We start from the raw sequence: 63502 nt of genomic DNA on the forward strand, positions 1-63502 counted from the left end.
ATCTCATAGTGTCCCTATGAGTGTCAAATAAGTTTATCAATAGTAATATGCCTGGCACATGGCAGGTGCTCAAGAAATGAGGTTTTTTTTTCCCCTCTATCTCCTCTTGATTTCAGTGTACGTCCTTAGAAACAAAAACTCCTATTGACTATTGGAAGGATCAATTCAGTTCAGTTCAGTCACATCGGATTCTTTGCAATCCCATGGTCTGTAGCATCAATATCCAAATACTCATGTGTGGGGAAAAGCCTGAGAAAACTCAAAGACGACTTTATAGGATGATGTTTTACTCCAGTTGGTTGGTTGGTCCTTCTTTATCCAACTCATCTGCATTGTAATAAGAATTAAATGATATAATATATAAAAACCACTTAGAACTGTATCTGTTCTAAAGTAAAAACTGTACTTCTCTGTCTTCAAACACTTCTTCCCAACTGATCAAAAAGCCAGATTTCTACTGAAGATCACTGACCAACTATGATTACAAGCTATCCCAACACATCTTCTTCCCTAGCTAAAGTGTCTAACCAGATTTAAACATGAGTATCATCCCTTCACAAAAATCACAGATATTAATGAGAAATAGAGAATGGGACAAATTCGATACTCAAGCTAACAGAGATTTTGCACTGGTCACTCTAAGTAGTAAATCTTACCAAGGATTTGGGATGATTGAATCCACAAAAGGGCAACATGGCAGAAGGTACTTGAGAAGCAGACACGGCCTCCCAAGAGTCTCTCACAGTCCCATAAAAGCAAGCCACTAGTCCTTCCTTTGCGGTGGTAGAGTCGCTACTTGTTACAAAATCATAGTGAAGACTATGAACAGGCAGAAGACTTTTCAGACATAAGAGACTAGAAAGCTATATTTCCAGATTTACCTCCAGATTACTTCACTAGTGGATGGAAAGAATACCTAAAATGATGAGAAAAGAGCTCCAGCTTCCCTCAGCTTACTTAATAATAAGTACCACACCTATAAGAACCACTGGAGCACTTACTATGTTCCAGACATTGTTAAATATTTTAATGCATTATTTAATTTATTCTTGAAAGAGTCATCAATGTGATGGCCATATTTTACATATGAGGGGGTTAATACAATTACTTCCCTGCTTTAGAAAAACAAATACCAGCGTCTTTCAATAATCTACCTACTTAAGTTCAAACTCCTCATCCCAGGAGTCAAGACTCTCTGTGTTTAGCTTTTCTCTCACATAATTATTTTCTAGAAGCACTGCACTACTCACTGCTTCTTCTTGTCAGTTTTTTCTCTTCCATTTCTGTGCATTTACTGCTGCTGTTCACTACAGATGGAATAACTGCTCTGCCTCGTGTTCAAGTCCTGAGTCCAATGAACCCCTATATGATCTAAGTTACCTGAGAGTACACTTATCTCCTGCTCAACCTTGAATGCCCCAAATCTCCTAGCACAGTGCAAGGCAAATAGCAGGTGCTTAACAATGACTGGTTGAAATAAATGAAATTATTCATTTCATCTTGAAAATATAACAATCAATAATAGAGAGACTGTATATTAGTGTATGGCAATTAAGAAACAGACTTTGGAGCCAGACAGCCTTGGTTCAGATCCCAACTCCACTATTTACCACTTACTAACCTCTTGATACTGAAGCTGAAACTCCAATACTTTGGCCACCTCATGCGAAGAGTTGACTCATTGGAAAAGACCCTGATGCTGGGAGGGATTGGGGGCAGGAGGAGAAGGGATGACAGAGGATGAGATGGCTGGATGGCATCACCGACCCGATGGGCATGAGTTTGAGTAAACTCCGGGAGTTTGTGATGGACAGGGACGCCTGGCGTGCTGCGATTCATGGGGTCGCAAAGAGTCAGACAGGACTGAGGGATTGAACTGAACTGAACTGAACCTTCTCTTGGGAGAAGGAAATGGCAACCCACTCCAGTATTCTTGCCTGGAGAATCCTTTGGACAGAGGAGCCTGGAGGGCTGCTGTCCATAGGGTCGCACAGAGTCAGACACGGCTGAAGCGACTTAGCATGCATGCATGCATGCATTGGAGAAGGAAATGGCAACCCACTCCAGTATTCTTGCCTGGAGAATCCCAGGGACAAAGGAGCCTGGTGGGCTGCCATCTATGGGGTTGCACAGAGTCGGACACGATTGAAGTGACTTAGCAGCAGCAACCTTCTCTTTGTCTGTTTTACTTATCTATAAAACAGAGGATAGCTTTAATACCAACCTCGTAGGGTTGTTGTAAGAATTAAGTGACATAATGTTTGTAAAGCACTTAGAACTGTATCTGTTATATAGTAAATGCTACCTGTTTGCTGATATTATAAAAACCAGTTGTATATTTGGCAAACTAAACTAAGGATTCAAAATATATTTTAAAGTCATAATGTCTACTAATATTTAAATACATAATTAATTCTCTTAATTAAAATTTTTTTCAAGTACTACAGGAGCTCTTTGGAAAACCAGAGGTTATTTCCTTCAATTCCATAATAAAATTTGTCTAACCAATGAACAAAAAAACATCTCTGATTCAAAATAAAATCAAAAGATACAACTGTTATTAGCAAATAATTCCAAAGGCAAAAAAAGTCTAAGGTTTACCATAGAATGATTATAAGTTTAAACATTTCAATAGTTGACTTAACATAGTAATTTTTGTTATAGTAGTTTTGTTATGTTTGTTATAGTAAGTTTTGTTCATAGTAACATGAAATTTTTATTTTCCCAGCATATATTAGGCATTCAAGTTTCATTGAACATTGTTTTTCTGAGTCAGGTTAATGTTCAATTCAGTTCAGTCGCTCAGTCATGTCTGACTTTTTGTGACCCCACTAACTGCGAAGTTAATGTTAGTTAGCAAATATATTTAGGCTTTACTTAACTACATATAATTCTCTGTTACAACCTGCATATTCTATATCTTACAGTAATACATGAGAATTAAACTGAAAAGCTAAGATCCCCAAGAAAAATAGGCAACACTTCCAACAGAAGCTGGCCCATGCTGGGTGAGTGCCGTGAGAGGCACTCTGGCATGTTGCAATGGGAACATATGTGTCCACGTGAGACAGGGCAGAAGAGCCACCTCCTTTAGGTCATATGCATATGAGGTAAGTCACTTTAGTCATGTCCTGCTCTGTGCAACCCTACAGACTGTAACCGGCCAGGCTGCTCTGTCCGTGGGATTCTCCAGACAAGAATACTGGAATGGGTTGCCATGCTCTCCTCTCATGTAAACCTACACAAATATAGCCAATATCATCTGTCCTCAAGTGGCAAAACCACATTGTTTCCATTTGAATGAAATCCAGTTTGAGAATAATTTTCAGTGCAGGTTAAAAATCTAGAAAGATTATACCAGTATTTTTTTTTCTTTAAAGCTCTCCATAGAAGATGCATTTTATAATATGTCCCAAATTCCCCAGAAAGTAAATATGAAAATCTTTGACAATCCTTTTCATAGTAAAGTTATTTGACAAAATTACTTGTCTTTAATTTTATACAAAATCAGTGTATCATTACATAATACAAAATAATTTATGGTATTGATGGTTGCATAATGTGTGACTTATTTATATCCTTTTTTCCTTTTCTATAACAAAATTACTTATCAGATTGCCTCTTCCACAGGTAGAGTTAGAGATTAGCATAATGCATGCCCTTTAAAAGAAAAGTGATGTGTTTCCTTTGTATTTCTGAATATATCTAATGCTGAGGAAACAAAAGTAGCAGAATACGAGAAGCTATCATTTCCAACCATCTGCTGGATATATGTCAGATGTAATGAGATAATTCTCGGTACAGTTATCAAGTCTTGACTATAGAGAATTAGGGAAGTCGCTCAGTCGTGTCTGACTCTTTGTGACCCCAGGAACTGTAGCCTACCAAGCTTCTCTGTCCATGGGATTTTCCAGGCAAGAGTACTGGAGTGGGTTGCCATTTCCTTCTTCAGGGGATCTTCCCGACCCAGGGATCGAACCCAGGTCTCCCGCATTGCAGGCAGATGCTTAACCATCTGAGCCACCCTGGATTAACTACAGTCACATACTAAAAAATATCTCCTTATTCAACTGAAAAAGGCCCCTTATAGCCCACCATTTAACCCAAACCCAGAATTCTTTGCCTACTTGCTCATCAAAGAGTAAAGTGGACTGTCTTGCTGATCCTGCTCACAGCACCAACTGTCTCACTGTTTATACTGTCCACACTGTTCACTGAACTCAGAGTAGGCAAGGCACCAGCTAACAGGCTGGAAGGAGACTTGAGGAGCCATAGAAACTGCAGACACATTTATTCTCTCCTGGCTGACATGGCAGCCATAACACAGCCTCTCTCCTGGCTGATGCAGCAGTGGTAGCAGCAGCCACAACATAACCATAACAGAGCCATAACATAATCTCATCATGTAACATAATCATGGTGTTGCCCCAATGTAGCAGCAGCCAGGGTTCATGGTGAAGCTCATACAGGCATTCTGCACAAAGTAACCCATGTCCAAGTGAGTATCTTGTGATGCACATGTGCAGTCTTATAAGTGATCTCAACTGTTACATAAACCTCGTGACGCACATGCCCAGCACTACAAGTGATCTCAGCTGCCACACAATCATTATTTACAAAGCATGGAGCAAGAGTGAGAGACCAGGGGGCCAGAGAGCCTGACCCTGCCATCTTGGTTAATTTGCTCTTTTCCCTACAGCCCACCTCTTCAGGGTCTCTAGAAGAGCCACCCAGTGCGTGTGGAGTGCCTTTGTCTTCCATGGCAAGTTCAGTCCACCATTTGTCCTTGTGGAACCACAGGAAAGCCTCCACAGGGGCAACTCTATTCCTGCGGATTTCCACCAAGGACCCCCAAAACAACCCCATAGGTGCTAAGCCCACCCCCTACCCCAAAGAAGGGATTCCTGTGACATTCACAGCCCACCCACAAGACTCCAAATGCTTTCACACTGCTCCAGATCTGCAAGAGAACCAGAAGTCAGCAGCACATCACAGGACACAGCCTTCACAGCACACTGCTCCAAACCTATGTTATAGGACACAGCCTTTATCTTAACCATTTGGCCATCACAGCCATCAATGCACACCCTAGGATCAAGAAACTGCTCCGGCCTGCCACAAACAAGGCTGCATTCAGCACCGGTGTTCAACCAGGCCACCACTCTCCGCACACTAGCCAGCAACCAGTGAACTGCAAGCTCCGCATGGGGCCTCCGGTCCCTGCTCGGGCCCCCGAGAAGGGCACCCTGGTCCAGGCCCTACTCAAAGCAGAAAAGGGCATCATACAAAGGAACACCCTTGAGCGCCATGCGATCCTCCAACCAAACCACCCGCATCTCCCACTGTGGGTGCCTCTCAAACTTGGCAAACTGCTGCTCTGGTCTCAGTTGCCCCCACAGCTCCAGGAGCAGAGCATTGGGCTATCTACCAATTTTATTTCTGCCAACTTCCGCTGCCAGCAAATCAGCCCACGTTTGCATTCTCATCACCCAGATGGGGCCCCCACCAGTCCAGGCCCCCTTTGGGGTCTTCACACATCTTACCCCCTTTTCCCGCTGCCATCCCTCTATTTTTCCCAAGCTAGTCACCATCGAGGTCTTATAGACAGGGTGCCCCACAAAGGGCACAAGAATAGCAATCGGGGATCTGAAAATGGTAGACAGGGCGTTGCTCAAAATGGTGCCTCAAATGCCGCCAGTAAAACATTTGTCACATGGGCCTCGGGTATTTGGGTTAAATATCTACTGCTTCATACCCAGTTCTCTCACCACTTGGGTCAACTTGGCATAGGTATGCCATGTACTCACAGTATATCTGGGAGCTCTCCTGTGTTTGACCACATGGTGTGGATAGCAGCGTTAATCCATTCCATCTGCTGTTATCGGTCTCTCAGTCATGTCTGACTCTTTGCGACCACATGGACTATACCCTGTCAGGATTCTCTGTCCATAGAGATTCTCCAGGCAAGAATACTGGAATGGGTTGCCTTGCCCTCCTCCAGGATATCTTCCCACCCCAGGGATCAAACCCAGGCCTCCCACATTTCAGGCAGATTCTTACCATTTGAGCCACTAGGGAACCCATTCCATGAGGATGTGCATTTGGTTTAGGTACACCCTGCGTGAGCCACCTAGCATTCTGAAACTTTCGTCTCAATGAGGAGTGAGTGGTTATTGATGCCAACCGTTCTATTTCATCCCCAACACATATGATACTGTCCACCTCTGTGTTTCAAAGTTGCAAGAGCCACGCTGCCAAAGTTCCCCTTGCTTTTGCCGAAATCGCATATCCAAGTCTACCAACTCTGCCAGAGTATATGGTTGATATGTCATATGAGTCACATTGGGGGTTTCTTGAGGATGTCTCCCCTGGGCTATACACCGCTCATGCTTCACTTTCTGCTGTACAACAGGCCTCACTGCCAAGCAGGGACCCACAGTTTCCTAATGTTCATCGTCACCTTCAGTTACTGCCTCACTGTCAGAGATGCTGGGTTCTTCAGGGCCACGGGGTTCTGCTCTGACGCCAATATATGTTGCTCTAGTTCTTCCAAGCATCTCTGCACATTGCACACCAGCATGGCATCATGGAGAGCACTATCCGTATTCACCTTCAGGGCAGTCAAGGAAATCCACCCCATGGTTCCAGCGGCAGTCCATGTCACCTTGTTCGGCAAATGGGAACTCACCGCCTCTAATGATTTTTCAATGCTATCTGGTGACTTGTCCACCACCTCCCAGTCTTACACTGGAGCCCACATGGAGAGGATCGCAGCCACACAGGACCACATGCTATCTCACAGCCACTGGCCTCCTCCATCCAGTGGAGCCTCAGGATCCCCTACCTGCTGGGTATCCTGCCAACTGTGCCAGTCGTCTTGCTGTTCACACTGTCCACTAAACTCAGGGTAGGCAAGGTGGCAGCTAAGAGGCTGGAAGGAGACTCAAGGAGCCGTAGGAACTGCAGGCAGGTTAATCTCTCCTGGCTGACATGGCAGCCATAACACAGCCTCTCTCCTGGCTGACGCAGCAGCCATAACAATAGCCACAATATAACCATAACATAGCCCTAACGGCTAAGCCCTTTCGCAAAAAAAAGCTAAGGGGCTTCCCTTGTAGCTCAATCGGTAAAGAATCTGCCTGCAATGCAGGAGACCCGGGTTCGATTCCTGAGTCAGGAAGATCTCCTGGAGAAGGAAATGGCAACCCACTCTAGTATTCTTGCCTAGAGAATCCCATGGACAGAGGAACTTGGTGGGCTACAGTCTATGGGGTCGCAAGAGTCGGACATGACTTAGCAACCGAGCACAGCCATAGCGGAGCTCTAACACAACCTCGTATAACATAATCATGACGTCACTCCAACGTCGCCCCAGTGTAACAGCAGCCAGGGCTCCAGGGGTCCCACACAAAGTAACCCAAGTCGAAACGAGTGCCTGGTGACACACATGCGCAGTCCTATAAGTGATCTCAGCTGTTACATAAACCTCATGACGTACATGCGCGGCGCTACCAGTGAGCTCAGCTCCTACACAATCATTATTTACCAAATGCGGGGCAAGAGCGAGAGGCCATGGGGCAAGAGAGCCTGACCGTGCCATCTTGACTAATCTGCTTTTTTCCTACAGTGGACTTTCTGCAATGTTTTAAAAGATTGACATCCATGGCAGTCCTGATACCAGTCATTCTTTCTTCGAAACCCATGCCATAAAGGAGTTTCCAGAAATTTTAAAGATCTTGCAATTCAGGAAGTAAAGACCAAGTGTTTTTACTTGCAAGTGTTTTTATTAGGATGACAAATTGGAAAGATATCTATATCCTGCTTTTGTGAAGGGATGAAGCACTCCATTGGGCTTAAAGAAAATCAGGTTGCCATGAAGTGTGAACCCTCCCACCACTGACATCCCTGCCTACAGGAGGTACTGTCTTGGGAGGGGTTTCCTGACAGCAACCCAGAAAAGCACCAAGTTGTTTGGGGGTAGATGCTAGTAAGGTACACACAGACTCACAACAAACTGTGACTAACACACACAATACTGATCTTTTATCACAGTCCAGGAAGTTGGAAGCAAGCATGTATTTCATCTATGTATTGGAGCTCCCAAGTCTTCAGCCCTGCTCCCTCTCTGCAGTTCCCGCTGTGGGGTCATCACAGACCCTCTCCCCTATCACTCCAGACAGCAGCTTTTTGGTTCAGGTGCCCTCTCACCTAGGAGAAAAACCTGAGACCTAAACATGATCCTTGATCAGTTTGACCTACCATCTCTGCTTTCAAAATTGCCTCCCAGACTCTACCACCTCTTACTAGTTCATCAAGCACTAGCATCACTGTTCATCCTGTCACCTGGACCACATACTTATTCCACCCGTTCCCACTTTGGCCCTGCTGCAATTCGTTTTCTACAGAACATAAATCTCATCTGATTTCTCCCCTGCTGAAAATTATCCAATAGATTCTCAGTGCCCTTAGAATAAGATCTAAACTCTTCAGAACAACTGACAAAATCCTTCCCGGCCTATACCTACCCACCTCATTATCGCGGATCTCAACCTTTCCCTTTCTCTATACTCCAGCCACCTGGCAAAGACCATCCCTGACCCCCTAATCACAGCAGGTACCACCTAATTACAGCAGGTGCACTCCCTGAACTAACTCCCAATCACTGTCTGTCACATGACTCTGTTTTACGTCCTTCAGGTACTTGTCACTGTCTGCAGTTCTTATTTATTCATCTGTTTACATTTGTGTTATCTGTATCCTCCACTAGAATGAACATCATGACAAAAACAACCTTAGCTGACCTGGTTATATCTATACGCTTAGCACCTAACATGGTGCTGGATGTTTCACTGAATGAATTATTAAATGAAAAAAAATGAATGACTACAATTTATAATCATATAAAAGTTAATTCCACAGAATACTGATTTTATTAATAAGTGTGAAGTACTACTGTTAGATGAGCCATCACTTGCTAGCTCTATGCTTTAAATTATTATTTAATATCCCCCACTCTCAGTTTTAACATCTGAAAAATGGGTGTAGTGATTGTCTTGACCTCATCAGGGTGTAAGAAATAAGGAAGAAGATGTGCATAAAATACTTAGCACTATTCTTGGCACATGGTATATATTCAATAAATGCCAACTATTAGTGGAGGGTAAGATTAGAATGTTCTAGTTAATTCTAAAAAGAAGAACATTTGCTTTATTGTGGAAAATGGTATGCTTCCCCCCCAAATAGTGGGCCTTAGAAAACTGATGTGAGGAGGAATCCCAGATATATCCCCTTTTCTCTGTTCTTACCAATTATGATACTCTCTAAGACAGAAATCATGCCCTCCTCATCACTCCTTCAGGGTATTCAAGTAGCTCCCAGCCATTGTTCCTGCCTTCAAATAGTCTCCTTTCTACAGCATAGTATCTTGGTTCTAAAATCTTACGGTTTCAAGAACTTAAATAACCTGGTCCCATCCTCCCACCTTTCTTACACGCAACTAACCTTGAGGGCATTCTTCACTCTCGTTAGAACAACACGCCCACAGTGAGAGGGAATATGGCATAGTAATTAAGAGCAGGGCAATTAGAGCCAGACTGCTTGGCTTCAGATGCCAGCTCCTTCACGTAAGTGAAGCTCACTTACTAGTTACTTAGCCTCTCCGTGCCCTGGATTCCTCATCTGCAAATGGCAAGGAGAGTAACACTGCATGTGTCATAAGCTTTGGTGAGAATCATAGAGTACGTGTAAAGCACAAAGCTTGACACGTAGCGACGATGATGATGATGATATTAAGCCTCCACCAGAAACTACTCATCTTCCTAAAACACAAATCCGATCATGCCACATACATGTTCAAAAACTTTTAATGTCCATTGTCAACAAGATGAAATTAAGAATCCTAAGTTTAGGACACTTAAGCACAGTGCAAATTCTTCCTACTGTGGTGATAAGCCACTTTTGCAACTTCATATTTCATTATTCTCCTCCAGTGCCTCCCTAGAGGAGATTCAAAATCTGTGATTTAACTAACTGACACTTTTTGCCATCCCCAGAAAACACCATGGCATTTTGTTTCTCTGCTTTACTTGCTGAAATTCCCTTCCTTTTCCCTTTTACTTATGAAGTTCCTGTTCATCCTTCAACACCCACATAAATGTTCCATTTTCACCAAATGCTCCCCAAATCTTCCAGGGAAAGGCAGGGGCTCCAACCTCTAAACTCCCACATCTTATCTAGAAAACCTGGATGCACAACTTGTGTTGTCTGTCATTTGTCAGCTTACTTCTCTGTGACCTCTTCTATGGCCTCCCCAATGGCAGGAAAATATTTGCATCTTTTTTGCATAATCCCTGACGTACAGCAGGTGCTCAAGCAATGAGTCTTTGACTGATACCTACTGAAGTGATGTGGAGAGCAAACAATTCTAGCAGAGTGATCCAAAATCATAAAATCATTCTAGTAAGAAGATGGCTAAAATAAAAGCAGTTTTCATGTTGAGCATCTTCTGGATCCTTCATTGTATTAATCTACATCTCTTTAAGCTTCTGACTCCTCTATATTGTACAATTTTCTGCTTCATTTTAGAGGCTGAGTCATTTTGTTTGAAGATAAGTCAAGAAAATATATTTTTAAAAAGATTTCAAAGGAAAATATTTCTAAAGATTTACCACTTTAATATTTTTCCTCCTTTAAAGGAAGGCTAAAATATCATACAAAGTTTCATGCCTTCACTTATTTAAACAATTTTATTTTTAAGATTCCAGTGATTTAAATGTAACTGAGGGATCTCCCCATGTGTACTCCATAGAACACTAATCTATGAAAACAGATAAAAATGATTCTATGGTCAAATAAGTTTGGAGAAAAATACATGGCTATATCTCTTTATTGAAAAGTCATGGGACTTGCCTGGTGGTCCAGTGGTAAAGACTCTGCCCTCCAATGCAGGGGGCCTTGGCTTGATCTCTAGTCAGGAAACTAGATCCCATGTGCCACAACTAAAACCTGGCATAGCCAAATAAATTTAAATAAAAGAAAGGAAGAAAAATCATAAAGCACTTTAGCATATTAAAGGCTCTGAAAGGTCAACCAGCAAAGAATTCAGTATTCCCCAAACTTATTTACCAGAGAACCCTTTAGTGTTCTTTGAAACAAGTGTTCATGAAACTCATTTTAGAAACTACTGCACCATTTAGCCTCTAAATGGCCCAATACAACTAGTTTGGGGGCCATAAATAATATTAATTCATAACATGTTTGGATGAAATTTTAAAGGGCCTCCATCACTGTCACTCACGCAGATCTGAACTCTCACCTACATGCCCCTGACACGTTTTTATTCAAAGCACAAATGAAGGGAATGAAGAGCAAATAATTTGTTACAGCTCTGGTTAAAAAAGGGGCTCCTTAATACAGAACCAGAATCTCTTTCCCTGTTGATTCCATCTGTTCACACAGTCTCTTGGAGCCATGTGAAATCTTAAAATAGTATCACTTTTTCAGCCAGAGGGCTTAATCATCATAAAGAATCTTTGGTTTCTGGTAGAACAGCAATTGAAAAACTTAGCTCTCTCTCTTCATCTGAAAAGTAAACAAGAAAATGTGAAAACAATCTGCAGATACCTAGCATGCCAGGTCATTATTAGTGATGTATAATGATTGGAAGATAATAACTCAGTACCTTTGAAGACTGAAATGAAATGTCCATGCAGTGACAAACAGCCAATGTAAAGAACCCTAATTTGACAACAAAACAATCTAAACCCCTTTTATGAGGTGAGGAGTATGTCTTAAGTAATAAACACTTAAGTAATTAGATGCTTTTATGGAGATAACTATAAACTGAAACATGGGGGAAAAATCTCGGTAATAGGCTGACGCCCTGGGAGGTGGGTATATAAGAGCCAGGGGAGAAGACAGAAGCATCGAGACACCAAGAGACTTCTCTCATCAACCCAACAAAAACCCAACTCTTGACACCATGGCCTGCTGTGCTCCCCTCTGCTGCAGCGTCCCCACCGGCCCTGCCACCACCATCTGCTCCTCTGACAAATTCTGCAGGTGTGGAGTCTGCCTGCCCAGCACCTGCCCACACGAGATCAGCCTCCTCCAGCCCACCTGCTGTGACAACTGCCCCCCACCCTGCTGTGTGCCTGACACCTACGTGCCAACCTGCTTCCTGCTCAACTCTTCCCACCCCACTCCCGGACTGAGCGGGATCAACCTGACGACCTTCGTCCAGCCTGGCTGTGAAAATCCCTGCAAGCCCTGCTGTTAAGCGGCCACATCTTTGCACAGGTTCAGTGATGTGTTGCTCAAGTCTTAATGCATCATCTGGCCTTCAGCACTCACTACTACCTACATCACTACACCTACGAAACCAATCCCAGTAGCCTGGGCAGTGTTTTCATGCATTTGCCCAACTTCTTGATTCTTTCTTCTTTTGGATAGAGTTGGAGACCTTCTTTCTTTCTTTTAGATTATATCACCGTCCTTTGGAAATGAACCATTTTGACTATCCAATAATAAACTTCATTCTTGCCTAGCAAATATGGTTTTGTGATTATTTGTTCATATGTTTCTTCTTAGGGAAAGGGAAATGCCTACCTAAACTTGAACAGCGGCTCATCATACTGCCCAAGATTTACCCCAGCAGAATGAGAGCTCTCATGGTGGAATCATTGAAAAATTAGACACTGCTTCTTTGTGATGAGCTGAGAAGTGAAAAATTCAACAGGTTATTTTTTAGGATTCCCACCCTCTTTAAAAACTGTGATATACTTGTTTTGCAATATTATGAGTTTTAAGTGTGCAACATAGTGACTCACAATTTTTATAAGTTAGACTTCACTTACAGTTATGATAAAATATTGGCTGTATTTCCTGTGCTGTACAATATAGTCTTGTACTTTATTTATTTTATACATAGTACTTGGTACACAGAACTATACAAAAAAATGTCTTAATGACCCAGATAACCACAAACATGTGGTCACTCAGCTAGAGCCAGACATCCTGGAGTGTGAAGTCAAGTGGGCCTTAGGAAGCATTACTACAAACAAAGCTAGTGGAGGTAATGAAATTGCCGCTGAGCTATTTCAAATCCTAAAAGATGATGCTGTTTAAATGCTGCACTCAATATGTCAACAAATTTGGAAAACTCAGCAGTGGCCACAGGACTGGAAAAGATCGGTTTTCATCCCAATCCCAAAAAACAGCAATGCCAATGAATGTTCAAACTATCATACTAGGCTCATTTTGCATGCTAGTAAGGTTATGCTCAAAATTCTTCAAGCTAAGCTTCAGTAGTATTTGAACCAAGAACTTCCAGATGTACAAGTTTGGTTTAAAATAGGCAGAAGAACCAGAGATCAAATTGCCAATATTTTTTGGATCATAGAGAAAGCAAGAGAATTCCAGAAAAACATCTACTTGTGCTTCATTGAGTACATAAAAGCCTTTGACTATGTGGATCACAACAAACTGTGGGATATTCTTAAAGAGATGGGAATACCAGACCACCTTACCTATTTCCTAAGAAACCTATATGTGGGTCAAGAAGCAACGTTAGAAACTTACATGGAACAACTGACTGGTTTAAAATTGGGAAAGGAGTACGACAAGGCTGTATATTGTCACCCTGTTTATTTAACTTCTATGCAGAGTACATCATGTGAAATGCCAGATTGGATGAATTACAAGCTGGAATCAATTGCCTGGAGAAACATCAACAACCTCAGATATGCAGATGATGCCACTCTAATGACAGAAAGTGAAGAGGAGCTAAAGAGCCTCTTGTTGAGGGTAAAAGAGAAGAGTGAAAAAAACTGGCTTAAAACTCAACACTCAAGAAACTAAGATCTTGGCATCCAGTTCCATCACTTCAGGTCAAATAGAAGGGGAAAAAGTGTCAGCAGTGACAGATTTCATTTTCTTGGGCTCCAAAACCACTTCTGACAGTAACTATAGCCATGAAATTAAAAGACACTTGCTTTTTGGAAAGAAAATTATGACAAAACCAGACAGCATATTAAAAAGCAAAGACATCACTTTGCTGACAAAGACTTGCATAGTCAAAGCTGTGGTTTTTCCAATAGTCATGTACAGATTTGAGAGTTGAACATAAAGAAGGCTGAGTGCTGAAGAACTGATGCTTTCAAATGATGGTGCTGGAGGAGACTCTTGAGAGTCCCTTGGACTGCAAGGAGATCAAACCAGTCAACCCTAAAGAAAATCAACACTGAATATCATTAGAAGGACGGGCAATGAATCTCCAAAACTTTGGCCACCTTATATGAAGAGCAGACTCATTGGAAAAGACCCTGATGCTGGAAAATATGGAGAGCTAAAGGAGAAAGAGGTGGCAGAGGATGAGATGGTTAGATATCATCACTGACCTAATGGACATGAATCTGAGCAAACTCTGGGAGATAGTGAAGGACAGGGAAGCCTGGTGTGCTGTGTCCATGGGGTCCCAAAGAGTCAAACTCAGCTTAGCAACTGAACAACAATAAGCTGATTTATTTTATATGGAGTAGTTTGTACCTCAGTCTCCTGCCCTATCTTTTTCCTTTCCACTTCCCTCTCATTGGTGACCACTAGCTTATTCTCCTTATCTGTGAATCTGTTTCTTTTTTTCTTATATCCACCAGTTTATTTTTTAGATTCCACATGTAAGTGATATCAAACAGTATTTGCCATTCTCTGACTTATTTCACTAAGTATATTACACTCCAAGTCCATCTGTGTTGTTGCAAATGGCAAGATTTCATTCTTTTTTATGGTTGAGTAGTATTTCATTGTTTCCATGTATACCATATCTTCTTTATCCATTCATCTGTTGATGGACACTAAGCTTCTTCCATATCTTGGCTATTGTAAATAATGCTCCTATGAACATTGTGGTGCATTTTTTTTCAAATTAATGTTTTCATTTTCTTTGGATATATATTCAGGAGTAGAATTGGTGGGTTATATGGTAGTTCTATTTTTAGTCTTGGGGGGGAACCTTAATATTGTTTTCCTGAGTGGCTGCATCAATTTACATTCCCACCAACATTGAACAAGTGTTCCCTTTTCTTCAGATCTTTGCCAGAAGTTTTCTGTTTTCTGGTCTTTCACTTAGGTCTCTAATCCATTTTGAGTTTATTTTTTTAAATATAGTGTTGGAGAATGTTCTATTAATAATATTACCTGTCTAGCTTTCTTTGCACCATTTACTGAAGAGACTGTCTTTTCTCCACTGTGTATTCTTGCCTCCTTTGTTGTAGATTAATTGACCATAAATGTGTGGATTTATTTCTGGGCTCTCTATTCTACTCTGTTGACCTATATGCCTGTTTATCTACCAGTACCATACTGTTTTGATTACTGTTGTTTTGTAATATGTTCTGAATTTTAGGCTTTAATACAAGATAACAATTGGCACTATGCCAACCCACCTCTTTTTCAGCCAAAAACAAAGGAGACTGGTGTTTTCATACATGTTTATAAGGGACAAATATTTAGGTTTTATTTTTAATATCAAAAATAACTCTCAGAGTCCTTTTTTTTTTAACCACTGTGGACCTTTAAGCATTAAAGGGCCCTTGGCTAGCTAAAAAGCCTCAAATGTAAAGCAGGTGATTTGTGTTCCAGTTCTGGCTCTGCCTCAAGCTGCTTCTGTAGCCCTGATCAAGTCACTTGAACTCTTTGGGTCTCAGGTCCTACATCAGTAATATGGGTTGGTTGACCAAGTCCTCTCTAAAATCACTTTCAGCTTGAACATTCCTTGATTCTAGATTATCTAGAAACATTTTAAGTAACAAATACTCCATGCTGCTAATCAACCCTATCTTACTGTATTGCTTTTACCTCTTTCAGTCGTAATAGCTAATGTTTGGTAAGTATATCCTGCACACTCTAATATGTGCTGTATGTGCCTTATCCCATTTATCCCTAACAAAAAAAAAACTAACAGATAGCTACCATTATTCTCCCCATTCTCAGTGAGAAAACTGAGATGGAGAAATTACTTGCAAAAGCTACATAAATAGTGACAGAGAAGCTATCTGAATTCAGAGTCCTTCCTCCTTCCACTATACCAAAGCATCTGCCTCCTCTGCAGATAGCAACATGCCCAAGAGAAATACGATCGCACACAGCTTTCTTTATCCAGGAGAAAGTATATGCTACTTGACAGCACATGCTTGTAGATTGTCTATTTGGTTGTATATGGCAACAGTTTTCTCTGTGGTTGTTATAGCTTAAGACAAAATGAGTGTACACAATGAGTCTAGGAAAAACTGTTTATGTTTCTAAGGTGAAAATAAATCATGTTTTTTTAAGTCAGACTTTAAATACTGATGAGCAACATCAGCACACGAAAAATACTGACTGGTTCATTAACCTTGAATTAAAATGTAGAATGTTTGGCAACTCAGACGGATTTTCAATTTTCTGGTGAGTTTCAGTGACTTAGTTTAAGATAAAACAAACTACCCTTAAAGATTGTTTACCCTTGAGAATAGAATAGAAAAGCAAATCATTTCATTTTCTTTCAAAGATCTGGCCTCCAGGTCTTTCTTTCTATCTTTATGGATGGACTCTAGCCTAATTTAGACTCTGATCACCACACTTATGATCACAGCCAGTCTCCTTGTTGACCTTGAGTCAAGTATCCCATGCTTCTTCCTCCACACAAACTATACTTTTGTCGGGATAGATTTCTATTTCTCTATAAATATTGGCTAAATTGAGTTACTCATAGCTCTTAGATGACTCAAGATTTTTGTTTTTTAATGAGTCAAGTCTAAATTCTTCAGTGTGACTCTAAGACCCTCAATAATCTGGTACAACCATTTTCATCAAATACTACTTGCTACTTGTCTTGGGCAACATGAATTCTGTACTCCAGTCAGAGCAATGCTCCCTATTCAGTGGTCGAGAGAGAGGTCTCTGAAACCAGACTGTCTTGCTCTAAATGGTACCTTTTGGGCTTCCCTGATGGCTCAGATGGTAAAGAATCCGCCTGCAATGCAGGAGACCTGGGTTCGATCTCTGGGTTGGGAAGATCCCCTGGAGGAGGGCATGGCAACCCACTCCAGTATTCTTGCCTGGAGAAGCCCGGTGGACAGAGGAGCCTGGTGGGCTGCAGACCATGGGGTCCCAAAGAGTCGGACATGACTGAGAACAGCGCAGACTCTGTCACTTACTAGTTCTGTGTTCTTGGCCATGCCATTTAATTTCCCTATGCCTCTGGTTTCTCAAATGTTAAGATTAAAACCAGTAGGTACCCTGAAAAATATCTGACCAGTACACCACAAAACTACCCAGATCATGAAAAACCAGAAAAGACTGAGAAATTATCACAGACCAGGGAAAACCAAGGAGACAAGATGACTAAATGTAATGTGGTGTCCCAGACTAGATTTAGGAACAAAGGACATTAGTGGGAAAACTAGTAACATGTGAATAATGTCCACAGTTTGATTAATAGTGATGTACCTTAATTTTGACAAATGCACAGTGGTATCATAAGATGTTATCATTAAAGGGAAGTTGAGTGAGAGATACATAGGAATGCAGTACTATCTTTGCAACCTTTCTGCAAATCTAAAATTATTCAAAAATAAAAAGCTAACTTTAAAAAAAGTATATACTTCCTAAAACTGTAGTGAAGATTAAGTTTATTAAAGCACATCCAGCCCTTAGAAAGCTGCGTGCTGACTGTCAACCTCTAAGTACACCTTTTATTAATAATACTCTCTGATGCTGGAATGAGGAAGGTTTCTCCTTTGGCTGGTTTCTACCGTGTGCTGTGTGTTTAGTCGTTCAGTCGTGTCCGACTCTTGCGACCCCAAACACTGTAGCCTGCCAGGCTCCTCTGTCCCTGGGAATACTTGCCTGGAGAATGGAGTGGGTTGCCATTTCCTTCTCCAGGGGATCCTCCTGACCCAGAAATCGAACCCCAGTCTCCTGCATTGCAAGGAGACTCTTTACCTACTCAGCTAGGAGGGAAACCCCTCAGTATTAGTTTTGTACTAGACTCCACCAATAGAGGGTGCTAGAAGGAGACTGCAAGATGAGAGGAGAAAAGAAAGGTCTTGTTGCCCCAGCAATAGTCCTACATTTGGTGGCAGCAGTGGGCTCTCCTTTCTAGCTTCTTTTCACTCTTAAAAAAAAAAAAAAAAAACAACCATCATTTAACTTCCTCAGAAACACCAGAATCAGCAAGGGAGTGACACCCGCCCCCCACCTCCTTTTCACAGAGGTCCAAGCCCTGGCCCCACAGGACCTCTCCTCTGAGCTTCTGAGTTAAGAGCACCAGCTGGGCAACCCCCGGGGCCTGAGCCCAGCCCTGCAGGACCACTCTTCCAAGCTCCTAGGTCCACTCATCCTCAACATCTTCTCTTCAATCCCAGCTCTCTAGCTGATAGCAGCTTCTTGTGTTCATTACCTATGGGTTTTTTTTTTTTTCTTTCTCAGTCCTCCCATACCTATGTAAACCAGTTCCCTATCTTCAAATTCTCTCTGTTGAAATACCTACTGCATGAGGATGTTCTTGTTTGCTTGTTTTCCTGACCACACTTAACACAGAAGCCTTCATAAATGCTGGTTATGATTATTTTCCAAACTTCCTTAAATATTTATTCCATGTGTTCCAGGCACCATATTCCATCTGGTGATTCAGGTTCTATGCTAGGGAATAGAGAAACCAGGAAAAATGAGACATAGTTCCTGCTTTGAAGGAGATTACATCCTAGTAAATAGAATCAACATGTGTACCAAAAAATGTAACAAAGTTTTTTGGGTGGATATAGGATACAGTAGAGGTAAAAAGGATGGCATGACCAGTTCTGCTGGGACCGTGCAGAGAGTAGGGGCAGAACAGCATCACAGAACTCACTGTTTTCCTTGCCCCAAAAGCACTTACCTCTTTTCTAAGCATTTCTCATCAAAACAACTTATTCCAAATCCTCCATGAAGACTTCTGGTCATTTCAACCCTTTTTCATCACATTTCGTCTTGTGGGAGTTCTCACAGTCCCTGGAGGAGAAACTGCTATTTATTAGACTTATCTAATAAGCACAGTGATGAATGATTTGCCTGATTAATTCTCACTTGGTCTTTAATACTAATACTCATAATAAGACTATAACAGGTGATTATATTTTCCCCAAATTTGTAGTTGAGAAAACTAAAGCCCAAAACGTCTAATAACTTGATCTAGGTCTCACAGCATGTAAGTGCTAGTCATGACTCAAAAGTATCTCTGAATCTCTTTCATTTCACTGTCACGTACTAAATTATGTTGTTTGAACCATTTGCAAAGGAATTTCTAGCCTTTTCTATCAGCCCACATACTCCTTGAGGGCAGGCACCATGTCTTCTATTTTTTTTTTAAGTCTCTACCAGTCTCTTCAGAATATGTTAGAGAATCAATAACTACTTGACTTATAACAAATGGATTTGCTGATCTATCTCCTTTACTCTAGTTACATACTAGCTTTAGCTATGACTTGTTAACACTGTAACTGAAGTACAATGGAAGGGAACTTTTAAAGGTTCCTGTCTGATAGACGGTGATTATCAGCTTAGGCAGTGGTTTTGGAAAACGGAATGAACAGGTTCGCAGTTTGGTTTTTCTTAAAAAAATAAAATAAAATAAGAACTTTTCATGCTGCTTTGCGAAGAAAGCCAAATTTATTTTTTCAGGCCACAAATAGTCTCAAGAACCTATATTTTAATATGTTCTGACTTCTGGCTAAAAAAATGACATCCTTTCTAAAACTGAGAGTTTATTTATGTTTATGCATAATTTCATATATAGATAATGCAGTGAAACAATAGGAAATCATCTAGCAGACTCTGAACTTTCTAATCAAGATCATGTTACATATATTTCATATTTGTTTATTTTCTCAAATCCATGAAAAGATAGCAAGGTGAACCTGCTGGGGAAAAAAAAAATCCCACAGATTTTGACTTCCCAAATATATCCCTGCTGTGTGCTGCGTCCTGTCACTCAGTCATGTCCGATCTTTTCGACCCAGGACTGTAGCCTGCCAGGCTCCTCTGGCCATGGGATTCTACAGGCAAGAGTACTGGAGTGGGTTGCTGTGCCCTCCTCCAGGGGATCTTGCCAACGTAGAGACTGAACCTGCGTCTCTTTATGTTGCCTGCATTGGCAGGCAGGTTCTTTACCACTAGCACCACCTGGGAAGCCCAGGACATATCTTTTGAGAGGGATCATTTCTTACTTCTAAGGGAAATCAACTTCTAACTCTTCACACCCAGTAGTGATCATTTGTAAGAACACATTCTGGTTGGTAAAAAAGAGGAAAGTCGGAATAAATACTGATGTATTTGCCGCGGTTAAGTATGTAGAGAACCTATATCAACAGCATTTTGAAACTACAATAGGAAGCAAGTTCAAATGTAGCAACAAGCAAATAACACTGAAGGAGTACTCCTCCTGTGGCAGATAAACAAGTTAGTTATTTGTAGGGGATTATACAAACAACAACAGGAAGCATTCTGATCGACGGGAGCCACGTTCCCTGAGCTGCATAGCTATAAAAGACTCACCAAGGACAACTTTATAGAACACCTTCCTTCGCAAGAAACGTCTACCTGATCCTTTGAATGTCTTGCTGTGAGTCTCGTCTCCAGGGATGCTGCAGCATCCCCCCCAGCCCCACCACCACCATCTGCTCCTCGGATGTATGCTGTCGAGGCGGAGCCTGCCTGCCCAGCACCTGCCCACATGAGATCAGGCTCCTTCAGCCCACCTGCTGTGACACCTGCCACCCACCCTGCCTTGTGCCTGACTCCTGCGTACCCGACTCCTACGTGCCAACCTGTTGGCTGCTCAGCAGCTGCCAGCCGACTCCAAACCTGAGCGGAATCTCTGTCACAACCTGCGTCCAGCCCTGTGAGGGTGGAGCAAAATCCTAGTAGCCAAAAATATCTCAGTGAGCTTGTCCGCCTTGCCCTAAGGGACGGCAATTGTCATTAAAAGCTGCTCAGCAAATGGCTTTTAATAAGAAGCTCCAGAAAAAATGTTCTGATTCTGTGCCTTCAGTTTTGCAGAAGTGTTCTACAATTTGAACAATAATTTCAAATAAAAAGTGGAAAAAATGCTGTCATGGACCTCCTTGCTTTAAATAAACACCACTCTTTCCCAAACCAAGGACTGTCTCAATGTCTAATGCCATAATTACCTGACTCTTGACATGTGTATGCATCATGAACCCATAAATATGTCCAGCAGAATTACACTTTCTGATGACATCAACATAAATCTCATAGCCAAAAAGAGGTCGCACAGGGATATGTAAATATGTGAAGAAAATTGCCTGGATAATAAAATATATTATATTAAACTCTAAGCTTAGAATCACTTTAAATTCCAAGGTCAGTATCTATTTTTAATTTTAATTTTTTTCCCTGCCTCTGTAAGTAACTCACTTACATCCCTAAAGAGGCTAAGAAATTGGCAATCAGAGATCAACAAACTTGCAGGAGAGACCCCAAACACTGAGCTGAGCCACTTTTTTTTTCCATTTTTTTGTTTAGGTGAAGCTTTGAATGTAAAACAGAACAGTTTTTTAATGTAAATCAAAACAGACAACTGTAAAGCCCTTCACAAACGAAATGTCACTGATTATGTAATATTCTATATTATTATTAGATGCTGTTCTAAAAATAAATACATACAATTTTTCATTCTAATCTGTTATTTAATGCAATTCAGTAGACATTTATTAAATGCCTGTGTTCCAGGCATTGTCCTAAGTGCTTGACAGAGACAAAGAAGATTAAGACACAATTCCCACTTTCCAAGAGTTAACTTTGGAGTAAGGAAGACGAATATAGATGAGAAACTACAATATATAGTAGAATAAAACGTGAGAGCAGAGAAAAGAATGAAAACAACTAGAAGAACCACCTAAAATTTCTTTATGAAGGATATTCAAGCTGGAATTTGAGGGACAAGTAGGATTTGAGAAGTAGCAAATAGAGGAAGGACAAAAGAAAAAATATTGTTATTAAGTACCTAGGAGTCCCCAACCTTCATTTCTATTTGATGTGTTTTATGATAAACATCAATATTTAAGTCAAAATCAAACCAACTTCACAAACAAGTTCCTCTTCTCAAAATATATGAGGTTTACTAACCAATGACATTTAGTATTTTCCACTGATTTTATTTTAGCCAACTTCCTTCTTTTTCAGGCAGACTAGATTGGTCTTCCCTAATGCCTCCTCAGAAACAACAGATTCTGTATATTGTGTTTATTCAACAAATCTGTAATTTAGACAACAGATTCTGTACATTTGCTACTTAACAAATTGTGTAATTTAGATTCTACTTTCTGAATAATTTTGTGCTGATCATGGGGGATGTATGTAGAAGTGTTAGAATCATAGAATATTACACACTGGAGATTACTTGGTTCAACTTCCTTATCTGCCAACTTACAGTAAGGCAAATCAAGGTGAATTGAGGCAAAGAATGTGTGTAAGGTATTCCTCGAAGGAATTTACAATCTAATCGAAGCCCTAAGATATGAAAGCAAATAAACATACAAAGTAGGAAGTAAGTCAGTGAAAAAACTGATTTCTATGAATGCCATGGTGCTAAATCACATTGGATCAAATCCCCTTCAAGAACCCACTGTGATGTTATGAATCTTATAATTTCTTCTTTCCTGCATCTCATTGTAAAGTATATAATTCCTATGAAAATGAATGAAGACTGAGGTGATTTTCTTATAGTGGTATATTCAACAATAATAAAAAAAAAAGCCCTGGGTGAATCTTTTCCAGTGGATTCACACTTTCTCACTACAACACTGGTACAACTTTGAGAATATAAACGGTTTTTTTAAAAAGTCCATAGAGTAACACAATCTTTGGAAACTCACTATAAATTTATTAAAAATAATGAAAAGGATTTCATCTTAGTCTATTCTGGCTGTCATCTTAATTGCGCAATAGAAACTGAATTATATCATCAATAAATAAGGTAAATATATCTGTGATGTATATATGCATATAGTCACATGCAACATTCATCTGTAAGGAGCTATGTCTTGATGCAGTTAATCAAGTTGCATATTCTGAAATTATTCATTAAAAATCATATCATGTTAAGAGTATTATTTAAAATTATGGGGTGGAATGAAGAGAAGAATTTAGCCTCTGAAACTATAGCTGAATTGTCACTTGGATTCATTATCCATAATTTATGCAAGATTTGGCATTCCAGAACCCTGTAAAGATAAAAGTGATCATCTAATGACAAGTCAATGAGTCAAAAACATGATTACCCTAATAAGCTCAGGAATTCTTAATGGACAAGTAAATGCCAAACTGATTAGAGAATCTTAGTGGAAAAGGGTGGCATAAATGTAAATAAGAGGAAGTCTTCTGATTGGACCAACACTCAACAAGAGGAGTATATAAGAGTCCCAAAGTGAGAAGAGACATTTCATCCTAGAAACCTCATCTTTCTTTCCTAGAAACCAAAAGCAAACCAGATTTCCAACACCATGGCTTGCTGTGCTCCCCTCTGCTGCAGCGTCCCCACCAGCCCCGCCACCACCATCTGCTCCTCTGACAAATTCTGCAGGTGTGGAGTCTGCCTGCCCAGCACCTGCCCACACACAGTCTGGCTACTCGAGCCAACCTGCTGTGACAACTGCCCCCCACCTTGCCACATTCCTCAGCCCTGTGTGCCCACCTGCTTCCTGCTCAACTCTTCCCAGCCCACCCCAGGCCTGGAAACCATCAACCTCACAACCTACACTCAGCCCAGCTGTGAGCCCTGCATCCCAAGCTGCTGCTGACCGACGGCTGCCTCACCCAGTGCCTAGCAATAACACAGAAGCTATCTATTTGATATTTACTTGCCTCGGTAGTTTATCAGATAATGATGTAGATCAGAGGGCATAGATATGGAAAACCTAACTTTCATTTTCATGGAAAGAAACTTTTTAAAAATATGCTTATTTGGCTGAGTAACCCTTTGGTTCATTTGGATAGATAGAGGTCATCTGTTATCAAAAGAGTAGTGGAATCTATAAGACCTCAGACTGTATTTTCTTGGTCATGTTGCTTCTTGGGTCTCATTTCTTGTATTGGGCATTTTCATAGAGGAAAAATAACTTTTGATGGTTTTCCAATAAACTTTGTTTCTGTGGCAAGATGTGTTTTTCATTTATGTTACAGCTTTTGGTATATTTCATTTAAACAAAATAAAGGAAAGATAATTTTTAAAAAAGAATCTCAGAGGAATGACTAAAACTAGCTTACTAACATGGCTTGCTAACTTTAAATTGCTTATCTTTATATTCACCCTCTTTTCTCTTTATCAGACAAATACAATTTGGGGGTGAGACATTTACTTACCTACACTTTGCCAGGTAGATCACATGTATTAACTCATGTAACCCTTAAAACAGCATAAAAAGAAAAATGAAGCTTTAAGAGTGATTCAACATTCTCAAAGTCACAAAGTTATTAAAAAATACCAGGATTCAGCTCCTTGTATATTTATTTGACTTTAAAGCCCAATTCTTTCTATCACATCACAGAGCTCCCAGTGCTAACAGAGCCAGAAACTTAATAAACACAGTTATGACATTAACTTAAAATATGAAAAAGAAATAAAAGTATAAAAATCTTTAACAAAATCATCCAATCCAACTGTAATGGACAAGGATATAATGGCTTATAGATTAAAAGTGGCAGGTATTCAGTTCTAAGAGCTGGGTCATTTAGTGGGCCTACCATTTGACTTCATTTTCCCTTGGAGAGAACTTACAGTGGTCATTTCTAGTAGTAGGGCAATAGGAATATCCTTCTACCTGCCACAATACTACCCCAGTAATGAACAGAACACCAGTATTTTCCAGGTGATTGTCTGAGGGCTAGAGCTAAAGTCTGATTAAATATGGTTTAATCTACTACTTAATTTTACTTCATTTTACCAACCTACTTTTTTTTATCTTGCACAGATTATTTTCCCAGCCTTAGATTACATATATATAAATATATTTTAGAATAGATGATATATAAGTATATATTAACTATTTATATAAAATATCTATACATATATACATTAAGGTGCACATCAAACTCTGATAAAGCATTGAGCTAGAACCAAAACTATACATGTGAAAAAGAAAATGAGCAAGGAAGAGGAGAAGCAAATGCCTTTAAATAAATGTTTTAAATGTCCTCATTGTCACTGTCACTCTCTCCAGAGAAGAATTTCTCAGAGGGTCCCACAGGTTTATTAGAAGCTCAACTTTGAATGAACAGAACTTAGAAGCCATGGCGTAGATGGAACACAATCTAGGATATAGTTAACAAAAGATTTAGTCCATTTACTCATTCACTTGGCCAACATTTCTTTCATGCCTCCCCTGTGCCAGGCTTCAAATCCAGACTAAGAGTATAAAGATAAAAGAAATGTTTACCTAAAGTGCCCTCAAGTTTCTCTCAAATCTGGTGAAGGAGACAGACAAGTTATTACAATCACAGTATACATGTTCTATGTATGTTGTATGAATGTAGTTATAATGCCATGGAATTTCTGCTGTGATGGAGCTATGAGCAGTATGCCAGGCAAGCACACAGACAGAGTAACTAAGTCCCAGATTTATTTGGTGATTCAGTGTCAGGTTGAGGGGCAGTTATGAAAAGGCTTCAAGCTATCCAAGCTAAGCATTGAAAGATGATGAGGCAGAATAAAAAAAGAAAAGAGATGAGGAGGTGGAAGAGGTGAAGAGCAGAACAGGAGCTTACTAACTCATGGATGCATTGAAGACGGGAGAGGCTGAGGCCAACGAGAAAGAAGAAATGCAAAGACCCTGAAGTGGGCCCCCAGCAGAGAGGTTCAGGCTGAACCCTAGAAGCAACGAGAGATTTGAAGCAAGAGACTAACAATCATATTTTACTTCTTATTTTTATTACTTCTTATGACCAATCTTTGTATCTTTACTGTCACATATATCCCTACTGACTATAAAAAGTTGTAATTAAAACTGGACAAGTTCTAGACTCACAGACATAGAGAACAGACTTGTGGCTGCCAAGGAGAAGGGGAGTGGGGAGGGAAGGACTGGGAGTGTGGGATTTTTTGTAGGATGATGAGCAAAAAGTTCCCACTGTATGTAGCACAGGGAACTATGTTCAGTATCCTATGATAAACCATAATATAAAACAACATTAAAAAAGAATGTCTGTGTATAACTGAGTCACTTTGCTATACAGCAGAGATTGACAAAACATTGTGAACCAACTATATTTCAAAAAAAAAAAAAAACTGGACAAGTTCATGTGTGGGTGTGCATGTATGTGTGTATGTAGGTTTTCAAACTGTTGAAATTCATCAAGGATCACCATGTTTTTCCTGCACTTGCTTGAAGGAAAAGGGTACCCTTTCTTTCTAAAAATAAAATATGTTTAATATCCCTGACACATACTTTAAAATTACATTTAAAACCACATAAAAGGTAACTCAATCCCAGTAGGTCCTATATTTAGTTCTTAACAAGTTGGTCACCAGGCTACCTAAGGCAAATCATCTTACCTCTCTAGGATTCATGACCCTAATTTAAAAACAAAGGAGAGTTATTCCCAGGTCTCTTAGACAATTGCAGAGAAAATAAATTTCAATGAAATACAAGTCCTTTCAATAAAGGATATGAGTTTATTCATAAACTTTGTATTTTATGACTCTTTCTAATCTGTAATGCTGTTTTATTTCTAGTTCTGCTGCTGCTGCTAAGTCACTTCAGTCGTGTCTGACTCTGTGCGACCCCACAGATGGCAGCCCACCAGGCTCCCCTGTCCCTGGGATTCTCCAGGCAAGAACACTGGAGTGGGTTGCCATTGCCTTCTCCAATGCATGAAAGTGAAAAGTGAAAGTGAAATTGCTCAGTCGTGTCCGACTCTTAGCGACCCATGGACTGCAACCTACCAGGCTCCTCCGTCCATGGGATTTTCCACCCCAGGAGTGGGGTGCCATTGCCTTCTCATTCTAGAAACATACTATTCCACACAGAATAGTAACAATTCCTTTATCCTCACAAGGTTGATTCAAAATAATATGCATTCTAAGTAAGAGACTGATATTTTTCTGCCATGAGATTCTAACTGCAAGAGTCTGAAAACTCCTTTATAACACTTTTCTTTAAAATGTCAAAAGAATTTCCTTCAACTTATTTTTTATCCTTGGAACCCAGTCTTTTCTTTTCCCATCATAAATTATAACAACAGTAACTTATAATAATACATTATGACATGAGACATATACATATGACAAACCTTCCTCCAGACCCAAAGTTTCCTGAAAGCAGAGATGATGTTTATTTTGTTCACTGTTGTATAATCACAGTTCCTGGCATATGGTAACAGCTCAATAAATATCTACTGAATTATATTTCAAACACTGGAAAAAATATTAATCTGTCCTGAGTAAAAGGGTGAGCAATTTGGCAGGTATTCCCTCAAAGATTCATCTGGGGGAAATCAAGGGACATCAGTAAAGATCGTAAACCCTTTATTTCAAGCAGAGCCACAGAGAACTTTTTAAAATTTGAAATGTATCATTTCTGTGCCAGCCATTTTCTCTAAGTGTAGGTGTGAACTTTTAGGTAAATTTTGCTGTTTCCTGTAAGGTTGCTCTTTAACTTACTTTCTCTGCCTTCCTCTTCTCCTGAGTTTGATCTGTAACTTGCTTGGATAATGACAATAATTTACCTTTGCATTACACCTCATCTATGGATTTTAACCCATTTTTATCTCATTCGAGCCTCACAATAATCTTCAGAGTGGAAGAATGTCGATATAATTATCCTCATTTTACAAAGGAGAAAGATGAGCTTCCAAAAAGTTAATTGCTTGCCATAGCAAGAAAGGTAGCCAGCAGTACAGTGACCAGTAAAGAGCTCTTCTAACTCTTAATGGGGTCCTCTTGAATCCACACCATCTCCAGGAAAAAACCACATGGACTTTCCCACCATCATGCACTGAGATACAGGTAGACTTAAAGAAAGAGAGGAGAACCATGGCTTGAAGGATGAGTGAATCCAAGTTGAGAGGAAATGGCTTGAGTTGTCAGGATGACCCTGGACAGGAGTCTGCCCTGTGCTCACTCTTTATGCTGGACTATGCTTGAAGTCTAAATGGCCTACTGGAGCTAGAATCCAGATCTTCCTTACCACAGCTACATTTCACTTGGGGAGAAAACGTACTACTTTGGAGGAAAAAAAAAAAAAACAACAGTGAACAAAATCGATTGTGGATAGATTAACATAGGTCTTTAACTTCACTTTCCATTGGTAGCAATATTGGTAGTGAAATTATTCTTCTACTTAGTATTTAGATATAAGCTAAAAATTCAACTTTCCCACACTCAGTAGAGAAAGAAACAAAATAAGCCAGTTTTCGATAGAAATATACATGGCCAATGTGTATATGAAAGAATGTTTTAACCTAACAGTTATGAAAGAAATGCAAATACTATAACAATGAAATTTCATTTTTGCCTGACAAATTGACAAACACTTTTAAAATAAAATATTCATCATCAAAGTATACAGACACAGAAATTTTCAAATAGCAGTTGGGAACATGTAAACAGGAAAAAAATAGCTAAATAAAATGATTCTGGAGAGCAGTATGGCAATGAATATCAAAGGTCTTAAAATATCATTAATTAACATTTGCTCCAATAATTCTATATAATAATTAGTCCTCTTTTTGAAATTGCCAGGCGAGTGTATGTTCCTCGGTTCTTTGTCTTGTCACAACAAAAATTTGGAGTGATGGACATTAAAGCCCCTTCAGCAGGTCACAGCTCTCAGGTCTTGGACAGACCATGTTATAGCTCTCAGGTTTCGAACGTACTGTGTTACAGCTCTTAAATAAATCAGTGTTACAACTCAGTGTTACAGCTCTATTTTATTTAGATAATAGCAGGAAAATCCATCTTCAAGGTGTGAGGGCACGTCGATCCAAAGACGAGAAGAGAAGAGCGCCCCATGGCTCGGGAGAGAGAGAGAGAGCGCGTGTTTTTTTCTTCCCCCTGGGCCTGTCCTATGCAAATTGGGCTTAGGCAGGAGCCCTGTTTACTTTAAGTCCTCACTCCGGTCCTCAGACCTTCCTTTGACCTTCCTCTGTTCTATTTTCACAGGCTTTTCCCTTCCTTTTAGCCACCGCCATTTCGGACTCCTTTTCCCTATTCTAACTACCTAACAAAATGATCAGACACGTACATAAAGATTTATGTACACAGTTGTTACTATTGCCACAATTATCTTAGAAGAAAAGTTGCAAACAGTTTAAATGATTAATATATGAGGTTTCTAAGCAACTTAGAAGTACAATTACATGACGAACATTAGGAAATATGTAAAATAACATTATCAAATATACTTAAGAATATAAGATCATGAATATATATATATTTAAGTGAAAATGCAAGTTATAGAATAGTATATACAATGTGATTCCAGTGGTGTCATAAAATGATAAATAAGTATATAGAAAAATGACCAAAGGGATATATATAAACACTGACAGAGAATTTCTCTTGATGATAAGGTGTTGTGGATAATTTCTTTATACATTTCTAAATAGTCTGAATTTTTTCATGAATATGCAATATTTTACAATAAAAATGGGATAACAGTGTGTGTCTCCATATTAATGTAAGTTAAATCTTCAAAAGTCCCAACACTACAATACTACTAATACAATGTTACATGTATATTATACATCAATTAAAAGTCAGTTAATTTACTAAAGTCCCCAAAGCTAAAAGAGAGTTACTAAAAATTAGTTCTCCTTAAAAGAAGAATAGTTCATCAAACCAACTGATAACAGATAAAGGTAAAGAAAATAAAAACTGACCAGCACAAGAGAAAAGACCTACATCCTACAGTTGTACCGTCATGCATATTCCCCATCAGGGCTGGTGCTGGAATTATAATAGCAGAAGCCACTGGTGACACCTCATAAAGCTTGTGTTCCAGTGACAAACAGCAAGAGTAATCAGTTCAGATTTAGCAGTGAACTCAAACAAAGGTTAATTAGGAAAATAAAGGCTCTTTACAAGCATCTAAATGGCAAACCAGTCAAAGGATAATGGGTACAGTAACATAAACAAGAACCAGGAAAGAAGCCTTCCGGTTGGACCAACACCCACTGGAGAGGGTATATAAGAGCCCCAGAGCAAAAGGAGACATTCGCACTTCAGGAGACTCATCTTCTTTAAGCCAAATCAATAAAAAACACAGCTTCCCAACACCATGGCTTGCTGTGCTCCCCTCTGCTGCAGCGTCCCCACCAGCCCCGCCACCACCATCTGCTCCTCTGACAAATTCTGCAGGTGTGGAGTCTGCCTGCCCAGCACCTGCCCACACACAGTCTGGCTACTCGAGCCAACCTGCTGTGACAACTGCCCCCCACCTTGCCACATTCCTCAGCCCTGTGTGCCCACCTGCTTCCTGCTCAACTCTTCCCAGCCCATCCCAGGCCTGGAAACCATCAACCTCACAACCTACACTCAGCCCAGCTGTGAGCCCTGCATCCCAAGCTGCTGCTGACCGACGGCTGCCTCACCCAGTGCCTGACACAGAAAGAATCAACCCAGAAGCTTTAGTGCTCACCTGTCTCAGTACCTGCAACTAATTGTGGCTCTGCTTTCTAAGTTGGAACAAGGATGGCATTATCACTGACAACCCTCACAAAAAAAAAAAAACCAAGAGACTTTGATGGCCATGTAGTGGACATCAGTGAACAAGGATAATTGGAATAGGTAGATGCCTATAGGCTTCTCAACGTTGTTCAGTTCCTTCAAGTTAAATTGTATGTTTCTTTGGTGCTTTGGGAATTCTCTTTCCAGTCTTGAATGGTATCTTTCTGGAAATTGAGGAGCTTCTTCATGATTATTCTAATAAAGCTTACATCTCTAGCATAACACAAGTGTCTATAATTACTTCCGTTTATTTTTGTTAACGCATCAAATGTATTTCTTAACTCCAAAGGTCAACATTTTAAGAAACTGAGAACATCTGCAAAACTGAGAAGGGTGGCAGTACAGAAACAAATACTTCTTCTTTTGTTGTTCTTGTTGTTTTAGGAAAACTAAATGGCATTGCATATAAAATGGTCCAGGATATCAGCATAATTTCCCTGACTTGTCCTTCCTCCAAAATGGTTTAAGGTAGATTGGGAAACACCAAATATGATCCAAAGACCAAATATGACCTAATATATAAACTAATCCATATAACAGATCTATTTGTGCAAAAAATATATAACAATATTCATTCAATAAATATATTAAGTACCTATTATGTACCCTGTGTTTTACCATCCCTGCTAAAAATGAACTGATTGTCTGGAAAGTAAGGCAGATATATATACAACATCCACTCAATCCCTCATACAGTTAACAATTATTTATTGATTGCTAGCATTGTATTATAATAAAAAATAAATGAATTATGCTGTATAGCACAGGGATCTATACTCAAAATCTTGTAATAAGCTATAATAGAAAAGAATTTGAAAAAGAATGTGTTTATACGCAGAGGCTTCCCAGGTGGTGCTAGTGGTAAAGAACTTGCCTGCTAATGCAGGAGACATAACAGACACAGGTTCAATCCCTTGGTCAGAAAGATCCCCTGGAGAAGGGCATGGCAATCCACTCCAGTATTCTGCCTGGAGAATCTCATGGACAGGGGAGCCTGACAGGCTACAATCCCTGGGGTCACAAAGAAAGGAACACAACTGAAGCAACTTAGCGCACACACATATTTGTATGTATAACTGCCATAAACTTGAAATTAACACAACATTGTAAACTAACTATACTTCAATTAAAAAAAAAAAGTGAGTCAAAAATGTGCATTAGAGAAGTGCTGTGGTATGGAAAAATTGAGAACAATTAAGAAATTAAGATTTAAGTGATAAAAAGGAGAAAAGACACAGCCAAAGACAAATTGACTGAAGCTGGAGATCAAAAGAGTATGGAAAAGATGTCGAGAGATACTAGGCAGTAGTGTAAGGTCACCAATTTAAAAAGGAATGCTGTGTTCTGCTCTAGAAATGTCAAAACACAAGTGACATATCTAAATGAAGTTTGTGCTGTGCTGTGCTTAGTAGCTCAGTCGTGTCCGACTCTTTGTGACCCCATGGACTTCCCACCAGGCTCCTCTGCCCATGGGGATTCTCCAGGCAAGAATACTGGAGTGGGTTGCCATGCCCTCCTCCAGGGGATCTTCCCAACTGTGGGATCAAACCCAGGTCTCCTGCATTGCCAGTGGATTCTTTATCGTCTGAGCCACCAGGGAAGGAAATGAAGGTTAGGCAACTGGAATTTGTAATTGTGTTCTAGAAGGAAGCAGATATAGGAGGGAAGGTGAGGAAGTCTATGTAAAAGATGATATCAACAGAAGGCTGTTTTGCATGCGCACTGAATGAAATTCTATGAGGTTGGCATAGAATGGCTTTTGAGGGATAAAGAGCTGACTGGAAATACCAGAAGTCATTCTGTACTAATGGACTTTGAATTCCCAGCCTATCCAGAGGGGCCAAAGCTCTTTGTGTACCTTGGGGATTCTACTGATATTCCAGAAGAACACACCAAAAGAGTAAGGATGGCAACCTTGGGAAGAAAACACATGAAATTATACCTGCCCTGAAAAAAATCTAAAACCTAGCCTGAGAGGAGCAAGAGGATCTTCCAGAGATTTGACTTCTTGTCAGAAAAAAGCCCGACACACAAAACTCTGCAACATAATTGAAATATCCTAACATGTATTATCTAAAATGGATAGCATATAATTTAAAATTTTCAGACACATGAAGAAGCAAGAAAATCTCATATATAAACAAGAGAAGAAGCTGCCAATAGAAATAGATCCATAGATATATAGATGTTAGAATTAGCAGACAATATCTTAAAACAGATATTATCAATATTTTCATGGATTTAAAGGGAAGGATGAACAAGAGGTAAAAGGAAAAGAATGGACAAGATGAGGAATCTCACCAGAAAAAGTAAAAACTTTAAATTCTATTTGATAAATTAATAACAAATTAAATTTATTTAAATTTAAAAAGAAGCAAATAAAAATTCTAGAACTAAAGAATGTAATAAAAAAAGTCAATAGTTGCCGTTAATATCAGAATAGAAAATGCCAACTAAATCTTCTGGGCCAGTATCAAGTAGTCCAATATGCATGAAATTGGAGTTCCAGAATGATAGGTGAGTGAAAATGGGGCAGAAAAACTGGGAGAGGGGAAGCTGAAAATTTCCCAAATTTAGTGATATATTTCAGTAACTCACAAGTTCAAGAATCTCAAGCAGGATAAATACAACCTAAACACACACACACACACACCATCTAGATATATCATAGTCAAACTGCTGAATTAACAAAGATCAATAGAATATATATTTTTAAGTGAGGGGAAAACCTATATTAAAAAGAGGGTATCAAAGAGGAAAAGGATGTCTAATTTCTATACAGTTAAGAACTTTTAGCATAGTGTTGAAATTTAAGGAGAATTACTAAAATCAAAACCAACTTTGCTCAATGAATAATAAATCCTAAGAGATTGTTTTAATCCTCTATCTAAAGTCTCCAGGTTTGGTTTTGGTTGATTGGTTGTTTTTCCATTATCAGCTATTTAATGAAGAAGTGCTCAGAGTTAGAAAAAAATTGATTATTCTGAATCACGAAAATTTTAATTTTGTCGGAGTAATGGGCTACGCCCACCCCATAAAGATCTTGAACATTCTGCAGACAATTTGCTCTGTACACTTTTTAAAATGAAATAAATACCACAATCAAAGGCAAGAAAACTGAAAATTGGAGGTAAAACTTAAGAAAGAACCCAGAAAACTTACATATCAGATTCCTATCCATTCAGTACTGCCCCAGGGATTTCATCCAATGGAATTGCTGGAACCCATACAATAGAATTTTATTTCCAAGTTCCAGCACTTTTAATTTTCATGAAATTGAGGCCTTCAAAATTAAATAAATAAGTAAATAAGAGAAAACAGCTTCCATGTCCCAGAAGATATGCCTTTTTTAACTTTCTTCCTTCTATACTGAAGTGTAGTTAACAAAGGTTTAGCTTCCTAAGAATAAAAACTTATAACAGAATTTGTATTTCATTCTTATTAGAGATACAGATAAAAATCAGTATCTCTGATATAAAAGTGAGGCATAGGAAAAGTGGAGAAGGCAAGTTTCAGGAAATCAAGGATCACAACTCCATGTTTTGATAACCAATTTCTATTTTGGCACGTAGGGCAAAAGTGATGCCCATCAGTTACGTAAAGTGACTTTTCAATTTGCACACGGGCATGTATGGTTCTCACACACACACACTTCGAATTCAGTACACACTCACTCCTCCACCGTGTGAGCACCGCAAGACCACAAAAAGCGTTGAAGATTGCTAATCACACAGAACACTTTTATGGTGGTGGCACAAACAAATGGCATTTCAATGAGTTGTAATATTAATTTCAAAAGAAGACATGAGCAGTTTTCAATGCACAGGATCAAAATCTGTAGGAATATTATTTCCCTTATGTGTAATCAGTTGTATCTACAATTACTGATTGCCAAATTTTCTCTTTCTTTCCTTATTCTGTCAAAATGACAATGCTTCCTATGAAGATTTTCTGAAGCCAGTGCTTTATCCTATTGGCACAGGGAGATGGTGTCCTTATTTAGTAACCTGAAGTTATGCCTCTTTTACGAAGCATAAAACTCTTCTTCAGCAAATAAACAACACTAATGAATGTTCATATGAAAATTGGCACCAGAAAACATCCTGCGTAGTCTGTAAATACCCATCTGAAGTGGGGTATATATAAAAGTCTTGGGAGGGAATGAGAGTTTTGGAGGCGGGCCATTGGAGTTTGCAGCTAGTCTTTGTCCTTCACTTCCGATAGAATGGCTTCTGACTGTTCCCCCACGGGCTGCTCTTCTGAATCGAGTGCCAGGGCTTCTGATTGTGCGCTTACTCCAACCTGTTCCGTTGAAACCACTAGTCTCCCCAGCGCCTGTGCTACATCCAGCTGCCAGACCCCCAGCTTTCTATCCGGGTCTCGCTTGCCAGCTGGGTGCCTCCCGCCATCCTGCTTTGCTGGGAGCTGTAATATCCCGTGCTTGGTGGGGAACTGTGCCTGGTGTGAGGATGGTGTGTTCAACAGCAACGAGAAGGAGACAATGCAGTTCCTGAATGACAGGCTCGCCAGCTATCTGGAGAAGGTGCGCGGGCTGGAGGAGTTGAATGCCGAGTTGGAAAGCAGGATCCGAGAACAGTGTGAAGAGGATGTCCCGTTGGTGTGCCCTGATTATCAGTGTTACTTCGACACCATTGAAGATCTCCAACAAAAGGTCTAGTATCTCATGGCCCTAATGTTCCACCTTCCCAGCCTGTGATATGCTTTATGTTCATATTACAAGAGTCTGTTCTATGGAGGGGAACCAGGGAAAGGGGAGGGACTCCCAGAGGTAATGTGATGCAGAGGAAAGGGTAGAGGACCAAAGTCAGCAAACAGGGTGACTGATGGTCCAATGGTTAAGACACTGTTCTTCCACTGCAGAGGGCTCAGGTTCCATCCCGGGTGGGGAACTAAGACCCCACATGCCATGTGGCATGGCCAAAAAGAAAAGAGGGTGGGGGGGAGTCAGTAAACATCAGCGCTAGCCTCTATGCTGCCGCTAATTACTAAGTGACCGTAATAAACTCCCTTATCTCTAAATTTACCTTTATCAGCTACGGAATGAGGAAAAGCACTGCTATATCTAAAATTATTTCTGTGTGTAACACTGTACATGTACATTATTTAACATAGATATGGAAATGTCATATTTTTAATCATATAATTTTACCTAGTAATTATGTCCTTTTCTTACTGATAAATTTTTATTATCATGGGTGGGGATGTAGTCATAATATAAACTCCTAGAGAGAAATCTACATAAATTCAGTGGCCAAGGAACACTGCAAAATGTTTTAGGTCATTAAAAAAATAAATCTTTTTATCTCTCTATTTTTGTTTATAAATTGGCCTTCCTTTTTCCTTCATGAAATGTATGTGGTCAATAAAAGCATGCTGGAAGCTATTTTATATTTTCTTATAAAGACTTTTAAAAGATAAACACTGGCACGGTTATTAAATGAGTAGATATGTGGGTTTATTTCAAAGAACCGTTCATGACATAGTAACTTACTTCCCAGATCTTGTGTACGAAGGCGGAGAATTGTAGACTTGCCGTACAGCTTGACAACTGCAAACTGGCTGCTGATGACTTTAGGTCAAAGTAAGTTTCATTTGAACTTTTTTTCTTGGAGGAAATTGCTTTACAATGTTGTGGTAGTATCTGCCATATATCAACATAAACCAATCATAATTACATGGAGAATCCCAGGGACGGGGGAGCCTGGTGGGGTCGCACAGAGTCGGACACGACTGAAGCGACTTAGCAGCAGCAGCATATATATATCCATTTTCTCTTGAGCCTCTGTATGTATCATACAACTTCTTTATCCATTCATCTGTCAATGGAAATCTAGGTTGCTTCCGTGTCGTAGTTACAGTAAATTGTGCTGCCATGAACACTGGAGTGCATGTGTCTTTTTGAATTGTGGTTTTCTCAGGGTATATACCCAGTAGTGGGATTGCTGGGTCATATGGCAGTTTTATTCCACTTTGTTAAGAAATCTCCATACTGTTCTCCATGGCAGCCATACCACCAACAGTGCAATAGGTTCCCTTTTCTCTACATCCTCTCCAGCATTTATTGTTTGTAGTTTTTTTGATGATGGCCATTCTGATTGGTGTGAAGTGGTACCTCACTGTAGTTTTGATTTACATGTCTCCAGTAATGAGAGATGTACAGCATCTTTTCGTGTGTTTATTGGCCATTTGTATCTCTTATTTGGAAAAATGTCCGTTTAGGTCTGCCCATTTTTTTGACTGGACTGTTTGTTTCTCTGATATTGAGCTGTATGAGCTGCTTATATTATGGGCTTAGCAGCAAGTACAAGCTCGAGTAAGACCAGATCTGAATTTGAGCTTAATAGATGATAGGCTCTTTCTCTTTCTCTCACATACCTACATGCACACATCACAAGTATCCCCTTTGTAATATTTTTTCAAGCTAAGAATGCTCATAAAGCTTGAATTTTTCATGATTTGGGGTGTAGGAGAAATTATGGCATGTGGGTTCCTTGATGTCATGTGTCCGTCATCTGTATGCCTCAGCACTTTTCACAGTGTCCAGCAGAGTAAGCATTGGCTGTATCTCTTTTGCTGTAAAAGGTACGAGTCTGAACTCTCTCTTCGCCAGCTCGTAGAGACTGACATTAGTGGCCTGCGTGGGATTCTGGGTGAGCTGACTGTGTGCAGATCTGATCTGGAGGCCCATGTGGAGTCTCTGAAGGATGATCTCCTTTGCCTTAAGAAAAACCATGAAGAGGTAAGGAAAATGGTAAAATCACTGAAGGGCTCTCAAAGTGACAAAGTTAAGCTCATGTTGTATATATACCTAGAACTTAAGTAGATGTTGATTGATGTGGAAGAAAATCACTCTAGGCACTGTTACTATTCAGCCTGATCATTCTGGTTATCTCTGAATGTAAACATGAAATGACCACTGACCAGTGCCAAATGGAGGAACTTCACCTGCCATTATTTTGGGGGAGGAGGTAGCTCCACAAATAGCTTTCCTGGGTGTTTTATGCCACTCTTATCTGTAACCCATTAAGTATGAAAATCAAGCTGATAATTGCAGAGTATGAAGGTTGTTTCATAAAGGAGAAAAGACTCATGCAATATTTAGACTAATTTTTTTAATATTCTGCATTTATAAACTTTTTTAAATCATCAACTGTGAATTATATAATTATCCTATATTTATGAAGCTGAAAAATGAAAAGCTGAATGATGTTACAGAGCATATCTTCCCTTTGAACACTTGTTTATGATAATAGTAACTAACATTGAGACCTTATGAAGCACTTAGGACTTGTTTAAGTGTTTTCTATGAATATGAACTCTCATATGTCTCACAGTAACTCTCTTATAAAGGGAAAATCATACCTATTTCACAGATGAAAAAACTGAGTGATGAAAGGAGACTCAAGCTAGGCAATCTGAATCTAAATCTCACACTTTTATTCACTACTGCAAAAAACAGAAATGGGGTGCTGTTGGTATGCCGCGTTGAATTTTTTCCCCACCAGTCAGACATTCTTTACTCCATTTCCAACTCAGGAGGTCAACGTGCTTCGTGGACAGCTGGGTGACCGACTCAGTGTGGAACTAAACACTGCCCCCACCACGGATCTCAACAGGGTCTTGGATGAGATGCGTTGTCAGTATGAAACTGTGCTGGCCAACAACCGCAGAGACGTGGAAGAATGGTTCGCTGTTCAGGTTGGCACTTGGAGCAATAAAATGACAGGCATCCAGACTTCTTCCTAATTTGCGTATTCTAATCATGCCTGTATTTCAGACAGAGGAACTGAATCAGCAGCAGCTATCCAGTGCAGAGCAGCTGCAGGGTTGCCAGATGGAGATCTTGGAACTGAAGCGCACAGCCAACACTCTGGAAATTGAGCTTCAAGCACAGCAGAGCCTGGTGTGTAAGGGAAAGACCACTCTGTTTTGTCACTGAAGAATCATGCTTAAGATACTTACCATCCCCTATTCTGTAATCCAAAGGACAAACCCTCAGTTCATGCAGCAGAAGGTCTGAATTTCCTTCCCTTTTTCAAGGATGCTGTTTACCCAGCTAGAAGCAGAAGTGATAGGTCAACAGTTTGCAATGAACCACTAGGATGTCCTGACCTTCCTTTCTTGGCTTGGGCATGATCCTGCAGCATCCTCCAGAGACAAAGAGAGAGGGGGAACAGGAAGGAGAAGAATGAGAGAGGAACTTACTAACCAAAGGCTCTCCTTTGAAGAAATGTCTGTTTAGGTCCTCTGCCCATTTTTTGATTTGGTTGTTTGTTTTTTTTTTAATTGTTGCTTTCAGATTTTGGAGATGTTGGTTTCATGGTTCACAAATATTTTCTCCCACTCACTTTTTTTTTTTTTTGATTTGGGCCAATTTTCCAAGCTCACCATCACATTTAAAATGAAGATACTCAGACTTTACATTCTATAACCATCGTAAACTTTCCCAGGATCCACACCTCAGCTGGACCTTTCTCTGTGCCACACTTCACCCAAGCAGCAAGAATACCATGTATTCAAAATTACACTAGGCATTTCCATTACCGTGTGAGCCACATTAGGTCCTATAGATAATATATAAGTGAATAATAGCTGAGCATTCATCTTGTGAGAGGCACAATGCTAATTTAATTCTCACAGTTACCTTATGGGGTAAATCCTTCCACTGACCCCATTATACAGATGAGGAAAACTGAGGCTCAGATTAAGTAACAGGGGTTCATGCAAGTTTTAAGAGGCAAAAGTGGAAGCTGAATCCAAGTGGTTCAATCTCAGAATCTTTTCTCTTAACCACACCAGGAGCCAGGAGCCCATTACAACATTTTCTCTCAAATGCTTTTGATCCTCCTTAGGCTACACTAGTATGTTATAGGTCACAGAGGTCATAGTGGTAATGATAACTCTTACGACCTTTAAAATTTTCCAGGCACGATTTTAGACACTTTATGTATATTTACTCATTTAACCCTCCAACCATCCTATGAGATTGGTACTTTGCATTCTTCATTTTTTATACAATAAAACTGAGTTCAGACTGATGGCTCTAGCAGGTGTTAATCTTCAATCTTAACAGGACTTTTGACACCATGGTGTTTCCAGGGTGGTAACATAGTAGGAGATTTGGGGCTTTTAAAATGTATTTATACTAAATAAATAATGCCCAAACTGAAAAAAAAAGAAAAGAAACTGAGGCTCAGAGAAGCTAAGTAATTTTCCAAAGTCACATAGCTGGAAAGATAAGAGTAGAGCAGGGTTGGAAAACGGGCAATCTGGCCCCAGAGGTTCTACAACCACCTTATTTACACTCTCTTTCCTTGTGCAGACAGAATCTCTGGAATGCACCGTGGCAGAGACCGAGGCCCAGTACAGCTCGGAGCTGGCCCAGATACAGTGTCTGATCGATAACGTAGAGAACCAACTGGCCGAGATCCGCTGCGACCTGGAGCGGCAGAACGAGGAGTACCAGGTGTTGCTGGACACCAAGGCCCGGCTGGAGGGTGAGATCAACACGTACCAGGGGCTGCTGGACAGCGAGGACGGCAGGCAAGTTCCACACAATCACTCTTAAAATCCCCCAGAGTCACAGAGAGGCTCTTGAAGGACCATCCTGTTTCCCAAAGATCTGGCCATGTTCAAACCTCCTTAAAGGTGTTAAAGGATATTCTTAAAGAGTGATGAAAAGCAGCAAGGCTAGTCACATGACAATAGAAATGTTCAAAATGTTCTAAATTTCAAAGGCAGAAAAAATATAATATGTAACATTTCAAGCTGGGAGTTTTGCTTTGCTCCTGACTTTCCTTAAAGGAAACGCAGAAGAAATATTCCAGGGTACTGAATGATTTAACTACTAGACAAATGACAAAATATGCATAACTTTTGACTAATGGGACCTAAATAGGCATTAGAAAGCAATGGAATTAATAACACTACTGTATGTGATATGTTAACATGAAAGCTGTTAACAGAAAAAGTCCTAAAAGTTCTCATCACAAGGAAAAAATATTTTTCCTTTTCTTTTACTTTGAATCTGTGTGAGCTGATGGATGCTCAATAAACTTATTGTGGTAATCATTTCATGTCATATATAAATCAAATCATTATGCTGTACACCTTAAATTTATACAGTGCTGTATGTCAAGTATATCTCAATAAAACTGGAAGAAGAAAAAAACGAAAGTCAGTAACACACATAAGATGGCATTTGCCAGCTAAAGAAAATACATAAAAGTTTATCCAACTGTCTCTGCTACAGTGAACATGAAGTGACAATTCTGGGTCCAGGGATAAAACAGGCTTCATTCAAATGTTATTCTGCAAATAGTGTTCTTCAAAATATAATTTGAAGGGCAAATTTTGGCATGATTTTTTTCTGAGTTGACATTTTATCCAGCTTCTCCATGTTGAGATTAGTTAAAAATGGATTTTTCACAGGCTTCCCTGTAACCCATGTTCTGCAACAAGCACGTCAAACAACACTTGTGAGCCATGCTCGGCGTACATAATTTGCACAGTGGAAAACAGCTGTCCCTGAAGGTTAAACACCCAGCCCAGCAGATGGAGGAAGGGAAGCCAGCAGAATCCTTGAAAGGAGACAGTGCTTCGATCAGGGACATCCAAACTTGAAATTCAAGTCAAGAAGGCTTTTGTATTCTAAAATTGTCCTCTAAGCATGCACAAAGTATCTCTATTTTGTCATTTCCTCTCCTGCTTGCTTATTTGTGATATTCTAGGAGTCTGTAAAGCTTTCTTGCTGCTCTCCAATAAAATGTTTTCATCCTTTAGCATGGTAAATACAGCCTTGTAGCTCATTACTGTTAATATAATAACCATTTGATGCCAAGGTAATTGTCTAAACCCATTCCAGTAGTTTGATTCTGCCTAAACCCGGAAGGAAGATATTTTTTAACTCCTTGATTACAAATAGATTAGCTACTTCATGTAAAATGTCATATAACATGGAAGATAGGTGTATATATCATTCTGAGAAGAAACACTTGAGAATATTAATTATAAAAATACTAGATTCTCTTTTTTTCAATTTGGCACAGGAAAGGGAAAAATCACTCATAATTCCATACCCCAAATATCCATTGTTTGTATTTTGGGAACTTCCAGTTTTCTTTCCTATAATGATAATTATCATAGTTGCATGATTTTACTTTGAATCTGTATGAGCATATAGTTTTAACCTATTTTTTCACTATGTTATCTAAGCATTTTCTTTCCTAATAAAAATATAAGATTGTTTCATGATCATTATTTTGTGGTTTCATAAAATACCTTAAGGTACATTGGTCTGTTATTGGACATGTAGGGTATAAGAATGAATATTTTCACATATTTAAATGGAAAAGTAGAGAACTTCCAGAAAGAAAGTAGACATATATTTCCCCATTTCTCTTCCTGCTGCTGCTGCTGCTAAATCACTGCAGTTGTGTCCGACTCTATGCGACCCCATAGACAGCAGCCCACCAGGCTCCCCCATCCCTGGGATTCTCCAGACAAGAACACTGGAGTGGGTTGCCATTTCCTTCTCCAACGCAAGAAAGTGAAGCCACTCAGTCGTGTCCGACTCTTAGTGACTCCATGGACTGCAGCCTACCAGGCTCCTCCGTCCATGGGATTTTCCAGGCAAGAGTACTGGAGTGGGTTGCCATTGCCTTCTCCGATTTCTCTTCCTAAGTATGGCTAAGAACCCTGGAAGTCATATATAAAACAAAAGCAGACTCTGAAAAGTTGGAAGAAGCCAAGCCATCTAAATTCCTTGCTATTCAGGGAACAACAGAGTGGTGAGTTCCCTGGGGTTTCGTTTTCATGTACCCTGGAATTTTGAACTGGAGAAACCAAGAACCCAGTAACACCAGTTGGTACAAACATTAAAAAAAAAAAAAAAAAAGCTCCAAGAAGAGGAGAATAAAGGGAAGTAAAGGGAGGTAAGGTTTCTAAACTTCACTTGAACTGACAAAATGTCAAGTCCAGTAGACCATGATATGCATATATAATGTAATACCTAGAGCATTACTTTAAAAGCTATACAAAGAAATACACTTAAAAACATTGTAGGTAAATCAAAGTGGAATTCTAAAATGCGTTCAAGGAAGGCAGGAAAAAGAAAAATGAAAACACCCAGAGAGAACAAACAGAAAACAAAAAATGAAGTGTGGACTTAAGCCTACCATATCAATAATTACAACAAATAGAAAAGGTCTAAATACATCAATTAAAGGACAGAGATTGGCAGAATGGATTAGAAAAAGCGTGACACAATTCTATGCTTTCAACAAGAAGTTCACTTCAAATACAATAGTATAGGTAAATTGTAAGTAATGGGATTGAAAACAAAACAAAATACACAATTGTTCATAGAAGCTTTATTGATAATAGGTAACAACTGCAAACAACCAAAATGTGCTCAAAATCTTAAGGTCATTATGCTGAGTGAAAAAAAGGTCATCTTGAAGGGTCAGATACTGTATGATTCTATTTACATGACATTCTTTAAATGACAAAATTATAGAGATGGAGAACAAATAGGTGTAGCATGAAGGAGATTTTTGTTGGTTGAATTGTTGTATATCTTAACTGCAGTGGTAGTTACCTGAATCTACATATGTGAAAAAAAATTATATAGTGGGAAACACAAACATTATATCAATGTCAGCGTCCTGATTTTGCAACTGTACTACAGTTGAATAAGATATAACCATTGCAGAAAACCAGAGTATATGAGATTTCTTGTACTATCTTTGCAAATCCTTGTGACTCTATTACTGTTTCAGAATTTAAGAGTTTAAAAAAAAAACACAGTAGAAAGCTGGAGAGAAGTTCTTCTCCTCAATTTTCTATTTCTACCTTTTTAGAAACCCAGAAATAAAGCACGTAACAGTAATAATAATAATAGCTAATGCAGGTTGAAAGAAAAATCAAGTTTGAGACCTACAATTTTATGCTAGATGTTTTATATAGCATCCTCTTGATTTAACAATAACAAAAAAGTAATGAAAATACTCAAAATAAACTAAGGGAAGTTTATTTGTTCTCTGAATCTGTAAGTTTATTTTCATTTTGCACTTCGTTTTTTATACTCACCATAAAAGTGAGATCATATGGTATTTGTCTTTCTCAGACATTTCACTGAGCATAATGCCTTCTGAATTACATCCATTGTAATTGTCATTGCAAATGATAAGATTTCATTTTTTATGGCAGAGTAATAATGCATCTTCTTTATCCATTCATCTATCAATGGACATTTAGGTTGCTTCCATTATCTTGGTTATTGTAAATAATGCTGCACTGAAAATGTGGGTGCCTATATCTTTTTGAGTTACTGTTTTTGTTTCCTTCAGGTAAATATGCAGAAATGAAATTTCTGGATCACAGGGCATTCTATTTTTAATCTTTTTAGGAACCTCCCTACTGTTTTCCATAATAGCTGAACCAGTTTATGTTTGTCCACATCCCTTTTCTCCATATCCTCCCCAAAACTCGTTATTTGTTGTCTTTTTGATGATAGGCATTCTGATAGGTGCAAGGTGGTATCTGATTATGATTTTGATTTGCATTTCCCTGATGACTAGTTTTGTTGAATATTTTTTTCATGTGTCTGTCAACTATCTGTATGTCTTCTTTGGAAAAATGTCAATTCAGGTTCTTTGCCCATTTTTATTTGGTTTTTTTAATGTCAATTTGAGTATTTTTATATTTTGAATATTAACCTCTTAAAATATATCTTTTGTTACTTTTTTCTCCAACTCATTAGGCAGCCTTTACAGTTTGCTGATGGTTTACTTTCCTGCACAAAAGGTTTTAGTTTGATGTGTTCTCATTTGCTTATTTTTGCTTTTGTTTCCCTTGCCTTAGGAGATACATACAAAAAAATATTGATAAGACCAATTTCAAAGAGAGAATACTACCTATGTTTTCTTCTAGAAATCTTATGATTTGCAGTCTTACATTTAAGTCTTTAATCCATTTTGAGTTGATTTCTGTATATGGTGTGAAAAATGGTCTCTTTTCATTCTTTTACATAGCTCTATCCAGTTATCCCAACACCACTAATGGAAGAAATTCTTTTCTTCATTCTTATATTCTTTACCATAAGCTAATTGACCATATCTGTGTGGGTTTATTTCTGAACTTTCTATTTTGTCTCATAATCTATGTGTCTGCTTTTATGCCAGTACTATACTGTTTAAAAGAAAAAAAGACACATACGTCATGGGACAAAATAGAGAGCTCAGTACTATACTGTTTTCCTGGAGAAGGAAGGGGCTACCCACTCCAGTACTCTGACCTGGAGAAGTCCATGGACTATACAGTCCATGGGGTCACAAAGAGTTGGACATGACTGAGCAACTTTCACTTTCACATACTGTTTTGATTGCTGTAGCTTTGTAGTATGGTTTAAAATCAGGGAATGTGATACTGCTTTGTTCTTCTTTCTCAAGGTTGCATTCAGGATTTGGGGTCTTTTGTGGTTCCATACAAAATTTACGACTACTTGCTCAGCCCTATGAAAAATTTCTTTGGTATTTATACAGCGATTGCATCAAATCTCTACTTTGTCTTGGGTAGTACAGTTAATTTAATAATTTTATGTCTTCCAATTCATGAGCACAGTATATATTTACATTTGTTTGCATAGTCTTCAGCTCTTTCATCAATGTTTTATAGTTTTCAGAGTACAGTTCTTTCACTTTCTGATTTATTCCCAGGTATTCTATTATTTCTGATGTAATTTCAATACATCATGTAATTTCAATACATGTTTTCCTAATTTTGCCTTCTGATAGTTTGCTATTAGTATATAAAAATGCTACAGATGTCTGTATATTAATTTTGTATCTGCAACTTTACTGAATTCATTCATTAGTTCTAATAGCTTTGGGATGCATCTTTAGGATATTATACATACATACATACATATATATATATATATAAAAACATGTGAGCTGCAAACAGTGACAGTTTTACTTCTTCCTTTCCAATTTGGATTCCTTTTCCTTCTTTTCCTTTTCCAATTATTGTAGCTAAGACTTCCAATACTATGTTGAATAAAAGTAGTGAGAATGGGCTTCATCTTATTCCTGATCTTAAAAGAGATACTCTCAATGTTCATGATTAAGTATAATGTTAACTGTGGACTTGTCACATATGATCTGTTTTTTCGCAGAGGTATGTTTCCTCTATATCCACTTTGTTGAGAATTTTTAAATAAATGGATGATGAATTCTCTCAAAACCTTTTTCTCTGTCTATTGGGGTGATCATATAGTTTTTATTCTTCAATTTCTTACTGTGGTGTGTCACATTGATTAACCCGTAAATATTGAACCATTGCATGCCTGAGATAGATCCCATTTGATTGTAGTATATCATCCTTTTCATGTATTGTTGAATTCAGTTTGCTAATATTTCATTGAGAGTTTTTACATCTGTGTTCGTCAGTGATATTGTGCTTTCATTTTCCTTTTCTTGTGGTGTCTTATCTAGTTTTTGTATCATAGTGATGCTGGCCTTGTAGAATGAATTCAGAAGCATTCTTTTCTGTGCAAATTTTTCGAAAAGTTTGAAAAGGAGAATAGTAAAACTCACCCACGAAGTCATCTTGTCCTGGACTTTTGTTTGTTGTGAGTTTTTTGTATTATTGATTCAGTTTCATTATTGGTAATCATCTGTTCATATTTTCTCTTTCTTCCTGATTAAGTATTGGAAGATTGTACATTTCTTGGAGCATATCCATTCCTTCTAAGTTGTCCATTTTATTGGTGTGTAATTGTTCATAGTAATCACTTATGATTCCTTGTATTTATGTGGTATCAATTGAAAACCTTTGTTGTTGTTGTGCAGTCACTAAGTTGTGTCTGACTCTGCAACCCCATGAACTGCAGCATGCAGGCTTCCCTGTCCTGCACAGTCTCCCTGAGTTTGCTCAGATTCATGTCCATTGAGTCTGTGATGCCATCCAACCATCTCAACCTCCCTTCTCTTGCCCTCAAGCTTTCCTAGTATTAAGGTATTTTCTGATGAGTCACCTCTTCACACCAGGTAGCCAAAGTATTGGTGCTTCAGCTTCAGCACCAGCCCTTCTAATGAATATTAAGGGTTGATCTCCTTTAGGATGGACGGGTTTGATCTTCTCACTGTCCAAGAGTCTCAAGAGTCTTCTCCAGCACCACAGTTCAAAAGCATCAATTCTTCAGCACTCAGCCTTCTTTACGGTCCAACTCTCCATTCAAACATAACTATGGGAAAAATCATAGCTTTGACTATCCGGACCTTTGTTGGCAAAGTGATCAAAGTGATGTCTCTGCTTTTTAATACACTGTACAGGTTTGTCATAGCTATTCTTCCGAGGAGCAAGCATCTTTTAATTTCATGGCAGCAGTCACCATCAGCACTGATTTTGGAGCCCAAGAAAATGAAATCTAACACTGTTTACATTTTCCCCTTCTATTTGCCATGAAGTGATGGGACCAGATGCCAGATCTTCATTTTTTGATTGTTGAGTTTTAAGCCAGCTTTTTCACTCTCCTCTTTCACCTTCTTCAAGAGGCTCTTTAGTTCCTCTTCAATTTCTGCCATTAAAGTGGTGTCATCTGCATATCTCAGGTTGTTATTGTTGCTCCCCGCAATCTTGATTCCAGCTTGTGCTTCATCCAGTCCAGCCTTTTGCATGATGTATTCTGCATATAAGATAGATAAGCAAGGTGAAAATATACAGCCTTGATGTACTCCTTTCCCAATTTTGAACCAGTTTGTTGTTCCATGTCCAGTTCTAAATGCTGCTTCTTATCCTACATATAGGTTTCTCAGGAGGTAGGTCATGGTGTCTGATATTCTCATCTCATTAAGAATTTTCCACAGTTTGTTGTAATCCACACAATCAAAGCCTTTAGCATAGTCAATGAAGCAGAAGTAGATTTTTTTTGGAATTCCCTTGTTTTATCTATGATCCAGCATATATCGACAATTTGATCTTTGGTTCCTCTGCCTTTTCTTTTCTTTTCTTTTTTTTCCTGATGCTTTTCATTATCACAGAACACGCCAACTGTAATGTGTGCAAAGAGGAAATGAGGGGCGGAGGGAAAGGAAGTCAAATTTGGGGAAGGCTGGATGACTGCTTCGCTTCTTTTTCTTATTCTTCCCATTCATTGCCAGGATCATCATGAGCTTTCTGAAGAGAGGAAATCTAAGAAGAGGTCAACACAATGCCAGATATAATCTTTATCTCTATTTTCAGCCTTTTCAATAATGAGTTGAGTATCAAAAAGGACAAAGCCACACATGACCACCAGCCCCACATACAGGTTTGCCTGGAAAAGCCAAATAGATCCAAAGAAAAGGTTCCCCAGGGAAGACGAGAGCATCAGGCTCATGGCTGACATCAAGATACTTCCTAGAAAGATGTGGCTACAGTGCCTGGCATAGAGTGTACTCAGGGTGAAGCAAGTGAAGATCATTGCTGTGCCCGTGAAGGCAGTGGGAAGGATGCTGGGGTTGATGGCAACGCACAAGCCCAGAGCAGGGCCCAGGCCAACTTCTGTAAGGAAAGCAAATCCAGCCAGAAGTCCCAGTCTTTTTTGCTTAGTTTCATGGCTGTGAGGTGTTGCCATCAGCCAAATCATCACCCCAGAGAGCCCAAGGCAGAGAGCAGGCCAGCCTGAATGAAATGGGTGACCACATGGACATAAGCCCCTGCAGCCACCACAAGCATACAGAGGGCAAAACGGGCATAGACCTCCTCAGGTACTGCTGTGTCAAGGGGGTTATGTGGGAAAATTTAAAGAGTGCATCAAAATTTATCTTCCAATCAAATATATTCATGATGCTAGTGTCTGTGGGACACAGCCTCTGCTCTTCTGACCTGCCTCTCAGAAGCCCACACAGCTCTTCTAACACCGAATGTGCTTCTCCTCTGCCTTTTCTAAATCCAGCTTGTACATTTGGAAGTTCTCGGTTCATGTACTGTTGAAACCTAGCTTGAAGGATTTCAAGCATAATCTTGCTGGCGTGTGAAATGAGTGCAATTGTACTGTAATTTTAACATTCTTTAGCATTGCTTTTCTTGGGGATTAAAATGAAAACTGACCCTTTCCAGTTCTGTGGCCACTGATGAGTGTTCCAAATTTGCTGATATAAAGAGTGCAGCACTTCAACAGCATCATCTTATACCTGTCTAAATTTATTCTTCCATATTTTACATTTTATGGTACTACTGTAAATTGCATTTTTTCCCTTCCATTGAGTGTTAGGCAGAATAATGAGCCCCTAAAGATGTTCATGTCCTAATCCCAGAAACTTCAAATACATTAGGCTACGTGACAAAGGAGAAGAAAGGTTACTAATCAGCTGACCTTAAAATAGGAAGATTATCCTAGATTACATCAGTCCAATGTAATCACAAGGGTTCTTCCTTATGTGGAAGATGGAAGCAGAAGAGTCAGTGTTAGAGTGATGCGATATGAGAAAAACGTGACTGGCTATTGCTGTTTGAGGATGAAAGGGCCAGCAAGTCAAGGAGCGTGGATAGCCTCTAGAAGCTGGAATAGGTAAGGAGATTATTCTCTCCTAGGTCTTCCAGAAAGGATCAAGAACAAAATCCTAATAAAGTATTTCTTAAGAATAATGCTAAGTATTCCTGAAAAGGAGCACACTTATCTTGCAGCAGATCATGTTTAAACAGCAAACATAAACCAACACAATGGCAAATTTTTAGCTAATGTAATACAACAAACACTGAGTACTAAAAGTATGAATTTTGGAAACTCAAAAGGTAACCAACCTGTTTTCCAAGGAATTTCTTATTAGCAATCAAACCCAACCTGGAAATCTAAAACAGAAATCCAGCAATTACTTGGAGTCTTAAGACCAACATGTCTGAACAATGAAAATGGGAAATTCTGTTGGACATACCAAAATAAAATACTGATTTCTAAGTTCACCAATAATTATTAGATATCAATAGTTTCCCCTTTTTAGAGAAGAAAGGAAAAGAAGGATGGACTCATTCCTGACCAAGCTTAACGCCATGGGAAGAGGTCAACAAGGACTTAATGAACTTAACATACTCACACTTGCTTAATAATGGATGCTGTTAGAACCTTTTGAAGACATAAGGTGAAGCTCTGAATCCAATGATAAGTAGTAGTTGTGATGGGTAATAACTTAGTAACCGCCTAAATACACATTTTTATGAGACAAGTAGCTCTTCTCAGGCAAGTAAAAAGGAGACTAATGAGATGTTCCTGTGGGATTTGATATATAAACATTAGAAAGGAAAACTTCCTGCCTACTGTGACACCACCTAGAGCAAAGGCTATATAAGTACTTCAAAGAGGAAAAAGCCAAGAGGCTTGGAATTTAGACTCAGTCGTGGTTGCCTTGAGCTTTGAATCCCGGAGACCATAAACTGAAATCAACCGAAGCTGGGCACACATTCTGGATACCAAGGGCTGTATGGTAACAATGTCTTCCGCAACACCATGCCAAAGCTGTCCTGGGATTACAAATTTAACAACCATCCTTCCTAACACCAGCTGCCAGCATGGTGGTCTTAAAGCCGATAGCTGTCAACCAACCGGCCATGTTCTGAGAACTCTCCAGTCCCAGGACTACAAACCCACTCCTTGCTTTTCGCTCACACCTCTCTGCTTAATCAGCAACTTCAACACCTGTCCCTTTCTGGAGGACTGTGGCTGGTGTGATGGTGGCATCAACAGTAATGAGAAAGAGACCATGAAAACCTTGAACGATCGCCTTGCTAACTACTTGGAAAAGGTACGAATGCTGGAACGAGAGAACGCCGCACTGGAGTGTAAAATCCAGGAAGAATGTAACAAGGAACTCCCGGTCATATGTCCTGACTACCTATCCTACTATGCAATCATTGAGGAGCTCCAGCAAAAGGTAAGAATCTTAGGAACTTGTATAATCACATTGTGAGTTGATGTTCTCAAAGCAATAGTCATTTGCTAAACTTTAATATTTTAGTTCATTTTATACTAAAAAATATTTTGTAGAATAAGGAAATTTCTTGAATGAAATTGTTGAGGCAATATTTAGTTTTACAGCTTTACATTTTCCAGAGTTACACTCTGCTATTAAAACCAGATAACACATGACCAAAATATATTAATATCTGCTGCCATTTCTTTAACAAAAATTAGAAAACAGGGATCTGAGAAAATGAATTTTGTTTAAACAAGTTCCTAAACACTTTAACTTTTATCCATTTTTTTCAATCATCATCACTATTTTCTCCTTTTATGCTCATTTCTTCATCTCCATGTTGTCTAGTTTCTTCCCATGCCAAGCCTAAATTTCCCATTCTGAATGATATGCTGCTGCTATACATCATGGATTTTTTTTCTGTTACATTTTTTCAAAAAATATTTATTGGGCACCAGCAACAATGTACCAGACATTATTCTAGGCTCTGGGAACATATTGGTGAACTAAATTTCTCACCCTCATAGCATGAACATTCTAGTGGACCATGGTATGTTATACAAATGTAGGATGAACTTTATATTTTAGCAGTAAAACATCTACAGAAGTTTTTGTTGAAGTAATTTTTTGCTGATCTTTCAGGAAAATAACAAAAAACTCTGACTTCCCAAAGTTCCCCAGCATACTAAGCATAGCTATGAAAAGCCTAACTAGCCTCCCCCTGTTAACTGAAACACACATAAGCCTCTTGGAGGCTTTTAAAGGAGGATATCTTGGTGTTTGTCTCATTTGTGTGTGCAACTTCTTAATTCTAGGTCTTGTGTACCAAGGCTGAGAATTCCAGACTGGTTTCACAAATTGACAACACCAAACTGACTGCTGATGACTTGAGAGCCAAGTAAGCCCACCCAACTCTGTCGTTCATGACAGAGTTCACCCTGCGTCTGATGCTGCACAGTCCCAATAAGATATCTCCAAGTCTACTAACTCTCCTGCCCTTACCATGTCAGCACCAGCCCAAAGACCTCCAAACTCAATATAAATGATTGAGATTCACAACCACTCACATGCATCCAGTATCTGCAGTTTATAACATATGAACACATCTGATTACCTGCACAATAGTCAATAAGATAGATAGAGCTAATGTATTACTACCCTATTTAAGGTGAGAAAACTGAGGTTTAACAGGGTCCAAGGCATGCAACTGGAACAAGGCAAAGTGAAAACTTAGACCCAAGCTTACTAAATCTTAATTTTGCTCTTTGCACTTACACTACACTGCCTCTAGTGGAAGGAGAAGGACAATAAGCTCATTCATCTTAAATAACAAGGGAGCATAACTGGCCAACTAAGGAATCATAATTAAGTTCAGTTCAGTTTGGTTCAGTCGCTCAGTCATGTCCAACTGTTTGCAACTCTTTGCGACCCCACGGATTGCATAATTGCATAACTGTATAATTTGCAAACCCATGGATTGCATAATTAAGTAGCAATGTTTTCTAATGATTCCACCTCTAAAGAGAATAAAACCTCTGATAGAAACATAAGAAATGAGAAGCCTAGTGAAAAATGTAGAAGAAAGTTAACTTACCATCTACATTTTAATGCCTATCTTTTCATGTTATCATTTTCATAGGTACGAAGCTGAGCTGTCCCTACGCCAGCTAGTGGAGGCAGATGCCAATGGCCTACAGCAGATCCTGAATGCACTGACGCTGGGCAAGGCTGACCTGGAGGCACAAGTCCAGTCTCTGAAAGAGGAGCTCCTTTGCCTCAAAAACGACCATGAACAGGTTAGAGAAAGACCAAGAGAGTTATTACAAACTAAGCCTCTAACAGAGGCATCAATTTTTTTCTCCATTTATTTTTATTAGTTGGAGGCTAATTACTTTACAATATTGTAGTGGTTTTTGTCATACATTGACATGAATCAGCCATGGATTTACATGTATTCCCCATCCCGATCCCTCTGGGTCTTCCCAGTGCACCAGGCCCGAGCACTTGTCTCATGCATCCCACCTGGGCTGGTGATCTGTTTCACCCTAGATAATATACATGTTTCGATGCTGTTCTCTTGAGACATCCCACCCTCGCCTTCTCCCACAGAGTCCAAGAGTCTGTTCTGTATATCTGTGTCTCTTTTTCTGTTTTGCGTATAGGGTTATCATTACCATCTTTCTAAATTCCAAATATATGTGTTAGTATACTGTATTGGTCTTTATCTTTCTGGCTTACTTCACTCTGTATAATGGGCTCCAGTTTCATCCATCTCATTAGAACTGATTCAAATGAATTCTTTTTAATGGCTGAGTAATATTCCATGGTATATATGTACCACAGCTTCCTTATCCATTCGTCTGCTGATGGGCATCTAGGTTGCTTCCATGTCCTGGCTTAAAAATAGTATCAATTTTTTTGAGTTGAATTTGACAAAAGTTGTCCCCACTAGCCACTACTCTGTTCTACCTTGGTTATACCTACTACTACTTCCACTGATTCAATGTGTTTCTAATCTGTTGCCTATAACACAATATCTGAAGCCTCCACTATCCTCTCCAATTTTTCCAGGAAAAGGAAGCAACCCAATTTTCCTGTGCTCACAGGTTTCCCATCTTTTTATAGGCATCTTTGCACAGACTTCTGCCACAATTGGTATAAGCCAATATTGGCATACGGACATATTGGCATCATAAAGACTATGATCTCTCATTATAAATTCTACCTCTATGTCACTTCACCCGTTACCCATGGAAATGATCTAAATTCTTTTAAATCCTGATCTTGCTAGCTAATTCCTTATAACATTGCACAAACTTGAACACACAGTCATATCTGAAATAGCCTTAAGTCATAACATGTTTTTTTAATTTATTTATTTTAATTGGAGGCTAATTACAATATTGTAGAGGTTTTTGCTATACAATAGCACCTGTAAATCATGTATTCCTTTATTGTGGACTTTCTTTCAGATGCAATTAAGCTAAATTATCACTGTTAGACTGAAACAAGAACACAAGAGGGGCATCTCTTCATCAAGTGACTTCACATTCTTTTCTTTCCATAGGAAATCAGTTCCTTACAGAGCCAGCTTGGGGACAGACTCAACATTGAAGTGACCAGTGCCCCTTCTGTTGACCTAAACCGGGTTCTCCAAGAAATGAGATGTCAATATGAGTCCATCATGGAGACAAACCGCAAAGATGTGGAAGAGTGGTTCAACACACAGGTAGGGAGGGTAGAAAATTCAAAAACAAAAAGTTGACCCTATTTCCAGGGGCCCTTGAAACACAGTCAAGTTTTCCCTTCATGATATCCTTTGATGGCCTTTGACTGTGTTTCAGATGGAGGAGCTGAACCAGCAGGTGGTGACCAGCACTCAACAACAGCAGTGCTACCAGAAGGAGGTCATTGAACTGAGACGCACCATGAATGCTCTGGAGATTGAACTGCAGGCCCAGCACCGAATGGTACCCGAAACATTGACCAAACTTAGCGCAGCAGTGATGGCAATAGTCCCTGACATCTGTGTGGTGCTGTGTTTCCCAAAGTGTGTCCCTTAGAACAATAGTTCCTCTGTTTCCTTAAGGGTCTGTGCTAAAAAAAAGACTTTGTGATCAAATAAGCCAGAGAAATCCTGGATTAAACAAAGGTAAAACAGGGTACCTTCCTACAGGCCTTCAGTAAGCTGATGTTCACCATGAATCAACAAGAAAGGGATGTATAATATTCAGCATTTTAGAACTCATTTGATCATGGACTCCTTTTTCTTTAAAGAGCATCTCACAGCAATGATAATCCCTGGAGTATAATTTGGGAAGCTCTATAAGAGCATTTTATTATATGCAAAACACTCTTACAAACTTTCAAATTTATTAAAATAATCTTATGAAGGAAGTGGCCAATTTTACAGATGAGGCTCAGAGAGCTAAGGTGGCTTTACCAAGTCAAATCCAAGATAAGTTTCATCTCACTCATTTTGTAGATGGAGATATGAGCTCCTGAGGCATTAAGTAATCTGTCAAAAGTCACAAAAGAAATTCAAGTCTGAGCCAGAATGCAGGTTCCAAAGCTGGAACCACTTCTTCCTCATTCTACAACCTCTCTGAAGTAGGAAATTATTTAAATGCTTTGGTATGAAAGGTATTAGGAAGACCTTGCCCCAAAGCTGGTTTTGTCACCAGCTAGTCAACTCATTTAAATTCCTGAGCCTTGGTTTTCTCATCTGTAAAAATTGGAATAATCATTCAAGTCATATGTTATTGAAAACGAAAATCCCATTATATATAGTCATACAGAATGATAGATCAGGAAAGAACTTTAATTACCAAAGGTTCAACTCTCATATTTTACATGCAAAGGAATTGCTCCAGTGAAGGAATTGTCTATGGCTAACTGCTGCTCACTTCCTTTTTCTCCTTTTTAAGGTACAAATCCTCATAAAACGAGGTGCCATGGTAATCCGTTTTTAACACCTAAGTGTAAAATATGTTGGAATCTTTTTCTGTTTTAGGTAGGAGAATGTGGCAGGAGATTGTCAGGTGATTAAGGAAGAGGAAGATAATTATTTAAAGAGATGCCCAAAGAAAAAAGACAAAGAAAAGTGAGCTTTAACATAGTTGATAATTTTATTTTTAGATTTGTTTGGTTAGGAAGTAATAAGAGGGCTTGGAGAGTCATTAGTACCTGTCATAAAAAAAAAAAAGTACTGTTTAAAATGATGCTGATCACAAATGACTTGGGTTTAAAGGAGTCATCATTAGAAATTCTCCTTTCCTCCTCTATGACAGAGAGATTCCCAGGAATGTGCCCTGACAGAAACGGAAGCCCGCTACGCAGCCTTGCTGGCCCAGATCCAGTGTCTGATCGATAACCTAGAAGCTCAGCTGGCAGAGATCCGGGGGGCCCTGGAAAGACAAAACCGAGAATATGAGATTCTGCTAGATGTCAAGTCCCGACTGGAGTGTGAGATTGCCACATACCACAGCCTTCTGGAGAGCTCAGATGGCAAGTATGTAAAATAAAAGCAGTTTTTGCAAGAAAAAGTTTCAAACACACACATGTGTGTGCTGCCACCAGCAACAGGGAACCGTCACCTTGGTCTTCTTGTCAGTGATGGGGAGCTTCAGCTGAAACAGTCCATCCACTCTCTCTTGAGCTGTGCCATTTGGAGGCCTACAATCGTAACCTAGTCCAAATTTGAGGGGTGAGCTGAACTGCATTGTTTTTGAAGAGCCAGTGCTCCAGATTGATTCCCTACAGGCTGGCTAGCTTCTTAAAGTCTTAAAAATTACTAGGGGAAAAAAATAGTTTCCCCAAAGATGAACATTCCTGGTGATTTACAGATTTTTTCCCCTACTGAGATGAAAATCTGACTGCCATGAGATCAAGTAGGACAACCATGTTCCCTGAAGAGAAACATTCTGCTCAGGATGAAACTCCTAGCCTTGTCCAGTCACTTGCCCTTGATGGCCAAGAGCAGCATGTACACATGTGTGTATCAGCATCTTTTCTAGAAGTTGTAATTTTGTTAATGAGAAGAAGCTAACCAACTCATAAAGAACTGATAAGGAGTATGAGCTCTTTGAATCAACTCCATCCAAACTAATGCCCCAAATGCAGACTTAGTTTACAACTGCTAAGGAGACTTCCTTCCCCAAAAGAATCAGTGAACTCTGTTCACAGCAATCTTTTCACTGGCATGTCCACATTATATTAGCACAATGTTCACTTATGTGATCACTCTTAGGAGCTATAATATACCAAAGTACTTTGAATCATCCATCAAAGAAACATGATGCTTTCTTAAAGAGTTCTCACTTGTAACTCCTCCTAATTCTAATTCTCTAAAGATTAGTCAGTTACAGACACCCAGAAGGTACTTCAGAGATCTTGGATGAAGCATTGAGAACTCTTCCGTAGATGGAGATGGGTCACCAAAAGTACTGTGACTAACACTCTCATTAGGAAAAATACCAGATTAACTTCCTTTCTTCTGATAGTAAGCCCTCTGACTTGTCCCTTCTCACTGTTGAGTTCCCGCTATATCCATTCTACAGATGAAAAACTAAAGCTCAGGAGGGTTAACTGACTTATCTGAGGTCACCAGCTGGCAAATGACAGACCTGGGCCCCACCCCAGTCTTGGACGCCTGGCCTGTTCATCCAACACTATGGCATTGGCTGTAATAGCAGCTTACATAATCTAGCGTGTCTAAACCTAGGGTGCTGCTTTCCCATGGATCTGGTCTGATTCTTTTTCTTCCACCGGTGCTTGTGCAAAATGAATAAACAAGTATTAGGAAGTACTTGTTTTGAGCGACACATATTGAAAAATTAACCGCTGCGATGTTTCTCCATAGCCACCATTGCCTTCCCTCAATCACAAGCAAAATTCTGTTTTTTCCTAGGCTTCCCTGTCACCCATGTGCCATTAAGCATGAGCCTTCTGCTTGCATATCCAGCAAGGCCAGGGCCATGGAATGCACAGCCCCAGTTCACACGTCATCCTTAGGCCCCTGTGGAATACAAGAGTCCCGCAGTGCCTGCAGCATCCTGCCCAGAATTCTGGTTAAAATCTGCACCATCACTGAGGAGATCAAGGATGGGAAAGTCATTTCTTCTCACGAGCACGTGCAGCCTTGCTTCATCACCAGAACTGCCAAAGCCTGACATCCCAAGGTGAAAAATGACCCTCATTCATGAAAGAGAGGCCAATCCTTGTTTCTGCCAGAACCCCCAGTCCCTTGAGGTACTTGGTTTCTTGCTACTACACGGGTCCCCATTGCTAGATATAAGATCTTTTATTCTGCTCTAAGTCATTGCCACCAACACGACAATAAATGACATTTCTCTGGAAGCACATTTCCCAGGTATCTGAAGGTCAGGCACTGATACGTAGGTGTGACAAGGTGACCTACATTACCTGACTCCCCAGGTGATGGGCAGGTTCTTCTGTGTTTATTCAGGCCTTGTTTACTTACGTTCCTCTCCAGAGCCAGTCTGACAAGTTTGAGGGTTGTTTTTGGCCACAGAACATGAAGGTGAAAAGTTAAAATCTTCCCTTCTAAACTCCTTCTCTGTATATAGAAAGAAGCTTATGTGGGGATGGCATGAACAGAGAAAAGTCTTTAATACTTAGTTTCCTTGAATAGTCATGAGTCTGAATCCTATTCACCTCTGTTGTCTCAATGACTGTTTATCCACACGTACACACTCTGCCTGCTCTCAAGTATTTTTTTTTAATTTTTTACTTATTTTATTTATTATGCTCAAGATTTTTTGGGCTTCTTGAATCTTAAGTTTTACAACTCATGGGTTTGAGGAAATTCAAGTCCTTTATCTCCCTTTCTCTGTTCTCTCTCTGCACCCCTTCTAGATGAAGACTGGAGCTTTTCCTCATTTTTATTTTTGTTTGTGTGTACGTATTTTGTTGTATGTATTTTGTCTGTCTGCACGGCTTGCAATATCATAGTTCCTGGACTAAGGATAGAACCCACCCCCTCTGCATTGGAAGCACCAAGTCTTCACTACCAGACTGCCAGGGACGTGCCATGCACAAAAATACTTTTAAAGATGTACACATTCTCCAAAACTTTGTAAATCATCAGGCTCTCCAAATATTTTCATCAAGAATAGGGAATCATTGTGAGGTGTGAATCCAGAGCATTTTGAAGAAATATCTTGGATCCTTTCATTAAATGTTTGCTATTTCTCTTTCTATTCTTTAGGGAATGGGCTTTAGTTCTGATTGTTTGACAAAGGACATGTAGCTGGAAATCTCAAGACATTACCCTGCTCCTCTATCTCCCTGTGACAGGTGCCATGAAAAAATAACTTAGATGCCTACTTCAATCTATCAGAATAGAGAAATGGACTCAATAGCAACCAACTTTGCAGAGAAGTAATCAAGAATAATTCCTGCTTGCAAGCAGTCCCAGTGTGAGAAAGCACCATTTAGGTACCAGCCATTATCAGAGGTTCTTACAGTAGGGTCTCAGAGTGTTTAAATCAGTCTGTACAAAATTTTTTTTTTTACCTTTCCAGAGGTTTCAGTAAATAATTCCAACCCACACACAGAATGTTAAGTCAAAAGTCCTGAAGTCCTGTACTTGCCACTTCCTAACCGTGACTCTGGCAAATCTTAAGCCGTCAACAAATTTAATTTCCTTGTTTGTTAAATGAGGTTCATGCCTACTTCACACTGTTGTTGTGGTGATCAGATGAAGTTTCTATGCGATGCTGCTCTGTTGCTGAAAAGTACTATACAAGTGTTATTTTTATATAAGCCCTAGAACTAATTTATCATTCTTTTCTCATGTTAAAATTCTTTCTCCATGTATTTAGTTCTCCAGTCATGATTTTGAAGTTTTAATAGTGTTTGGCTTTGACAGATAAAAAGAATAAAATAAGATCTCCTGTGATCAAGCCCACAGTTCTACTCAATAAAACATTTTTGAAGTCTTAGCCCACGTATCAGGTATCAGTTGATGGCTGTGGCCACATCAAAGATGAAAGCATTGTTTAGTTCACAGCTTAGCCCTACACTTCCTCCAAACAAGTAGCAAATTACACTAAGCAAATGGATTGCAGAACTCCCAGAGGGATCTCTTTTCTATCAATAAACTCTTTTAACTCTGAATGCTCAAATTACCCCTAATCATCACTTCCTTGCATTCTATCTCAGACTTAAGGATGGAAATGGGAAGAGCATACAGTTTAGGCTCAGAAACTCCAGGACAGAGTTTTAAATCAGGTTGTGTGTGTGTGTGTGTGTGTGCCCTTGAACAAAAAGGACATAATAACTTGGGCCCCATCTGTTGCACGGCTGGGAAGATTAATGGAGATAATGAAGAAAATCACCTTAACAATCTTGTGATCAACATAACTTTAGTCCGTGCAAGTGGTCTATGACCCTTATAATCAGTGATTTTTCCAAAATTCATTAAAATTGAAATCTTATAAGATTCCAGGGGAAGCTCCCTCCTCTCTGACCTCACTAAATACTCCATGGTGATGGGGACTTATGTCTTATGCAAATAGTGGCAACATTGACATTCAATAAAATGTGCCATAAATTTTTTAAAACGGAGATAATGATGGGGAAAGGGTCTTGTAAGCTGTAAAACGCTGTGCAGAAGGGAGTTTTTATTGCTTATACTGAAATCTAGGCATATGTCATTTCCTTCCATACCTTATTCCTCTGTGTCTGGTTCAGAGATAGTCCCCAGTGAACCCTGTACACACCATCAACACTAACTGGGAAACCAACTAAGAAAAGATCAGAGCTGCACGGTCTGCTCTGAGGTCTGATTCCAACAAGACTCAGGGTTGAGGAGCCTTGCTGGATTCAGGGAAACCTTGGGCTGATACGGCAATGCCATTGTCAACTTTTCCCAGAAATAGGACATCTTCCTTCTGCTCAGAGCAAAGTCTCCCACATGCCTTCCATGATCGAAGTAAATTATTATAAACTGCGTGGTGAAGAGGGGGTTTGACCACTCAACAACTAATGGATTTCTTAAGAGTTTCTCTATATAAGGGAAGATAAAACTATCTACTGGACTTTGGATATGAGTGGCCAAACCTTTCAAAGGTGATAAGCGGGTCTGGACTTTTCCCAGGAAGCTAAATTAATATCCTAGATAGCCACAGGAGGGAGTTAAAGGGTTTTTATTAGGTGTAGGCCAGGAGTACAGTATATAAGGGTCTAATGGAGAGGAAAAGGAGGGATTCAATTAAAAAAAAAAAAACTTGTGGCTACCAAAGGAGGAGAAGGGAGGAGGGATAAACTAGGAGTTTTTAATTAATAGATACATACTACTATATATAGAATAACCAACAAGGACCTACTGTATAGCACAGGGAGCTACAGTCCATATTTTGTAACAACCTATAAGGAAAAATAATCTGAAAAAAATAAATACGTGTCTATGCATAAATAAAAAATAAATCCGTATCTATGCATAAATGAATCACTTCGCTGCACACCTGAGACTGACACAACATTTTGAACCAACTATCCTTCAACAAAATAAAAAATGTTTAAAGTATAACTTTAGCACAGCTCAAAAGTCAATCATAAATCAGGAAACAGCATGTTCTCTGGAGTCTGAGTTCAAATCCCACCTCTGATTCCTCACTGGGAGACCTCAGACTGTTTATTGACCCTGTACCTCACTTTCCCTATCTGTGAAATGGGGGTATTAGCAGTACCTACCATCAGATCATTCTGAGCATTAAATGAACTAGAGCATGCAAAGTGCTTAGAGGAGTAGCTGATGAATAGCATGTATTCAGTAAATGTTAGTTGGTATTATTATCAACACTGCCATTACTAACAGAAATTTCTAATTGGAAGAAGCAGCCTAAAATAATTTCCCCAAGAACTGGGTTAGTGATAACCTCTTGCATTACTTTCCACCAGGAATTCTCTAGTTGACCCAGAAAATATCTACATCTAGATCCCCGGGAGAGCTTGTAAAATTCAAATTTGGGGGCCCTATCCCAGACCTCCTGAATTAGCATCTCCAGGTGTGGGACCCAAAAATGCAAATTTAAACAAATATCCTCAGCTGAAGCATATACACTGAACTAAAAGCCACTGCTTTCTATCTGACAAGTGCCTTTTGGTTTAAAGTTCTGAATGACATGATACCTTTGGCAGGGGCTTTCTTTTAGGTTCTGATATGAGCTTGCTAGATGACCATACTTGCAGACAGCTCCTTCTCCACATATCCATCCACCTTTTTATACAATGGGGTTCATCAATAATAAATATGTTAATAAGTGTTATTAACTCATTTAATCATCAAAACACTACCATAAAGTACTTACTATTAATATTCCCATGTAAAAGATAACGAAACCAGCATTTTGTAATAACTGTCAATAGGGAAATAATCTTTCAAACTTGTATAGAAAATAAAAAATAAAATACAAAAATATAAAGAAACCAACAGATAGAGAAGTTAAGTGACTCACTCAATGCCAGCACACAATAATAAGACTGAATTTTAAGTACTTTCCTTAGGAAAGTCAATATGGCACCTGATATTTTATGTAATTAGTATCCAAGAATAGAAATGATTCACAGCAGCAAGAGATTATTTTTCAACCATTCAAAGCACCTTTCTCCAGCTTTCTTGTCATTGCTTCTAGTGAGAAACCATCCCAGGAGTCTTTATGTCATTAGCACTGATAGTTCTCTTTGTCCAAAAATTCATAGACTAAGTGTGTTTATTTTAAATTTTACTTTACTGCGGTAAGAACACTTAACCTGAGATCGACCCTCTTAACAGATTTTTTAAGTGAACAATACAGTTTTGTTAGACACAATACTGTAAAGTAGATTTCTAGAACGTATTTATCTTGTATAGCTGAAACTTTATACTTGTTGCTTAGTAACTTCCCCCTTTCCCCTCATCCAAGCCCCTGGCAACTTCTATCCTTTGTTTCGATGACTTTATTTTAAATGGCTCATATAAACAGAATCATGCATTAGTAGTCCTTCTGGGGCTGGCTTATTTCATTTAGTGTAATGTTCAGGCATGTTGCCACATATTGAAGGATTTCCTGTTTTAAGGCTCAGTGTGAGTGTTTGTGTGTGTGATTTTTTTTTTTTTTTTACATTCATCCACATTTATCCATCAATGAACAGAGATGGTTGTTTCTTTCTCTTGGAGAATAGTGCCACAATGAACATGAGAGTGCTCATATCCCTTTGAAAATTAGGAAAGTATTTCTGTGGCATCTAATAGTTTCTTTTTCATATCAGGGATGGAGAAACTACAACTCAGAGAGAAAGGTGACTGGCCCATCACTACGCAGTCATTAGGAGAATCCAGTACTCGCTCTTGTCCTTCTCACTCTCTGTCGCATCTGTAGTAGACAGAGTGAAATTGGGTCTGATGGAAACCACCCTGGGCCACGAGATAGTGCTATTCAGGTCTAATCGTTAGGAGCATCATTTGACTTCCCTGTGCTCCGGATCCTCACCAGGAGTCTTCTTGATCTACATCTTCAGTTTCCCTTACAGTTCCTGAGGTCACTCATTGTATCTAGTCCTCTGCATATGTACATAGGAAATGACACTTGAAAAAACGTCCTCCAACTCCTCTCTCTGGTTTCTTTTAAAAGCAATTTGATGCTAACAATAAGCTCTTTAATTTCTTTATAAGCTAATAATTGTATGTTGTTATTATTATTAATTCCCTTAATGTCCATCTCTCAAACAATAGAGGAAAATATCCTACTCATTGCTTGAGTAGGTTTATTCTAATTCTGTTTGTTTTGATTTAAAATTGAAGTTTTCAAAGAACAAACTTATGGTTGCCCAGGGAAACGATAAGGGGAAAGGGTAGTTAGGGAATTTGGGATGGACATGTACACACTGCTATATTTAAAATGGATAATCAACAAGGACCTACTGTTTGGCACATGAAACTCTGCTCCATGTTATGTGGCAGCCTGGATGGGAGGGGAGTTTGGGGGAGAATGGATACATGTATATGTATGGCTAAGTCCTTTCTCTGTTCCCATAAAACTATCACAATATTGTTAATCGGCTATAACTGAATACAAAATAAACAGCTTAAAAAAATAAAATAAAATAAAAAATTAAATTCAAGTTTTGATAATAAATGGTATTTTAAAAGCAAATGCCCTTTCCAAATGAGAGGAAGGGAGAAAGAGATTAAAATTCAGGAGAAAAGGTAAGTGTCCCAGAAGAGAAAGGGGGTACGCCATCCATGCTAGGAAGAGTTCCTAGGCCA

At 39.3% G+C, this 63502-nt stretch overlaps 5 protein-coding genes and 1 pseudogene across 9 annotated transcripts; 5 read left to right on the top strand and 1 right to left on the bottom strand.

Annotated features, from left to right (window-relative positions):
• The first annotated feature begins 11931 nt into the window (after positions 1-11931).
• Positions 11932-12549, top strand: LOC122444300 (keratin-associated protein 3-1). The gene has a single exon (XM_043473039.1). It carries the CDS (start codon positions 11981-11983, stop codon positions 12275-12277), a length of 297 nt encoding a protein of 98 aa, XP_043328974.1. The 5' UTR covers positions 11932-11980; the 3' UTR covers positions 12278-12549.
• A 10930-nt stretch (positions 12550-23479) lies between these two features.
• On the top strand, positions 23480-24191 carry LOC122442180 (keratin-associated protein 3-3). The gene has a single exon (XM_043469604.1). It carries the CDS (start codon positions 23538-23540, stop codon positions 23832-23834), a length of 297 nt encoding a protein of 98 aa, XP_043325539.1. The 5' UTR covers positions 23480-23537; the 3' UTR covers positions 23835-24191.
• A 6060-nt stretch (positions 24192-30251) lies between these two features.
• Positions 30252-30979, top strand: LOC122442184 (keratin-associated protein 3-3-like). The gene has a single exon (XM_043469619.1). It carries the CDS (start codon positions 30309-30311, stop codon positions 30603-30605), a length of 297 nt encoding a protein of 98 aa, XP_043325554.1. The 5' UTR covers positions 30252-30308; the 3' UTR covers positions 30606-30979.
• A 3955-nt stretch (positions 30980-34934) lies between these two features.
• Positions 34935-41562, top strand: KRT40 (keratin 40). Its single transcript, XM_043469579.1, has 7 exons — positions 34935-35429; positions 36277-36359; positions 37361-37517; positions 38315-38476; positions 38556-38681; positions 40101-40321; positions 41210-41562. The coding sequence occupies exons 1-7, from the start codon at positions 34983-34985 to the stop codon at positions 41307-41309; spliced, it is 1296 nt and encodes a 431-aa protein (XP_043325514.1). The 5' UTR covers positions 34935-34982; the 3' UTR covers positions 41310-41562.
• Positions 41563-47814: 6252 nt separating this feature from the next.
• LOC122445827 lies at positions 47815-48615 on the bottom strand (annotated as a pseudogene).
• Positions 48616-50147: 1532 nt separating this feature from the next.
• On the top strand, positions 50148-59189 carry KRT39 (keratin 39). Of its 5 annotated transcripts, none has more exons than XR_006269559.1 (8): positions 50148-50688; positions 51546-51628; positions 52370-52526; positions 53798-53959; positions 54075-54200; positions 55521-55741; positions 57140-57480; positions 58460-59189. XR_006269559.1 is itself a non-coding variant. In XM_043469555.1 (8 exons), exons 1-7 carry the CDS (start codon positions 50239-50241, stop codon positions 57399-57401), a joined length of 1461 nt encoding a protein of 486 aa, XP_043325490.1. In that variant the 5' UTR covers positions 50148-50238; the 3' UTR covers positions 57402-57410; positions 58108-59189. The 5 variants fall into 5 exon arrangements, 4 of the variants coding, with proteins under 4 accessions (XP_043325490.1, XP_043325477.1, XP_043325467.1 ...); XM_043469555.1 differs by having other exon boundaries at positions 57140-57410; positions 58108-59189; XM_043469542.1 differs by having other exon boundaries at positions 57140-57410.
• The last annotated feature ends 4313 nt before the right edge of the window (positions 59190-63502 follow it).

This window comes from Cervus canadensis, chromosome 1 (genome assembly GCF_019320065.1).
Source record: "Cervus canadensis isolate Bull #8, Minnesota chromosome 1, ASM1932006v1, whole genome shotgun sequence".
Classification (NCBI taxonomy): Eukaryota; Metazoa; Chordata; class Mammalia; order Artiodactyla; family Cervidae; genus Cervus; species Cervus canadensis.

Coding starts and splice junctions, on each gene's coding strand:
- LOC122444300 (XM_043473039.1), top strand. CDS start 11,981: ATGGCCTGCTGTGCTCCCCTCTGCTGCAGCGTCCCCACCGGCCCTGCC.
- LOC122442180 (XM_043469604.1), top strand. CDS start 23,538: ATGGCTTGCTGTGCTCCCCTCTGCTGCAGCGTCCCCACCAGCCCCGCC.
- LOC122442184 (XM_043469619.1), top strand. CDS start 30,309: ATGGCTTGCTGTGCTCCCCTCTGCTGCAGCGTCCCCACCAGCCCCGCC.
- KRT40 (XM_043469579.1), top strand. CDS start 34,983: ATGGCTTCTGACTGTTCCCCCACGGGCTGCTCTTCTGAATCGAGTGCC. Junction 36,360..37,360: donor GCTGATGACTTTAGGTCAAA/GTAAGTTTCATT, acceptor TTGCTGTAAAAG/GTACGAGTCTGAACTCTCTC. Junction 38,477..38,555: donor AAGAATGGTTCGCTGTTCAG/GTTGGCACTTGG, acceptor CCTGTATTTCAG/ACAGAGGAACTGAATCAGCA.
- KRT39 (XM_043469532.1), top strand. CDS start 50,239: ATGGTAACAATGTCTTCCGCAACACCATGCCAAAGCTGTCCTGGGATT. Junction 51,629..52,369: donor GCTGATGACTTGAGAGCCAA/GTAAGCCCACCC, acceptor TCATTTTCATAG/GTACGAAGCTGAGCTGTCCC. Junction 54,201..55,520: donor TGCAGGCCCAGCACCGAATG/GTACCCGAAACA, acceptor CCTCTATGACAG/AGAGATTCCCAGGAATGTGC.